Genomic DNA, 72089 nt, shown 5'->3' with positions numbered 1-72089 from the left:
GAGTACTTATACATTATTAAGTATGGAATAATTACCAAAATATTAAACTAATAACTATCAGAACTAATGAGAAAGTTCAGCAAAATAGTTGAATAAATGACACATAAAAATCAACAACAACAGCAAAAAAATCAAGTGTTACAATAGATCAATAATTTCCCAAAATAAAATATAATAGGAAAATAATGTTTTATTTACAATAGCAACAAAATTCATAAAGCACCTAAAAATAAATCTATTTAGTAAATGTACAATGTATTCATAGAGAATATTATAAATAATAATAGAAGGAACAAACTATTCTCATGGATCGAAAGGCTAAATATTTAATTTTCAACAAAGGAGCCAAAAACATGCAATGGAGAGAAGATAACTTCTTCAATAAATGGTGGGAATAAATGCTGGGAAAATTGGAAAGCCACATGCAAAAGAATGAAAGTAGGCTGCTATCTGTCACCATGTACCAAAATTAATTCAAAATGGATCAAAGACTTAAGCATAAGACCTGACACAATAAACTGCATAGAAGAAAACATAGGTACTAAACTTACGGACCTTGGGTTCAAAGAGGATTTTATGAATTTGACCTCAAACGCAAGGGAAGTGTTTTAAGTGAATGGGACCATGTATATATATACATATATACATATATACATATACATATACATATATATATATATATACATATATACATATATACATATATACATATATACATATACATATATACATATATATATATATACATATATACATATATACATACATATATATATATATATATATATATATATATATATATATATTTCTGCACAGCAAAAGAAACCATCGACAAAATAAAGAGGCCACCAACTGAATGGGAGAAGATTTTTGCAAACAGTGCCTCCCATAAGGGGCTAATATCCAGAATATACAAGGAACTCATGAAACTCAACAACAAAAAAAACAAACAACCTAATTGAAAAATGGGCAGAGGACCTGAAGAGACATTTCTCCAAACAGGACATACAAATGACAAATAGACACATGAAAAAATGCTCAACATCACTAATCATCAGACAAATGCAAATAAAAACCACAATGAGATATCACCTCACCCCAGTCAGAATGGTTATCATCAACAAGACAAATAGTAACAAGCGTTAGAGAGGCTGTGGAGAAAAAGGAACCCTCATACACTGTTGGTGAGAATGCAGATTGGTGCAGCCGCTATGGAAGGCAGTGTGGAGGTTTCTCAAAAAAATTAAGAATAGAATTACCATATGACTCAGCAATCCCTCTCCTAGCTATTTACCCAAAAAGTCTGAAAACATTTATCTGTAGAGATATATGTGCTCTGATGTTCATTGTAACGTTATTTACGGATGACTAACTGAATGTATCCTCATAATACAGTTTCCAGCAACATACACCACTAGGATTTTGAGTAACACACAGTGGCCTCCACAACTTTTGCAAGTTTCTTTCATTTTGCTCCACCTTGGCTATCCTGGATAATGGAATTATCATGTCCCAAGTCTTCTGAAGAAGTTATAGGCTATAGTATCCGGTTCCACAATGATATAATTACCTCACATCAGAATGTAAATGACATCTTTCTAATGGATTTTGACCAGTGCATTCTTTACAAAATATCCCTACTTTTTTTTTTCCTTTTTTAACTTTTCCCCTTTTCATTACTGAATCTGCAAAAAAATGTTGCTTTACTGTATCTAGGCTGACCAGGGGCTGGTATATCTGAATTATATTCTATGACTCTAAGGAAAAGAATTCTGTCTGTAAGTTATAGATGACATTCATATTGGAAGCTGCCTCTTTTATTCATGTGACATAGAGTGATTTACACCTACTGGCTAGGATATTTTCTTGAAGTTTTAAGCTGACCTTATCATTTTCATCCAAATCAAGTTACTTTTGAAAGTGAAAGGAGTGCTATTAATAATTACACTGGGACATCAGGCATAAGTAAGCCCTATGCCAATCACATCAAGATGTGTCCTTGTTGCAGTTATTATCTTTGTAAAACTTAATTATAATGAGGCATTTGGAGAGTTTTACTGTGAATTCCTTGATACTTAAAATTATAGTATTAAACATATGGCAAATCTCTGAAATGTAAGTAGCACAGTGCTTACAGGACCAAACAGGTTTTCCTTTGTGCCACTTCTGTTCCTAAATCTTACCCCTATTATTGAACTGGTCACAAGATATTGCAATTATTGGTTTATGTCTTCATCTCCTGGGATGAGGGTATTGTTTTGGCCTGGAAGGGAAACAATGTGTATTTTTAGAATTTAGTTTATTTGAATAAATTGAAAAGAACAGAATATTTTTAGAAACTTTCTTTTTTTAGGTGCATTAATGAAGACAGGATTATCTGCACAAGAGATATGGTGCATTACATGTATGTACTTATATATTAACATAGCTGCATGTGGCATGCTAACACATCACTGTACCATTCATAAGATAACTTGGTATATCTGGATTGAAAGAGCACCATGTTACAATGATTAATAGGATCAACTCTGGAGAAAGACAGTTGGAGTCTGAATCTAGAATTTGCCACTTAACAGCTGTGTGATCTTGGAAAAACTAGCCTTTCTACCTGTAAAATGAGAAAGTAATAGTACTTCTCTCATGGAATTGTAATACATAAGTGAGTTGTTCAACATAAAGAGCTTAAAACAGTGTCAAATTATTGTAAACACACATAAGTAGGCTCTGGTTTTGTTGTTATAATAATAATTAATACTACTAGTATTACAAAAGATTGAGCCTCACATACACAGGTCAGTAGAGATACAGATGTAGAATCAGGGATTCAGACTATAGGTATGTTCTTTGCTTATTCATGTAGTAAAAAATCAAATCAATCTGTTGCACTTAAATACTAATTTAAGAATGGCAATTAGAGCAGGTAGTCAAAGAATTCACATGGCAGATGACGACTGACTTAAATTAAAATCTATAAGACTGACCCCAAATATTAAAGACTACGAAATAAATATGGAGGATATTTATAATCTCTTACTTTCTATTTTCCTATTCAACTTTCAAAGAGTAGATATGTATTTAAAGTATTTCCACTGATATCTGTGAAAGTAGAAAATAAATTATTTTTTTAAAATAACTTCATTTCCTTTCATAAGTAGGATGCAGAACTATTTCTCTTTAACATGATGAAAGTTTATGTGCATAATGAAAAATGATAATTGCAAATGAGCCAAGATTGTGGAGTAGATAAACGCTGTGCTTGCCTCATCTCGTGAACATATCAAAATTACAACTAAATTATAGAAAAACCAACCTGCACAATAATCTCAAGTATAGCTGAATATAAGTTTTATGACTAAGGATATAAAGAAGAAGCCACGTTGAGACTGGTAGGAGGGGTGAAGACATGAAAGGGGCTGGCCCAAATCTCCCTATGACAGATGAAAATTGGGAGGGTATCTCAGCCACAGAGATTCTCCACAGAGAAGCAAGGGACCCCAGCCCCACACCAGGTTCTCCAGCCTGGAGTACTGTAGCCAGAAAGAGGAGCCCCTGCAACATATGGCTGTGAAAAACAGTGGAGATTCAAACTATTTGAGTGAGATGGAAGGCTGTGGGAAACCCAGACATCCTTTTAAAAGGGATTGCACATACTCGCTCACAAGCACTTAGCCTGGGCTCTGGTGAGGGACAGTGACTCGGGGGGCATTGGAAACATGTGGGGGTCAGACTGAGGTGTGTGGCTTCAGGCGAGAGCTGGAAGATAGTTGCCATTTTCCTTGTGTGGGGTCATTCTCCAGTACAGCTGGCAGGCAGGTGCCATCTTTCCTGTGTTGAGCTCGTCCCCCATGCCATGGCCAATTGGTCTGAATTGGTCTGGTGAGCTCTGCTTGCTCCACCCTACTGACTCACTGAGACCTCTCCTCACCCAACTCTGTACTGCACAAGGCTTTATCAGTGGCTGAACCTTATGGGAGCTCGCAGACAGCAGCAGGCTTCAGTGTGTCCTGGCTTTCTGTGGAGCTAACCCAGATTTGGTACTGGTGGCACCTGTCTTGGGTTCACTGTGTAGCCTCTCCAACACGTCTCCAGGTCAAACACAGGCAGCGATCAACTGTGGATAGCTTTTTATCTTCTACCAGGTACTCCCCAGCTGGTCACAGGCAGTGGCTGATCATGGCCTGCACTAGAGCCCCTCCCAAGAGGCCCCAGAAACAACATACTTGGAGGTTGGCTTCAGACCAGAGCAGAGCACTGCTCAATTAGTCCCATAAGTGGCACACCCAAAAGGTAGACTCAAAAGGCACCAGAGTCCACTGGGGTAAATTCTGCTCCATAGGATAAGTCCCCTCATACAACAGCTCGTAAGCTTTGGATGTAACCAAACCTCACAGCCAGTCAGCCTGAGGGGCAATCCCACCCAGTGACATGTCAAAAGCAATCAAGGCTCAACTGTAACAGGAGGACACATACATCCCACACAAGGGACACTCCTGAAGCAACCAGCACAGGTGACCAGGGAGACTGTGCCAGTAGGCTCTACAGGGCACCCACTGTATTGGCATAGAATTAACCCCTGGACATTTGCAGAACGTGAAAGCATTCATGAGACTCCTCAAAGTGGAAGAGCAAAAAGATTTATTGAAGGTCAGACTGAGAGAGAGAGTTATGTTGGGAACTGGCAAAGGAGTTTTGTCAGGGCAGTCTAATGGACAGAGCTGCCGAGACAGAGGGGTAAGAGAAATACTGACAGAAGAAGTTTGCCAGGACAGAGTCTGATGAAGACAGCTGCAATGGGTTTCTGTTTAGCTCGAGTTTTATATTTTTCAGCTTGCAGGGGACTGCCATTACAATTGTCTTCTCCTGGGAACTGTCCTGTTCCCTTCTATGATGGATGTCAGCTTGCGGGGGGGTTGTTGTTTTGATGGGAACTGTTTTGTTCTGACCTATGATGGACGTAAGTTTCTTGTCAGCTTGCAGGTGCAGTGCTAGCCAGGGGATTCAGAGCCAAGCATTTAAAGTTTAAGTTCGTTCCTGCCAGCTCACCAGCACACTCCTGTTAACTCTGTTTGTCTTATCACCTACTACATAAGGCTGCCTGGCAAGACTGGGAGATACAGCAGATCTACCTAATACATAGAAACAAGTACAAAGAGCCTGCTACAATGAGGAAATAAAGAAATATGTCCCAAATGGAAGAAAAGGAGAAAACTCCAGAAAAAGAACTAAATGAAATTAAGGCAAGCAACCTACTAGATAAAGTTCAAAACAATGGTTATAAAGATGCTAAGGAACTTAGTGAGTACTTCAACAAAGAGATAGCAACCATAAAGCAAGACAGAACCTATAAAAAAGAACCAGTCAAAAGTGAAGACTACAATGACTGAAATGAAGAATTACCATTAGAGGGAATCACCAGCAGACTAGATGAAGCAGAGGATTGAATCAATATTTGGAAGACAGGTAGCAGAAAACAACCAATCATAACAGCAAAGAGAATCCAAAAAAAATGAGGATGGTTTAAGAGACCTCTGGGACAACATCAAGCACAACAATATTCGCTCGTAGGGCTTCCAGGAGGAGAAGAGGGAGAGCAAGGAACTAAAACCCTATCTGAAGAAATAATGACTGAAAATTTTCCTAACCTGGCAAAGGAAATAGATATACAAGCCCAGAAAGTGCAGAAAGTCCCAAAGAAGATGAACCCAAACAGGCCCACACCAAGACACAGAGTAATTAAAATAGCAAAGGTTAAAGAGAAAGAGGGAATCCTAACAGCAGCAAGAGAAAGGCAATTAGTTAATTGTAAAGGAGCTCCCATAAGACTGCCAGCTGATTTCTCAACAGAAACTTTGCAGACTAGAAAGGACTGGCACAAAATATTCAAAGTGATGAAAAGCAAGGATCTACAACCAAGATTACCCATCATTTAAAATTGAAGGACCGATAAAGAGCTTCCCAGACAAGAAAGAGCTAAAGGAGTTCATTAGCACCAAATCAGTATTATAAGGAATGTTAGGACTTCTTTAAGATGGAAAAAAAAAAAAAAAGAAGAAAGAAGAAAGATTAAGAATATGAATAATAAAATGCAACAGTTACTTTCAATATAAATGGATTAAGTGTTGCAATCAAAAACATTGATTGGATAAGAAAAACAATGACCCTTACATATGAAGTGAACCAAGAGATTCACTTAAGATTGAAAGACACACAGAGACTTAAAGTAAAGGGATAGAAAAAGATATTTCATGAGAATGGGGGAAAATAAAAAAAGCTGGGGTAGCTATGCTTATACCAGACAAAATAGACTTTAAAACAAAGGCTATAGCAAGCAACAAAGAAGGACCCAGTAATCCTACTTTTGGGTATTTATCTGAAGAAACCCAAAACACTACTTGAAGGGAACATGTGCATCCATATGTTCATTGAAGCATTGTTTACAATGACCAAGATGTGGAGGCAGCCTCTGTGTCCGTCAATGGATGAATGGATAAAGAGGAGGCGGTACATATATACAATGGAATATTGCTCGGCCAGGGAGGGGAATGAGTTCTTGCCATCTGTGGCAGCATGGATGGACCTGGAGGGTATTGTTCTGAGTGGAGTAGTCAGACAGAGAAAGACAGATACAATGTGATTTTGCTTATATGTGCAATCTAAAGAAAAAAATAAACAAGCAAAACAGAAAAACACATAGATACAGAGAACATGTTAAGGGTTGCCTGATGGGAGGGGAGTTGAGGGGGTGGATGAAAACCAGCAAAGGATTAAGAAGTACAAATTGGTTGTTACATAGTAGTCACAGGGATGTAGGGTATAGCACAGGAATATAGTCAATAATATTGTAATAACTATGTACGGTGTCAGATGGGTACTAGATTTTTAAGGGTGATAGGTAGGAGGGGATTTGGGGAACAGGGTGAAAAAAATGAAGGGATTAAGAGTACAAATTGGTAGTTACAAAACAGCCATGGGGATACAAAGTAAAGCATAGGGAATATAGTCAAAGATATGGTAATAACTGTGTATAGTGTCAGGTGGGAATCACTAGTCAGAGGGAATCACTCCTTAAATTACACAGATGTAACTTTACTAAAAATTGTCACCCCAATAAACTTTAATTTTTAAAAAATTACAAATGTCTAACCACTATGTTGTACAACTGAAATTAATACAAAATAATATTGAATGTTAACTGTAACTGAAAAATTTAAAATGGGCAGAAAAAAGTGCAGGGGAATAAGAAGTTCATATTTCCGAGTATAAAACAAATAAGTCATAGGGCTGTAATGTACAGCATAGAGAATATAGTCAATAATATTGTGATAGCTGGTATGGTGTCAGATGGTTGCTGGACTTATGGTGATCACTTCTTTAGGTATATAAATGTTGAACAACTATGGTGTACACCTGGAACTGATATAATACTGTATTTTAGCTACATTTTTTAAATAAAAATATTTTTAAAAGATCAGAAAAAATAAAATAAAATATTAAAAAAAGAAAAACGACAATTGCATTTCCCAAAGATTTATGAATTAATTGGGAAGAGTCACTACACTTAATGTGTAGAAACAAAATATCCATATCATTTTTAGAGTTTATAAAAATGATTTAAATGTGTAACATTTTCATAAATCTTCCATGCTAAAATATTTTATCAACTGTATATATTGAAAGCCTCTTACATAGAATTATTAAAAGTAGATTATGGGTTAAGTGTTTACAAAGATAATTTTTTACCTCTTCTAGTGGTTTTTAAGCACCATTTCTGCTGTTTGGTATTATGTTTTATAGAGTGTGTCTTTAGGAAATTCTAAATCTGTTTCCACTCAGAGCCAAGTCAACCGATACATGACACTGATGAACCCTACAATATAGCAGACGTGTATCTGGCTTTTCTTTAAGTCTTGAGAGACTAATTGCTAATGGACTTAAGCTGTTATATGACATGCTACTACATTTCCAGGTCATATACTGCTTTCCTTTAGACTCTGCATCAAAAATAGGCATCTTTGTGTTATCAATTTAATTTCACATCTAAATATGATAGAATGAGTCTCTTCAAGGAAAATATAGTTTTAGATATTTTATACATCACTACACATTATATTAATAGACTATGCTCAATGCCATTACTGTCATCCAATGCTGGAATACCATGTCTGCGTGTGTGTACATGCGTGTGTGTGTGTGTGTGTGTGTGTGTGTGTGTTTGTAAATTACATACCTACTTTCTTATATGTTAACCATGCAAATGTTTCCTTTAAAAAAAGTCCACTGACTTTCTGCTAGTTGTTCTATTTGCTTGCCCTAAAAGTTGACATGCAGAACAGGTGCGAAATTAAGAGGTCAGCCATTTTCAAAGGGCATAGCAGCAGTTGGGAAGATTGAGTTTCCTACACTTTATACCTTGTGATGTTTGTTGGTTTTTAAGCTACTGAGCTACTTTTTCTGAAGACACGTCTTGTTCTATTAACTATCACATGAACCAGTGATTTGAGATACGAATTAGTTTTCTTTTCATGTATAATCTGCATATTATTCCCCATGAAATAAAATGAAGAGAATATTTTCTGTGCTAGGAAGAATTAATAAATACAGAAAATCAATTTAATTGTTAAGAGGAATGCAGAGAAAGAATTCTCTCTCTCTCTCTCTCTCTCTCTCTCTCTCTCTCTCTCTCTCCCCAACACATCCTAAATCCACTCTGTTTTGTTTCCATCTTCTCTTTGCCTTTTGTCTACCTTGTATTTGGTGGCTTACTAAAACATCCTAGCTTTGTTTTGGTTAAGTTTATTCATTATAAAATCAGACCACTGAGTATCCTGTCCACATTTCAGGGATAGGATAGGAAGGACACACACTGCAATTCAATTCTATCTACAAGTATTGACTGACGATTCCTACAAACGAGACCTTGTGAGATTCTAGGAGGGAAGAAGAAATCACTGTCCCTGTCCTAAAGAGGCAGGCTGTCCACTTAAGATAATTAGTCCAATGTCTAGTGCACACAAGAAAATTAGTGTCATAAGAGATCTGAAAACAGAGCAATCCCACCAACTGAAATAGTAGAGACTCTGAGAGGATGCTGTCATGTGGGGAGTCCGGCGGGGTCTCTGCTCCCGCTCCCCACAAGAGAACGCAGGATATGGTGAGGCCAAAAAGGAACACCCACGGAGCCATAGACGGGGGAGTTACACCACTGTAGTCTCGCTGGCGGCTGGACGAGACACAGGAAGCAGGAGCCACACTGTTCTCAACCTCACTGCGCCGCTTGCAGGCTCAGCTACCATCTTCTTGCTAGCCCCATTTTTTTGCTAGTGTAGCCACAGCAGTTATATTAGTGGCCAATGGCTCACTGGTTACAGCTGACAGCCAACTAGCCACAGCTGATGGCCATCTAATCACAGTTGATGGCCATTTACTACCTGAGCCAGCACCTTTCTATGTGAGGCTGAGAGCCTGGAAACTACTTTCTGGGGCTCTGCCCCCACACTCTACCCCTACAGGCTCTCGCCTCACAATCTACGCGACAAGCCTCTTCCGCGAGGGGCCCTGTGCGAGGAGCCTGGAGGTGAATGCAATATCCTGGACACAGCCAGGCTCTCTGGGCACAGCCAGGGTTTCTCAGGGCACCACCAGTGCTTCTGGGCACGGCCAGACTTCCTGGACTTCTTAGGGTACCACCTGTCTTCCCGGACACAGCCAGGGTTTCTCAGGGCACCACCAGTGCTTCTGAGCACAGCCAGACTTCCTGGACTTAGCCAGTGCTCTCAGGGCACTGCCACTCTGTGGGCACAGCCACACTTCGTGGACACAGCCAGGGCTCTCAGGGCACTGCCACTCTCTCTGGGCCTCTCAGGGTACCCTGCTGGAACAACAGCGACTCACAGTCAAGGTGCTTACATATTCTCAATGGCGGCCAGTCAAGACACAAAAGCAAACATCCGCCAGTTCCACTACATGGAGGTATGTTCCCAAACAGTCAAGTGGTCCATTAAATTAGGGATAGAAGGCAATTCCCCATAGTCCATAGTCATTCGCCAGGGCTGTCCTGGGGGTGAGGGACAACCTTGACCTCACCCTCATCTCCCATGGAGGACTCAGCAAGTGTTTCCTCCTGGGACTATAAGTCCTGCATCCGGGCTGCCTGAGCAGGAACTTCCCCGCCCACAGGGCCGCAACGACCTTTGCTTTCTCTGGCCTGTGCTGGTTGGGGAACCGTCCACATCTTTCCAACTCTCCACGGGGCTCCATCTCTCCAGCAGCTGCATGGCTTTGCCTGTGCTGGTGGGAGAACCGTCCACGTCCTCCCACCCCTCCACGGGGGTCCAGCTCTCCGGCAGCTGCTCCTCCTGGTCTTCCTGAGACTGAGTGTTCATACACACAAACTGCTCCACCGTCCTTTGGTGAGCTTTGGCCGGCACCATATCCTGCTGACTACGCCATGTGTCGTGGGGGGCGTCCGGTGGGGTCTCTGCTCCCGCTTCCCACAAGAGAACTCAGGATATGGTGAGGCCAAAAAGGAACACCCACGGAGCCATAGATAGGGGAGTGAAACAACTGTAGTCTCTCTGGCAGCTGGGCAAGACACAGGAAGCAGGAGCCACACTGTTCTCAACCTCACTGCGCTGCTTGCTAGCTCAGCCACCATTTTCTTGCTAGCCCCATTTTTCTGCTAGCGTAGCCACAGCAGTTATATTAGTGGCCAATGGCTCACTGGTTACAGCTGACGGCCAACTAGCCACAGCTGATGGCCATCCAATCACAGTTGATGGCCATTTACTACCTGAGCCAGCACCTTTCTATGTGAGGCTGAGAGCCTTGAAACTACTTTCTGGGGCTCTGCCCCCACAGATGCAGACTTGAGCTGTACATAGAAAGTGTGCGGAGTTGGATGGGGAGAAAGAAATAAAGATCATTGAAAGTAACCTGTAGACAGAGTGGAGTGTGTGAGCAGTCACGGAGGAACTGATGAGCATGGCATATTCTAGGGACAATGTCACTAGCTGGACTGGCAGAGGACTCAAGGCAGAGAGCAGTGGGACCTAAGCCTGCATGGTTCAGCAGGGTGATAAGAAAGAAAGGATGATGCAAATGCACTATATCCAATCCAGACCAGTAACTTAATTAGGCATTGAAATGTGCTACAGAATCAGATCTTGGAGGCATCTCAGCCAAATAAAAATAAGTTCTCTGTAATCCATTATTGATTTTCCCATGCCCCTCTTCACTTTACCATCACAAATATAAAGAATTGGATATATTGGAAAAAGACTCAGGAAATATTTTCTTAAATTTTCACATATTATATGATTTCACATTTGAAAAATGAAGGCAATATGTATGTATTTAACAAATACAGAAATGAAACAAAATGAAAATGCTAAACTTTTTAGAGTTGTTTAATAAGGTTTTAACACGCTACAATGACATTTCTTGTAAAACATATGATCACTCAAAGCTAGGCTGAAAATCTAGCGAAAATTTAATTTGCTGTTTAAAGAGCTTTGGGTAAAGTTATGGAAACACATTGGATAAATAAATCTACTTTTAAAGATGAAAACTAAATTATGTTGCCATGATTTGTATCATAAATTATTTCTGAAAATAGAAAAAATAATTAGCTTAATCAAATAAATAAAAGTAACTTGTTAGCTGTTCTGTTCATATAGGTGCACAACTGAGGAGCTCCTGGAAGGGCATGGCCCCTCATATTTTTTCGTACGTTGTTGACAATTAGAGTCAATTCTATTCTTCAGTTCCACAAGAACTGGCTAAGACAGGATTCAAGTAACCAAAGACAAGCCTTATTGCACAGTTCAGTTTCTATATTCACTCGGTGAAAATTTCAAAGAAAGGTCAGAGTTCATGATAACAGAAATCAGCAGATGACTTGGCCCCGGAGACAGCCAGGACTCCTGCCTGCATCTTTACTAGTTCTCCGCTAGCTTTTTTTTGTTTTGTTTTATTTTCAGTTTTGATTTATTTATATGCAAAAAGTGAGCCTAACAAATAAGATAATAGGCCCAGTTATACAAAATAATATTAATGACTAAAAAAATTATTAAGAACATACCATGAACGTTATGTGTGAAAAATTAAGTATTTTATTTATTTCTCCAAATTTGGTGTGGATATATTAAAATTTTCCATTTAACCAACAGACTGGTTTAAGGTGACAAATAAAAGATAATCCTGTTTCTCTCACAAAATTGTGAACATATGTATATATATATATATACATATATATGTATATATATATATAATATGAAATAATTCACTATCAAAATATTGGAGCTCAGCTGGGAAACACGACTGTATTAATCCAATGTTCTTGAACGTTGAGGGGTAAATGCATTTCAATGATTCATTTCCTCTTACACTGAAAAACATACTGAGATATTGATGGCTTATACAGATTGATTTTTTAAGATAGTTGATTTTACTACTTACACTTGCTTCACTTGCCAATTAATTTTTAGAATTTTGCTTCTAACAGTCAGAAACCCAGCAAGATAAAAGGCGATGGTTATTATATCACATTTCTTACCCACTGTAAGAAGCAAATGCGTAACGCATTTCCCTTGGCTTATCCTCATGCCACGCCCTCTTGTGGTTCTGAATCGATACTTGGGAAGACGATGAAGGCAGCTATGTTTATGGAGATCGTCCTGATGATTCAGCCAAATCTTTATTAACCAGGTGTTGCCAGTTCTTCCTGAGATCTACTTTTCTTGTTCAACATAATGATGTGACTAAAACATGTTTCAAAACTCTATCTCTGTACCTAACAGTAGTTTCCTAAGTTCTTATGACTATTTCAAATTCTTAATAAGTAATGTTTGAACAGTCAGTTAAATCACCATTTTTTTTCTCATTGCATGCGGATTCATACACATTTGAGTATTTAAATCCTTTGAAACTTCTATCATCATAGTATAAGTATGCATGAGAATGTTTATTAAGTTAATGTTACCAAAAGTCAAATAAAAGAGATAAAAGAAGTTACATTCTTTAATGTATAAGGGAATAACCGCAGTTTGTGCACCTGTGTTCATAAAGTAATGTAGTGTTCTTGGCATTAATAAGATATGGCATATTGACTGAAACTCTTAGAGGTAGAATGAAAAAACCAAGCTATTAAGAACTGAAGAAATGCTAACCTTAACTCCATTGTAATTTAGACCTGTCAACAAAGTTATCAGGACAGCAATTTTAGAGATAATATTCTAGGCCTACAGTATTCCACTTGTATTTAATTAAAATGTGCTTTCTCAATCAAATATTTGCCCTAAGTTCTACTTCAGGATGTTTGTATTTGTTCAACTAAAATGTTAAAGTTCAATTTCAATGGGACTTGAGACAAGCATGCAATTAGGAGATTTGGAAATAGTTCTGTACCTAATGAAAATTAAAGGAATCATTTAGTACCACATGAAAGTCAGTTAAAATTCTTCATTCTCATTTTGTCTTTCCATAAATGCATACTTCTTAGAAGTACGGGATGAAAATGCAAGCTTTAATTGGATTTACCTTTACAGGTAAATAAACAGATTAGTTTTTCTCTCTGAAGAGCAATGCTACATGCTCTGTGAAAGTAGTTCCTATGAAAAAGAAATTGCCCAAATGAGCTCCCTTGATGTGATTCTTTTCCGTATTCCTGGCCAAGTCAAAAGTGTCAAACTGCATACCTATGCTTCCTCCCTGAGGACTACCCATTGGGATATCAAAGGAAGTGTTCTGGCAAAGAACAGAGCTCATGCAGGGTTTTGCGTAAATGGTCATTGAAATCAATTGTATAAGAATCTTTGCATTGCCTGTGTGTGACTAAAATCATGTTTCATTATTTCACAGAGTTAGCTGTAGATAGTAACAGCAGCCAAAATCAATTTTATACTGGATATTTACTTCTCCTTCAGTAGATTTCCATATCGACTTACTTGCCTACTTTAAAATTTGAGGTATCATCTAAAAACCTGATAATTGTATACTAAATACCACCAATGATTGTTTGTTGTCTAAATGCGCCTTGAGGAATAATTCATTGTCTTATGATGAGAAAAAATTAAAAAATTGTTTGAGGTCAAAAAATACGACCAAGTAGAATAGTTCATTTGGAAGTCTTTTTATTATTATTATTATTATTATTATTATTATTAATAATTATTAATGCTTTGTAGGTACAAATTCATTGTAATGTAATGCTAGTAGAACTTTTAAAATTTGAACTCTGAATAACAGTTGACATTGAAAATGTCACACAGTCTTACACAGTCTCCCTTTATAAGAGAAAAACTGCTTAAAGACAGGCCACCAACAAAATTTTGTAGAATTGAAAGGTCATCTCCCAATTGTTTTAGTCTTTGTCAGATTTGGCTCATGAATGCCTTGACTTTGTAGGTATAAAGGAGGTAAAAGGTGTATGTGTTTGTGTGTGGATAAAGTATTATTCAAGCAAACAACATGTTTCTTCAGTTTAAGTCTACACATTTTAATATACATGTGCGTTCTTAAAAATATTAAATTGAAACTGAAAGACTTGATCTATCAAAATATGCTGATAAATGATACAGTGGTAAATGCAAAATTCATGGACAATACTAAAAGGCCAAAAAAAGTCCTCTGCCATTGTCCATGTTTTATCTGTTTTTAAAAATGATAGAGGGAAAAATACTCTCAGGGGAAAAAATGAAGCTTTACTGCAAAAGAAATGAATGCAAGCAATGGCACTTAAGCGGTGAGGAGACGTGAAGCATTGCGCCTTCATAGCCTGCTAAGGAGCAACAGCTGTGCCTAATTTCAACCTGACGTGCTTCAGATCTCATATTCATATAGGTATTTAATGATCCAAACATAATGGTCCTATATAGAATAATTACTTATATGAAGGCGCAAACTTCATACGCATTCCTTTTTAAATGATCCTTCAAGAGAAAAACTGCACTGGATCTTTGAACAATGAATAGTCTTTTTCACCAATCCAAATGTTTGGGGCTAAATAGCTTATCTTTGAAGAGAGAATAATAGTAGTGCTGAGGTTACTTCTTTTTGACAGACTCTTTTTGTCTCCCCCCTTCCCAGGATAGCCAGTACAATGAAAAAAGGTAGAATGCCAAGCCGATCATTAAGTCGTATTGGTAGATGGTTACAAGAAATATCAGAAACAAAATGACATAAGGTATTTTAGAGTTGGTGTATTTCAAAAGCAGAGATTCACTGCTTTGAGCTTGACTTTCCTGGCCAGGGAGATTAGCAGAAGTAGAGCTCTCAGATTCTTTGTCACCTGAAAAGCACTGTGATTGTCTGGAGTTGATTAATCCTTCATTTTTATGCTTTTCTTCTTCCATATTCTCAGTAGCTTCGCTGATTAAAATCGTTGGCCCTAGAGATTTTCCTACATTACTGCCTTCTCCTTGCTGGAAAATCTGGTCTCCACGCCTTTCTCTCCTGCTGCCTGACGTCTCTGTTCCTGAACTTGTGGAAACTTCTTCAGGTATAGACCCAGGATGTGGGCACTTCTCAGTCTGATGGGTTTCACTTGCGGGATTACAGTTATGCTCTGATTTAGCAGGACTAGATTGGAGAGTCGTGGTAGTAATTGTATTCTCTCCCGCAATTGCCTGTTCATAGGATGACACTGAAGTTTTAACGTGGTGACTGGAAATGTGAGAGCCTTTCTGAGACGCTCTCTTTGTGTCTGAGTTTAAAGCAGAATGAGTGACAGTATCAATGTCCATTTCCTTTGATAATTCTTGGACTTGCCCATGATCTCTGTTTTCTGGGAATATTTTTTTGTCTGTTGGTAACATTCCCAAGTGCAAATCCAGTTCTGAGGCTGCTGTTTTATTGCTTGTAATGACCTGCAAGGATTCTTCTACAGATGTTCTGTTTCCAATGCCATGTTTCTTCCTGTCATGTGTCTTCCCGGGATTACACATAGATATAGTTTCTTCCTTCTCCATTTCATCTACAGGTACATTACAAATACCTAAACATGATTCCTTTTCAAAATTGTTGTCATAGATTACACCTGCTGTGTCTCCTTGACAAAGGCTATAATGTGAGTCATCATTTCTCCCTTCATGGGGATCAAACACAGTTTCCTTTACCTCGATGGGCCTGTCAGTGCATGCTGTCTCTTGAGGTAGCTTAGCAATTATTGCTTTTTCTCTAGCAGACATGCTTTCTAGAGTATTTTCTGATGTTGTCTTAATTATATAAGCTGTACCTGCTTCTGCTTTCTCAGCAAGACCATGATCAGCTAGAGAAGACAGTTCACAGCTCACTGTATCTTGGCAGGTAAACAATTCTGCAGGCTTAGCTTTCAGACTCTTTGTGTTATTTCTTTTTTCCTGCATGTCTTCACAATCTGTTTGTCCTTTTGTCTTCTCTGTTTTATTTGTCTTATTCTCTCTTGCTTTTGCCTGACTTTCCCAAAAATTCCAGTATTGTTTACTCTGTTTGTTTTTATTGTGATCTTCAGGATTAATCCGATCTAAATTCGTTTCTTCAACTTGGAAAAGATAATCATTCCTCGAAACATTTCCATTTCTTGATGAACAAACTTGACCTCCTAAAGTAGTGCCTTTATTAGTCAAGAGCGCATGCTCTGGGGTTAACACAGCTTCTTCCCAACTTGGATTTCGCTTTGGGGAATGAAATGAATCTGCTCGGATGACCTGTTCAGGAGTCATGCTATCTTGACTCAACGGAATACTTAGTTCTCTACTACTCGCTCCTACCCCTTCCACACTTATTTCAGAGTGGCTCGTCTTTTCTTGGTCATGGAGGATTGATTGAAAATTTTTGCTTTGTTTTTCATTATCACCTAAGTATATTCTTTGCTTCTCCTTCTCATTCTTACCATTCCCATAATCTTTCTTGGAAGGTCCCTTTGCTATTGATTCTTCCGAATGGAAATCTCTTCTTGAACAGTCCCAATCTTTTATTTTAATTTTCTCTGCTCCTCCTTCCTGTTTTTTAATAAGGTTGCCTGCCATTAGCTGATCTGAGGAGGGACAAGCTGTCTGCACTCTGCCTCTCGCTTGGGCTGGATTAGCATTATCATCCAATGCTTCTCTGTTGCTGATATGTAGTTGCATGAATTCATCACCACTAGTATTTCCCAATGATGGCTTGAGTTCTCTATTATCTGAAGTAATTTCCTCTGAAGGTTGATGACTACACTCATTTCCCGAGGAATATTTTTCATTGCAGTGAAAATCCCCCTTTAAAGAGCTTTCTGCTGATGAACCTGGAAACAAAGTCCTTTTAAACAAATCAGTGCATACTTCATCATGGGCATGCTTCTTTAACCCCTCTGTTTTCTTTGGAAAATTGACTGGATCTCTTGCAAACATATTCTTTTCATCTCCGGAAGCAGTACTTCTTTTTAAGTGTTGCTTTATCTTAAATAAAAATAACAAAACATAATGACCAAATGATTTACAATATACAAAGTGAATTAGATAGGTTTCACGAACTTGGCTACTAATTATCTTGGCTACTAAGATTTCCTTGACTCATTTCAATTGTGGTTTTAGTACAAATTCTGGAAGCCAGATGTTTTTGGGGGGATCCTTGTAGGCTATGACTTGGGAATGAGATTAATAAGAAAAGGGGCCAAAATTAATCACTCTCCTTCCCAGCTTCCAAATATCACATTGTATTATTCAACTATTCCTGCTTGTCATTGCACTTTTTCCTCATTTAGGATATACACATTGATAGCTCCATGCTAATCAATTAGAGAGCAGCTTCCTGGGTGCCCCTTGCTGCATTCATACTTGCTGTAGGTGTCCCTATTACAGTTTCTCTTATTAATATGTTTTCTGCAAAGCCTCTGCAAACTATTAATAGCAAAACGTCACTCAAAGAAAAGTGAGGGAGTTAATGTCTCTGCAAATTCTGTTTTAATGACCCTCTGCCAACTGGTACTCAAATGTATTTGAGCTCTTCAGTGATGCCAACTGTCAGGATTTAACAGTGTGATGCCTGTGTTTTTTTTTCCTCCTCATAACTGACATTTGCATGATCTCAATAATTATATGCAAATCTTACGTTTTCCCCTTCTTCTCACATAAGGCTCATGTTACTTGTCAACTGCACAGCTGTCTTGTAAGCCAATGCCTGTGGGTTCCACAGATTTGGTTGTATTTCCATCTATTATGGAGCTTCATTGTTTTATGCATTAACGTCAGCATGGAGCAAATTAGCATCTAAATTACAGCTCCCTGTTCATTTATTGGATGTACGATCTCAGTAACTTCTAAACAAACTTTTATTTTTGAAGCTGCTCATTGTAATGAGGTGTATTGGTGAAGTATGTGATTTTTCAGGGCCCTTTCATTATATTCTGTGGTCTGAAAAAAATGGTGATGTTAACTTGCAGCTGGTGAAAATTCTCACAATGGGTGACAACTTTGTAGTTTCTTAAAGGTGGAGCGAAGTAAATTGCATCCTTTAGTGACGCAGCTTCCATATCACTATAGAAAAGGGGGAATGTGTGGGGAAAGAGATGAGCTCTATTTCTTTTCTGTTTCTGCACTGACACTTGAAAAGGAAAATTCCATTTTAATCTTAGATGATTAGGAATCCATATATTCTAATGATGAGAGCTCCAACCAAATACAGTAAAGAATAAATTGCATTATGTGACTCATTTACTCCTATTTCTCCCTTTGTAATAAAAATGCTATCTAAACCATCCCCCCCAAATTCCAAATAGATTGAATGTTCACCAAGTGTGAAATTTATAATAAATTCAATACTAAATTGTACAGTGCTGAACTTGTTTCCTATTTAAAAATATGACACAGGCTATTTTCTCCTCATTTGGTAATTTAATACTTTCCAATGATATAGAACTTCAAGATTCTCATGAAGGTGGAAGTAAAAATAATGCTGGTAAATGCAATATACTCTAGAGCTCGACAGAACCCTAACACTCATCTAGTTCAGGCCTCTCATTTTACAGACAAGTTTATGCTATGTGTGCACTTGTCACAAAGATTAGAAATGCACATCAGGATCGTGCTACCTCTTCTGCAATTCCTACAAACTGTTACTCAGAAGTACTGGTAACAAGATGAGAAATGAATGTCATTAATTTACCACCACAGAGACCAGCAGCAGCATATGAAATCAAAGTGCCTTGTTGATCAAGCTAGAGATGCAAGGACAAAATAGGCTGTGCATTCACATTTGCAAATTATATTAGTCAAAGCTATTGAAAGGCTGGCATTGCAACATCTTTGAAGCATAAATGGATTCATCTTCCCTAATATAGTGGCAACCAGAACACTTACCATCAATTCTAACTCTTTTTCATCATGTTTTTCATGTTTCCTGTTTACGGCTTTTACATTTTGATTACTGGTTTCCAAGTCTTCCTTCTCCTCATGAGTACAAACAATTGTTGGTATATAGGTATCTGGAAAGTTAATATAATTGTACCGATGTAAGATTGTTATAATTGTAAGCTTCAACAAAAGAGACAGATTTTGTTTAAAAATTAAATAAGAAAGATTACCTGTAATCTTTGAATTCTCAAAGTTATTCTCATATGATATTACTGATGATTCTTCTTTACTGTTAAATTTAAAACAAAATGTTATACATTTTTCTGGGACTATATTTTCTAAGTATTTTTACACAGGGGAATTTCAAACCAATAACAAGCCAAATAAATATTATATCAACTTATGTATTTTCTTGTATTACTTTGTATATTTTTTAAACAAAATTAATCTTTTAGTGATACAAAAGTATATATTAGTCATAGAAAAATTTTTAAATAATTTATACAATTTATATAATCTTATTCTAAGATTATGTTACTCATATTAAAACATACATAACCAAAATAAAAATATATGCAAATGTAGATTATTTCATCATTCATGAATTTAAACTTTACAAGTGAGAACATTTTTCTCTTGGTTTAAATGATAAAATTTTATGAACTAACAGTTTACTTGTGGTCATGAAAATTGCTTTCTAACATCCTAATTATTAATTTTTGTGTGTTCCATCTTACTCAAAATTCTTTCAGTTGGACTGATATAACATTAGCTCTCTCTCTGCAGGAAAGAAGAAAAAACCAAACTTACTAAAAACTGAAAGGCAGCTAAATTTATATTCAGTTAAAAGACTTTATGTGTGTATTGCCACAGGCCAATTTTATAAGCAATACTTAAGATTGCTCATATGGAAGCATATATTTTCTTTCTTGAAAATGATTCGGTTACACTCCTTTTTCAACGGTATTCTGCATACTGATTGAGAAAGATAAATACCTTTGCTTTCAAATGTAACCTGTTTGTAGGTATATTTGTGGAATCATTAGAATTTAGATTTGTCCATAACACTCAGCAAGAAAAATGTTAGTGAAAAAGCCGACTTTGTGTATAGTTATGTCACAAGTCAATCTATCAGTAATGATTGCCCCAGTACCCACATTTTTTTTTTGTTTTATTTCAGCTGAATTTTCTTCTAGTGACTTGTCTCAATGATATTTTCTGCAATAAAAGAAACCTAAAGAGTTGGCAACAGCTGATAAATTTGCGTAATAGAGTCTATTCTTCATTGTCTGAACAGTGTTGATCCAAATTTCAGGAAGGCTAATTTTATTTCAACAAATCATGAGAAAACTGCAAATTCTTCATCCTGACTATGTAAGAAAGTAATTCACTACTGTATATATTAATGATGCTTAATGTTAACTTAACCCAAAGTGTTTGGTACCTTCTAGTGGGCCCATGAATGAAAACAATGCTTCTACATAAATATGATTTTGTTAGAAAAACATAGTATTTACACAATTGATACTGACTTAATCTATAAATCTATATTATTTAATGAGGCCAATAATTATGTAAAGATCCATTTTGTGGAATGACACAGTTTTCATTCTCCATGTATATAATATCTATGGGCTTAAAAATATATAAACCCATTAAACATCATTTAATTATTCCTGCTTCCTCTTTATTCCTATAATGATTCAGAAAAAAAATCTCCTTTGTAGAGGGAAAATAATAGCCATTTAAAGCCTTTTGTTTTTGCCTACCAAAATGCTATCAGTCATTTTTCTAATTCAATTCTCTAAAATACTTCCATTTAAAAATTCTATCAAAAGGTAAGGAATATGCTTTAACTCATTTTGGGGAGAAATAATTAAGTACTAAGCTCTGTACTAGTATATTAATATCTTATGAAAACATGCAAATGCAGAAATATAGGGGGGAAATCTTAGATTCAGTGATAAATACAAGAAAGAGAAGCTGAAATAGATAAAATTTAAATATCGTATCAACTGTCTATGGAAAAAAACTAATAAAAGATATGTAGTAAGACTCCTATAGGGAAAAGAATAAAATTGTATCAAGACCTAGAAATGAGAAATATACAATGTTCATAGATAAAAAGAAGGTATTATGAGATATTAATTCTCTCCCAAATTGATCTACAAGTTCAATTCAATTCTAATCAAAATTCCAATGCAGTTTTTCACAAAATTTGAAAATATGATTCTAAAGAGAAGAATAAAAGGCTAAAATATTTCTGAGAAATAACAGGGGGGAGGCAACTGCTCTACCTGATTTCAAGAGTTCTTATGAAGATTTAGTTAAGACAGTTACTTTGGTACAGAGACAGACAAGGATTGAGAACTTGGTAACCAATCCACATATATCCAGCGCTTTGGCATATGACAAACTCAACATGTGAGACGGCAGGGAAATAAGGGACTTTTCCATGAATGAAGATAGGGAAAATGGCTCTCTTATGGAAAAAGATGAAATTAGCACCACATATATTTAAAATATCAACTCCAGGTCATTTATGATCTTAAATGTCAGAAACCTTGAAATTGTTACTAGAAAATATATGTAAATATCTTTCAGATCTCAGAGTAGGACATGTTTTCTTAAATTAGAAATAAAAACAGTGACTATAAAAAAAATATTGTCAATTTACCTCTATTAAAATTTAAAACTTTTGTTCATTAAAATATATCACTGTAATAAAAAAATAAATTACCAACTGGGAGAAGATGCTTGCATTACACAAAATCAACACAAATAAATATCAAGAATATATAAAGGACTCCTACAAATCAGTAAGAAAGCACAAAGATTTCAATTGAATCAGGGGAGAGAGGCAGACATTGCACAGAAAACAAAACACACATAGCCAATAAAAAAATAAAGGAATGCTCAACATTAATTGAGAACGGAGAATTACAAATCAAGACCACAAGGATTTACCATTTTATGCCTATTTAATTGATAAAAATTGCTATCAACTGCATAAACTTGAACCAACACAAATGCCCATCAACAGAACAGTAGACACAGAACTATGGCATAACACAAAAGGAATATCATATAGTACTCAAAAGTAATAAACCACAGAGACCTACAATAATATGGATAAATCTTACCAAAATAATATTAAATGAAGAGTTCGAAAACATTACATCAGAGGATTTTTTAAATTAAACTAAAAATGACTAAAGTAATTTAAAAATATATAACAAGGAATGCACAGAATATTTTTTAAAGTTATACAAACAAGAAAGCTTGATTTTCAAGATTATGGTTTCCTCAGTTGGGGCAAGTTTCAGGAAAGGAGTGAGGAAAGGAAATGGTTAGAAGTCAATTACTGTTTTGAGTGGTAGTTTTACAGGTGCTTATTACATTACTTAAAATACCTAATAGATAAATTCCAGTTTTACATAATTAATTAAGACAAATGGGTTGCTCTCTGGCCTAGATTAGAAGGTATTTATAAATAAAGTCCCACTCTGAAAGTGTCCCTCATATGACCAATTACATCTAAAGAGTATAATTAAAACAACTTTAAAAAACTTGAGGGGAAAGATGAACTTGATGTTTGATGATAGGGCCCAGACCATATACAATTGTGATATAAATGATACACATTATTGAATGTTTCTAGTCTCCCCTTTACATTCCCTGGGTCTTTTTTGAGAAAGGGAGTTTCTTATTTATCCGTGTTCCCAGTGACTAGCTCAGTGCTTGACACATAGGAGTGACATAATGAATGCTACTAAGTAAATGCACGGCACACTTCTACACTTCCCTTCTCTCCACCTCTTGTAACATCATCATAACATTGTTCTTCCCTTCCTCCTCATTAAAGTTTAATTTCAGAAAAAGTTATAATAATTTAAATTATGCATATTTTTGTATGTCTTATAATGCTTAAAGTAGCATCCCTTCTAAAGTCCAGGACAATACTTTTAATTATGGGTTCAAACGTCAAACTAATTTTTTAAAATCTAATATAAATTTAGAAATTAAAAAGTAAAAAAAGTATGTGCTTTGTGGAGAAGCAATTAATTTCCAGTGCACTTTAAATCATACAGGGTCAGACAATTAAATTCATGAACTCACCCTAGAAAAAGTGCTACATACCTCATTGCTGAATATCACTATAATCACCTTTGAAGTACTCCCCTTAGGAAGTTATGCACTAGTGCCAGCACCTACTCCACCCTTCAAAGCAATTTTGGAACTCTTATTCTGGAAGGGCCATCAGACCTCTCATTGTATTACCCTTTATGTCCTGAATGTCATCAAAATGTCTTCCTTTCAATATTTCCTTTATCTTCGGGTAAAGAAAGAAGTCATTGGGGGTCAGATCAGGTGAGTAGGGAGGGTGTTCCTATACAGTTATTTGTTTACTGGCTAAAAACTCCCTCACAGACAGTGCTGTGTGAGCTGGTGCATTGTGATGCAAGAGCCATGAATTGGTGACAAGTTCAGGTCATCTAACTTTTTCACACAGCCCCTCTCAGCACTTCCAAATAGTCAACTTGGTTAACTGCTTTTCCAGTTCATACAAATTCATAATGAATAATCCCTCTGATAGCAAAGAAGGTTAGCAACATTATTTTGACTCTTGATTTGGACTGACGAAAATTTTGGTTGTGGACAGTTGGCTGACTTCCATTGTGCACTTTGCTGCTTTGTTTCAGGGTTCTATTTGTACACTCATGTTTCATCACCAGTGATAACATGGCCCAAAACATCATCTTGCCTCTCCAAAAGGTCTTGGCAAACTTTGACTCTTCTTTGCTTTTGTTCACCGGCGAGCTCCTTTGGGACCATTTTTGCACATACCTTTGTCATGCCAAGATATTCAGTTAAGATTTTCCTAACTGTTTCTCTATTGATGTTTACTTGGTCTGATATGCTTCTCACAGTTAGCCGATGATTTTTACACACAATTCAACAAACTTTTGCAATGTTTTCATCAGTTCTGCTCATTACGAGCTGCCCTGACCTCTCTTCATCAATGACACGTTCTCTCCCCTCAGAAAAATGTTTAATCCATTTGTACACTGCCGTTTTCTTCATGGCATTCTCCCTATAAACTTGGACTAACATGTCCCTCTTTTCACTTCCACTCTTGCCAAATTTAACAAGAAATTTAATGTTTGTTCATTGTTCTAATTCAAGCTCAGATGTTCTCGCAATGACACACAAAAACACACAATGAACACCACTCAGCAAGACATCATCACATGTCGGCGTGAACACAGCTGTGAGACATTGATAAACCAAGGTTATGAAACCTTACTAAGCTGTTTCTACAGTGGTGCTAATGTAAGCACATAGTGGCAAGTTCGCGAACTTAATTGTCACACTTCGTAGAATGTAGTCACTTGTGTTATTTAATCATAAGAGGGTCATTCATTCTTCTAATAGAAATTTGAACATGCACTATGTGCTATAAATTATAATAAGCACTGGGAAATCACAGATGACGAACCTATAGCCTCTTACCTCAAGGAAGCTATAATATAATGATGGAAATAAACACATCAACAGGCAATAATTATAATAAATGATAAATATTATGATGAACAATTAGATATTATAGATATTCTCTTAGGAAAAAGAGAGGACAGAAATGAGGGGGGACAGACACTCTTTTGAGGGACTCATGGAATTTTTCACAAACAGAGTAACATTCTGAATTAAATTTTAGGGAAAGTAGGAGTTCCCCAATTAGAAAAGAGTGGTAAGGTCATTTCAGTCAGAGGCAATAATGAGTGGACAAAGATTCAAGGGTTAGAAAGCCCAAAAGAAAATGACACAGTTAGGAACAATGAGGTTAAAGGTGACAGCAATGAGGAAAGAGAAAAGGAATAAAATTTGAATGACAATTCTTGATGTAGCATCAATATGATTTGTTGATCAATTTCCTATAAATAGACTTTAAAAACACCTCTCTCTGCCTGACCTTGGTTGCAGTCATGAGAGTTAGAAATCTAGTATTTTCCCTTCCAAGATCTAAGCCAGGGAGTTAAGTCTGGTGGTTAACTGGGGCTCCTGCACTACAAGTCAGCAAGGTCTTAAATTAGTCTGCTTTCTGATGTCTTGTGGGCTGTGTGATCTGCTTCTCAGGTGCCCAGGAAAAGCACCTTCCTCCCTAATCTACTGTGACTGCAGAGTGTAATAAATGTGGGCTTTATGAGGTGCAGGGCGGGGCAGGAAAAACTCCCAGGAGAACATGCCCTCTAAGTTAAAACCTAAGCAAAAAATAACATTAGTTAGAGAAGAGGGGAGCAGCAATTCCAAGATTAAGGCATCGTTAGCAAATATCTTATCAGTAAAAAAGAATTATTTTTAACATATCAAGTAACTGAAGATACAATTTAGGAAGAATGAAAGACCAAAAGCCAGGGCACCACATGGTAGTTGGCGAGCTTCAAGAGGCACAAACTTAGATCCTAATACTGCTTCTTAAAACGTGGCTCACAGACCTTTTAGGTACTTTTTATGCATCATGCTGCTTCAGGGAACTGAATCCACATCTCTAGAGTGGAGAGTGGGAATCTGCATTTTTACTGTAAGCTCAGGGGTATCTCAGTGCACTAGTGTTTAGAAACACTGGGATCTAACTGCACATATAAAAGGGCAACAGGCAGATACTTTGACTCCAGGAAAGTGGTGCCCTTTGTATGGCTCAGACTTTTTAGCCAGTCACATCCAGTTATGTAAAACCAGCTGCAACTCTATGCACAGAAGAAAATAGTTATGTATTACATATATATACCCAGAGAAAAAGAAATACGTTGAAGACTAGACCAGTCTATACTTACCACAGAATGAAATGATGAAACATTGATGAAGTAGGAATTGAAAGGTATTTGCAAACTATCAAATTAATAAGCAAACAATAATTCGTGTTTCTGAGTCAGCTGTTAATCACCAAAAAATTGAATCTTAGAGACTCTATCTCTGAGCCTCACATAACTTACAGAAAGTTTATTTTACTTTTTAATGTCAAATTCCTCCAATTCGTCAGATCTGTAAGGAACTTTATGCTTGAATAGTTCTATTCCGTCATCATATTATAGAGAAAGAAATTAAACCTAGTTAATCAATATGGCAGAAGTTGCACAAGCTAATTAGTAGCCAGGTTAGAACTAGATTCACATTTCTTGAGCACCATGTCAGTGTTTGTTCCATAGCGGGTCAATCCATAGTGAAAAAAGGGCAGAGAGACCTGGACACAAATCTCAGTTTTTCCTGTTATTTACCGCTTACTAAGCCATTTACTAGCCATGTGACCACATACAAGATACTTAACCTTTCTGTCTCCTTTTTCTCCAAATATTGCCTACTACTTACAGAGGACAATTGTTTAGCACAATTCTCAATATGTGGAAGTGCTTAATAAATATATTGTTATTATCACTATGGTAAGTATCATTATCATTACAGACATGTGGTAAATACCACACTGATCGTTAGTTCTAAACTACCACAGTACCCAATCCCCATGCTCCTCCTTTTACTTGGAATTATCTATATTTTTAATGTTTATTCTATTCTCAGATATCTTTAATTCACAAGCTACTTTGAGGATTAAAATTTGCAACCCATAATAGCATACTTGGTTAGTCTTTTAAAATATGCCATTATTATCAGAGGATCACTCTCTGAAGAAAAATCACTAGATCTTCAGTAAAAGTAACTTCTGATTTAAAGTGTCCTCTCCAAATGCAGCATGCCCAGGAATGCTAATTTACACTTTCTGTCATTATGCAACTGATTTATTCAGTGTCCGAATTTAGGCAGCATGTTAATATAACTGTAGTCTCTGGGTACATGGCACTTCTTCTTCTGAAGTTATGGTTAATTTTAACACTGTCAACATGTAGTAAATACAAAATGTAGTCGTGGGACAACTAAGATAGTATAGTAGGTAAACGCTGAACTTACCTTATCTCACAACCACATCAAAATTACAATGAATCTACAAAACAACAATTATTGAGAATCGGCTAAAATGAAGTTGAACTGAAGCCTTTCAACTAAGGACGCACAGGAGAAGCCACCTCCAGACTGGTAGGAAGGGCAGAGATGCGTAACGGGCTGGTCCCACACCCGCGTGTGTCCATTAAAGATCGGGAGGGATATTTCAGCTGTGGGGGTCCTCCGCACCCCCATAGGAGTGAGAGGTCCCAGCCCCATCCCAACCCAGGGTTCCAGTGGCAGGGAGAGAAGTTCCTGTAATTTCTGGTTGTGAAAACTAGCAGAGATTGTGACTCAGTGAGACTGTGTGTAGCTGCACTCCCAGGCACTTCCCTTAAAGGGACCACGCACGGAATTACCCACCAATGGAATCACTCACTCTGAGCTCCGGCCGAGAGGTGGCAGGGACAACTGGTGGGGAACTGAGTTGTCTGGCAGGGGATGACGGCTGGAGAGGCAGTTTTCTCCTGGACAGGAGAGCTGGCAGAGGCCGTTGTTTCTTTGCTGAGCCCTCCCCCTTACCAGTGTGTGAACACAGGTGGCTGCCATATCTGAGTCTCCACCTTTAGTTCTTTAGTTCCCCACACCCTGGTGATTGGAGACCTAGCCCCGCCCAACTTTCAGGCACACCCAAGCCGCTTCCAGGGGCTTTTTCAAACAAACTGCTTGCCTTGGCTTAAGCTGCACTTTCCTAGGGTCTCTCAAAGGTTCATGAAACCCAGACAATCAGCATCTGGTTTGAGCATGTCCTGTATCTCTGGCTGAGCAGCCCTAAGCTGGCACTAGTGGCAGCCGGCCTTAGTTTGCAGCTTGGCCTCTCAAGGCACTTCTAAGCACAGCATGGGTGGCAGCCATCTGCAGATTTATTTCTGGCTCCCCCTGGGTGGCCCCAGATGGGGCACAGGCTGTGACTGAAGTAGACCTACAGTGATCCCCTCCGAGGTGGTTCTGGGGCTGGCGCTCCCCGTGGCCAGCTTCAAAACAAGTTGGAGCATCACCCATCAGCTCCAAGTATAACAAACCCAAGGGATGGACTGGGCAGACACCAGAGCCCTGCTGAGGCTGATCCTGCTCTGTAGGGTCAGCCCTGCACAACAACTCTTCCACTGTAGTCACGGCCAGTCCTCACAACCAGTGAGCCCAAAGGTCAGTTCCTTACAGTGATGTGCAGTTATCAACCAAGGCTCAACTACAAGAAGAGGGCACACACAACCCACACAAGGGACACATCTGTGCCACTGAACCCCACAGCATACTTACTACATAATGCCATTCTACTAAGACCAGGAGACACAGCAGCCTTACCTAATACATAGAAACAAACACAGGGAGGCAGCCAAAATGGGGAGACAAAGTAACATGTCCCAAATGAAAGAACAGACTAAAGCTCCAGAAAAAGAACTAAGCAAAATGGAGATAAGCAATCTATTAGATGCAGAGTTCCAAACACTGGTTATAAGAATGCTCACTGATCTCAGGGAGAACTTCAACAGAGAGCTAGGAAACATAAAACTGGAGATGGAAACTATGAAAAAGAACCAGTCATAACTAAAGGATACATTAATGGAAATGAAAAATATATTACACGGAATTAACAGTAGATTAGGTGAAGCAGAGGATACAACCAGCAATGTAAAAAATAAGGTAGCAGAAAACACCCAACCAGAACAGAAAAAAGAAAAAAGAATCCAAAAATTTGAGGAGAGTTTAAGGGGCCTCCAGGACAATATCAAGCGTACCAATATTCACATTATAGGGGTAACAGAAGGAGAAGAGAGAGAGTAAGGAATTGAAAACCTATTTGAAGAAATAATGGAGACGTCATCAAAATGGCGGCATGAGGTGAGCCTCTGTAAAGCTCCCTTGGAATTTACAACTAATTGAACAACAATAACTCCACAAAGGACTCCCTGCACAGCAGACAGGCAAAATGAAGAGGTCCACTACTGTATTCACCTACAGGTGGGTGAATCGTGGGAGCCTGGGAGGGGGGGAAGGAAGAAGTGGGGTGATAGCGCAACGTGGGCGCAGGACGCAGACCTAGCTCAGTGCTCCGAGTTCGCTGCATCCCAGAATTACCACAGCTGCAGGAGAGGGAAGAACTCGGACTGCTAGGGCTCCGCTTATGGCCCATAGGGCTGAGGGGGCAGCATATAACACGGCTGAACCCAACGCTCACAGCAGAGACCTTGGACAAAAGACTGAGGGAAAAAGCCTGAAAACGGTGGTTTAAGCCCTCACTGATGAGTAGACAATGGAAGACTTAGGTATTGAGACTAGCCGCACCCTCCCTACAGTCCCAGAGCTTGCCCCGCCCCTGCCTGCTGGGAGATAGAAGCAGAACAGTAGCAGTGTCAGATCAAAAGAACAGAATATTTGCTGTTCTGAGAACTGTGGACTGCAGACACAGATTCGCAGCTCAACTAGTTCTGACAAAGGGGAGGGAGCTGTGGAAGCAGGACCGGCTGTAGTGGTGGTCGCCGCCATTGCTCTGGGCCAACTCTCACAACTCACCCTGCCCCCGGCCCCACCTATCTGGGTGGGTCCCTGCAGGAGTAAACAGAACAGCTGAAACATACGGGCTCTAAATCTGGTGCGGGAAGAGCTTTGGAACTTCAAAACCTCTCCACATACCCACACGGACACTGCGCCCTGTGACCCTGGTGAACTACTAACAGAGGAGAAGCCCGTCTCCCAGGGAATCCCCCCATTGTGTGAGAAGCTGGAATAGTGCAGAGAAAACATAGCACTACCGTGTGAGAGGGAAAAAAAAGGCTGCAGTCGGAGAGAAAATAAAACATTCTACCGACAAGTACTGGAAAACAAAAGAAAGACCCCTTCCTATCAACCTGTTGCAGAAGCCACTCCTGTAGATGTCTAGGAAGAGAAATAATAAATCAGTAATTGCCATGAATAACCAAGGCAACAAGACAGCTCAGAAAGAAACTGAAAAGTCTCCAGAAAAGGAACTTAATGATATGGAAATATGTGACTTAAATGACAGAGCATTCAAGATTGCAGTTCTGAAAAAACTCAATGAGATGCAAAAAAAACACAGAAAGGCAGTTTAATGAACTCAGAAACACAATCAAAGAACAACATGAGCATTTTATGAAAGAGATTGAAATTTTAAAAAAGAACCAAATAGAATTTCTGGAGATTAAGAACTCAATAGAAGAAATTAAGAATGAAATAACCATTTTAGATAGTAGAGTTGACCAGATGGAGGAAAGAATCAGTGATATCGAAGATAGAAACCTGGAAATGACACAGATGGAAGAAGAAAGAGACTTGAGACTTAAAAGGAATGAAAGAACTCTACAAGAACTTTCTGACTCCATCAGAAAGAGCAATATAAGAATAATGGGCATACCAGAAGGAGAAGAGAGAAGGGAACAGAGAATATATTTAATCAAATTGTTGATGAGAATTTCCCAAATTTGTGGACAGAACTGGACCCTCGAATCCAAGAAGCAAATAGAACACCTAGTTACCTCAATACCAACAGGCCTTCTCCAAGGCACATTGTATTGAAGCTGTCTAAAATCAACGACAAAGAAAGAATCCTCAAGGCAGCCAGGGAAAAGAAGACGGTAACCTACAAAGGAAAGCCCATTAGATTATCATCAGATTTTTCAGCAGAAACTCTACAAGCCAGGAGGGAGTGGAACCAAATATTCAAACTATTGAAAGAGAGAAATTGTGAGCCAAGAATAACATATCCAGCAAAGATATCCTTTAGATATAAAGGAGGAATAAAGACCTTTCCAGACATACAGAAGCTGAGGGAATTTTCTAATACACGACCTGCACTACAAGAAATACTAAAGGAGGCTATTCGACCACCATCAACAGGGACAATTTGTGGCAACCGAAACATAAAAAGAGGGAGAGTAAAGGCCTGAACCAGAATATGGGAATGGAGAAAGTAAGCGTGCTGAAGAAAATGGAATACTCTAAATATCAAACTGTCTTTTACATAAGCTTAAGGGTAACGACTCAAAAAAATCCAGAACTGAAATACATACTGTAATAAAGAAGAAACAGAGGGAAACATCATAGAATACTACCGCAGAAATTATACACAACAACAAAAAGGCAAAGAAACAATGGAGACACAGCCTTACTGGAAAACTAAAGATAGAATGACAGGAAATCCTCACATAATAATAATCACCCTAAATGTAAATGGACTGAACTCACCAATAAAAAGGCACAGAGTAGCAGATGAAGGAATATATGCCACCAAATTCAATAACCTAGAAGAAATGGACAAGTTCTTAGAAACATATAGCCTGCCAAGGCTCAACCATGAAGAAGTGGAAAATCTAAACAGACCGATAACCAATAACGAAATTGAATCAGTCATCCAAAACCTTCCCAAAGCAAAAGTCCGGGACCAGATGGCTTTACTAGTGAATTCTACCAACCCTTCAAAGAGGATCTAATACCAATCCTGCTCAAACTCTTCCAAAAAATTGAAAAAGAGACAGCACTCCCTAACTCATTTTATGAGGCCAACATTACCCTGATACCAAAACCTCGTAAGGACAACACAAAAAGAAAACTACAGACCAATATCTCTGATGAATACAGATGCAAAAATCCTAAACAAAATTCTAGCAAATCGAATACAACAATGCATTAAAAAGATTATTCATCACGACCAAGTTGGGTTCATCCCCGGGGCACAAGGATTGTTCAACATCCGCAAATCCATCAATGTGATATATCACATAAACAAAATAAAGGACAAAAATCATATAATTATATCAATTGATGCAGAAAAAGCATTTAACAAGATACAACATCCGTTTATGATTAAAACACTTAATAGGTATAGAAGAAAAATAACTTAACATAATAAAGGCCGTATATGACAAGTCCAGAGCTAATATTATACTTAATGGTGAAAAACTGAAGCCCTTTGCTCTACGTTCAGGAACACAACAGGGCTGTCCCCTATCACCTCTGCTTTTCAACATCGTGTTGGAAGTCCTAGCCAGAGCAATCAGGCAAGAGAAAGAAATAAAAGGCATCCAAATTGGGAATGAAGTAGTTAAATTATAACTCTTTGCAGATGACATGATACTATATATAGAAAATCCTAAAGATTCCACCAAAAAGCTATTAGAAACAATCCACGAATACAGTAAAGTTGCTGGCTACAAAATCAACGTACAAAAGTCCATTGCATTCCTATATACTAACAATGAAATCTCAGAGAAAGAAATACAAAAAACAATTCCTTTTGCAATTGCAGCAAAAAGAATAAAATACCTAGGAATAAACTTAACCAAGGATGTGAAGGGCCTATATGCTTAAAACTAGAAGACATTTTTAAAAGAAATTGAAGAAGACACAAAGAAATGGAAAGACATTCTGTGCTCATGGATTGGAAGAATCAACATAGTTTAAATGGCCATATTACCCAAAGCAATATACAGATTTAATGCAATCCCCATCCAAATCCCAATGGCATTTTTTAAAGAAATAGAACAAAAATCATCAGATTTGTTTGGAACCACAAAAGACTCCGAATACCCAAAGCAATCTTAAGAAAAAGAACAATACTGGAGGTATCACACTCACTGACTTTAGCTTGTACTACAGGGTTACAATAATCAAAACAGCATGGTACTGGCAGAAAAACAGACACATAGACCAATGGAATAGAATTGAGAACCCAGAAATAAAACCACATAAATATGGACAGATAATTTTTGACAAAGAAGCTAAAAACATACAATGGAGGAAAGACAGCCTCTTCAAGAAATGGTGCTGGGAGAATTGGATAGCCACGTGCAAAAGAATGAAACTGGACTGCTATTTGTCACCATGTACCAAAATTAATTCAAAATGGATCAAAGACTTAAGCATAAGACCTGACACAATAAACTGTATAGAAGAAAACATAGGTACTAAATAAATATATGGACCTTGGGTTCAAAGAACATTTTATGAATTTGACTCCAACGGCAATGGAAGTAAAAACTAAAATAAACGAACGGGACTATATGAAACTTAAAAGCTTCTGCACAGCAAAAGAAACCATCAATAAAATAAAGAGGCAACCAACTGAATGGGAGAAGATTTTTGCAAACAGTGCCTCTGATAAGGGGCTGATATCGAAAATATACAAGGAACTCATGCAACTCAACAACAGAAAAACAAACAACCCAATTGAAAAATGGGCACAGGACCTGCAGAGACATTTCTCCAAAGAGGATATACAAATGGGAACTAGACATATGAAAAAATGCTCAACATCACTAATCATCAGAGAAATGCAAATAAAAACCACAATGAGATATCACCTCACCCCAGTCAGAATGTCGATCATCAACAAGACAAATAGTAACAAGTGTTGGAGAGGCTGTGGAGAAAAAGGAACCCTCATACACTGTTGGTGGGAATGCAGACTGGTGTAGCCGTTATGGAAGGCAATGTGGAGGTTCCGCAAAAAATTACGAATAGAATTGCCGTATGACCCAGCAATCCCTCTCCTGGGTATCTACCCAAAAAATCTGAAAACTTTTATCCATAAAGACACGTGTGCTCCAATGTTCATTGCAGCTTTGTTTACGGTAGCCAAGACATGGAAACAACCAAAATGTCCTTCGATAGATGAATGGATAAAGAAGTTGTGGTATATATACACAATGGAATACTATTCAGTGGTAAGAGAAGATGATATAGGACCATTTGTGACAACATGGATGGATCTTGAGAGAGTAATGCTGAGCGAAATAAGTCAGACAGAAAAAGCAGAGAACCATGTGATTTCACTGATATGTGGTATATAAACCAAAAACAACAAAAGAACAAGACAAACAAATGAGAAACGAAAACTCACAGACACAGACAATAGTTTAGTGGTTATCCGAGAGTAAGGGGGTGGGGGGTGGGAGATGAGGGTAAGGGGGATAAATATATGGTGATGGAAGGAGAACTGACTCTGGGTGGTAAACACACAGTGGGATTTATAGATACTGTAATACAGAATTGTACACCTAAAATCTATGTAATTTTACTAACAATTGTCACCCCAATAAATTTAAAAAGAAAGAAAGAAAGAAAGAAAGAAAGAAAGAAAGAAAGAAAGAAAGAAAGAAAGAAAGAAAGAAAGAAAGAAAGAAAGAAAAAGAAAACTTTCCTAACCTGATGAAGGAAATAGACATACAAGCCCAGGTAGCACAGAGATTCCCAAACAAGATAAATCCAAACAGGCCAACACCAAGACACATCATAATTAAAATGCCAAAGATTAAAGACAAAGAGAGAATCTTAAAAGCAGCAAGAGAAAAGCAGTTAGTTATCTACAAGGGAGCCCCCATAAGACTGGCAGCTGATTTCTCAAAAAAACTTGCAGGCAAGAAGACAGTGGCAGGAAATATTCTAAGTGAATGAAAAGCAACGACATACAACCAAGACTGCTGTACCCAGCAAGGCCATCATTTAGAATTGAAGAATAGATAAAGAGCTTCCCAGACAAGAAAAATTTGAAGGAGTTCATCACCACCAAACCAAAATTACAAGGATTCTTAGAGAGAGTTGTTTAAGATGGGAGGGGGTTAAGGATGGGTGAAAGGGGAAGGGATTAAGTACAAATTGGTTGTTACACAATAGTCATGGGGATGTAGGGTATAGCATAAGGCATACAGTCAATAATATTGTAATAACTAGGTATGTGCCAGATAGGTATTAGATCTATCAGGGTGATAGAAGGGAATGAGGCTGGGGGCAGGGTGGAAAAGATGAAGGTATAAAGGAATACAAATTGGTAGTTAATACAGTATGGGGAATATAATCAACAATGTTGTAAAGATCACGTAAGGTGTCAGATGGGCACTGGACATATCAGGGGATCACGTCATAGACTGTGTAGATGCCTGACCAATGCACTATACACCTGAAGCTGAAGTAGAATAACATTGAATGTCAACTATCACTAAATACATAGGTGTATATATAGTCACGGGATGTGGGGTACAACATAGAGAAGATAGTCAATGGTATTGTAACAGCTATATGTCAGAGGATTAGTAGCTTGGGGGTGGGTTATCACTTTATGAGGGGTTTAAATGTCTAAATATTACATTGCTTTGTTCACCTGAAACTAATTTTTTAAAAATGGAAAAAATGTAGTAGTTTTCGTATAAGAAAAAATATGTTTTTTTCTAAGGTCCTATAACGCCATTGTGCTAAAAACCCATGATCTTCTTAAAATATGAGTGAAACCTCTCAGAAACTAGGTCCAAACAATCTAAGTGTGATGTGATGTAATTACCCAGCCAGTCAGGATAAATGTCAGGATTAGGTTGTAGGCAGCAAAAATGTCACTCTATTTTAAGAGGAATCAAAAAGTTGGCATAAAAAAAGGTATTTCCAAAGTGAGTCATGACTGCTGTATTTGTGAATGCTTAGCATTCTGCTTGAAAGCACTCAGCACTGCCTAAGGGGAATCAAAGTCATAGTTCTTGGGTATCACCTCCCACTCTATCATAAACAACTAAAAAGTGAATGTGGAACTCCTCAAGAAGTTTGGGTTTGTTGTCTTTGTTCATACTGTGGTCTCATTTGATATCTTCTATCCTCCTCCCCTAAAGAAAAAAGGAAAATAAATGAATGGAGAGCTTTTAAATTAGAAACAATATGCACCTCATTGGAGAATTTTTTTAAAGACACTAAGAAGAATATATTAGCATTGACACTAATAAGTAGATACTTAAAAAGTATCAAAAAGGTTTTCCTAAGGGAAATAATTACATATTGTGTATTATTTTCAAAAGTTTATGGAGCTATTTCTCTAAAAATTGACTTTCTAGTATTCTGACATTTTATATCCACTTATAAATTGGAGGATGGAGAAAAGCAGAAACTTGTACTTAACGAGAGGAAAAGTTCATAGTACATTAACCAACTACTAGAGCTTAATATCTAACCCTTTGGTGTTACAATCCTTAGTCTTCTCTTGATCAGGAATAAAACCGAAAACCAAAGAGAAATATTTGATCAAAAGAGAGACAAAGAGATAAATGTTTACTTGTGAACAGAAGTGTCTAAGGAAAAAAATTTGAAGGCACAATACGGAAATAACTTAGGATGAAAAGATGAATTATCCTTGATGATAATTCCAGGAAGGAAAACAAAAAGAAGACAGTTCTGTATTACTAATGGGTGTTGTAAGAAGGAAGAAATAATCTTAAATAAAAAAAATATCAAAAATTTTAAATGACTTTATAGTTCTCTTACATGCTGAGTATGGAGGCTAAATAACGACCATGGAAAGGAACGTGGCGATTGCGGCACCACATTTCTCCTTTTCAAGGTGAAAGCTCTGGTTTAGATTGGGGATATCCAATGCAAGACCTTCATGCTGATCTCCTTCTCTAGCACCCCTGGCAAGCACTGATAACAGGTCAAGGGAGTTCCTTGCTGAAACCAGACTGAGCCTGCTGACCCTTCTCTGAACAGACAGGCAGCCCCTACATGTCTATCGCCACTGTGGCTCAAAAACACCAAGGTGCTCTTCTCAGTTCTGATATTAAATAGCACGCCTTCCAGTTTTGGAGTTCTATATCTATATAACTGATAGGAGTATTCTATAAATATAATTTTGAAATGTTTAATTACAAATTTCTTGAAATTTTTTTCAGATGAAAATGTAAATGCTGCTAGGATCAATAGAAATAAATGTTAAAATTGCAATATAGTCAAAGATGAATTCAAAATTGAACTTTATGATCAGCATTATCAGTTCAGATTGGTAGAAATCTTACCTGCATGCTTTGTGAGCTAATCTTACATCGTTTGTAATACAGATTATGGAATAATTTATTCCCACGTTATTTTACTTATGTCCAGGTAAAACTTTTCAAATAGTGGAACATTATATATATATATCAGCAACTGCTTGGGATAAACAAATGTATTGGATAATACATATTATGTAAGATGATTTATTCCTTTTAGAATGCAATCATATACCACGGCAAACCATAAGTCCCCTGAGAAAACTTTAGTGAACTGTTCAGCATTCATGTTTTTCCATGTATAATGTCCACCCACGTTTTTGGCCCAAACTTTCAGGGAAAAAAATCTTTTGTTTTAATTTTTTAATTCAAAATTTTATTTGTTTACATTTAGGTACTTGTTTTTTGAATTATAAAGGAATTTCAGCATTAATTTTTTAACACATTATGGTACAAAAAATTTTGTGTAACAAATAATTACAAAACACAAGAATAGATACAAGGTACAAGAAACTTTATGTACTGGTAACACATTTATGATATTTAGGCATCATAGAACGCCAAGAACTCTTCATCTTTGCTAGTTTGTTGTAAGTTCAATAAAACCAATTATTTTATTCCAGGGTATTATTTTGCATACGGATATCGTTATTCATTTCTAGAGTTACACTTTTAACTCATAAGCATAAATAAAAGAATTAAAAACATTTATATAGATATGGAATTATTACTACCCATGTATAACGTGCATCCTTATTTTACCCTCACAAATTTGGGCAAAATAGTGCCCTTTATACATGGCAAAATATGGTAAGAACATTACCATCATGTTAGTGACCAGATTATTTTATTGAGCCATTTTCTTGTTTTCCATGAAGCTGAATTTCTATGTCCCTAAAAATCCTCTCTATTTCTATTTCAAAATTAGAACATTGCACATTACCTTGGCACTTGATCCTGAAAATGTACTGGAAATGATGATACTATGCCTTCTTGATGCAGGAAATTTCGATAACAGAAGAAGAAGCAACGGAAATCAAATCTTGTTTAAGAATTCTTTGGTGTTCTTTCCAAAGTCTCTTCATTTCTTAACTCTTTGTTTCCTACCAAGGATTGCCCATTCATATCTGCTTTGTCATGTCAAAGTGGTAGGTGCATTTTTTCTTGTTCATCCCACAGGGACCAGAAGACTACTTAAATTTAATTTTGTGATTGAATCTGGGTACCATGTGTAATTTTGTAGAGATGTATATTTTCTCAAGAAGCGCTAAATTGTGAGAATCTAGTACATAATTAAGTAGAATCTTGATGGTTCAAGTGTGAACCAAAAAAAAAAAAAAAAGTACTTTGCTTTGGAATGAGATGTAATTACTAACAGAATCCATCAATGTTAAGTGGAAGAAGATTTATATGTAAACATGGCCCAGGAGACTCCTCTGACACAACCTGCCAATTATATTCTATTGAGAGAGAAATGTAAATATTTGTAAGTGATTGGTACTGGGGGAGGGGGGAAATGAAGAATATACATCAGAGAGATATCAGAAACAAATTCTTAAATTTATTGGCCTCAAGTTCTTATTTTACCTGAGTTCTTAAAGGAAGTAATTGTCACCCATAGAGCAGGTGGGTGACAAGGAACTAGTGATTCTTGCTACCTTAGAAAGCTGACATTCCTATTCCTCACAATTCCTCTAAAAAGTGATTGCTGAGAGGTTTACACTCTCTTCATCTTTTGAAAATTATCAGAGTATCATTATGTCTACTTTTTTCCTAAGGATACTAAATTTCAGGCTTTATTTCTTCACAACGATATTGATGTGTTTGTGGTTGTGTAAAAGTCATTATCACAGAGCCATGAACTACTGATCTGTTAATTGCAGATAAAGATCCTGATTAAAAATGTTTTCTTTGTAGAATCTACATTAAGGCTCATCTAAGTTATTTGGTTTGTTAAATACTGAAATTTGACATTCAAGCTCTAAAGTATCTGTGTTATACATTATCTTGAAAACTATTTTAAGAAAAAGGTAATTTAAAATGTAAATTGATAGTCCTAGTGTATGTTTGGAAGGGTAAGAAAATGGAGAGAATGCAAAGGAGCATGAGACTTCCAGATCCTGGAATCAAGTCATTCAGAAGTGACGCCTCTCAGAAGATGAATCTGTTGCCCAATGAGGGTGCAGGGTGTGAGGCCAGAGGGCCAACCTGCAGCCATTCACCTGAGCATCTGTGCCCTCAATCGTTTCTTAGTAGGGTAATGTTTACCTGTGCTTGTTTATTTTGTTATTTTTTATGGGGAACAAAGCACCAAACATCTCCAACTTTTTCTCCAGCTTCTGTCCCATTCCTGTCTTTTGACAAAGAATTTCAAGCATGTGTCAGTACTTCTCCCTTTATCTGGAGAGTAAATCAGGTGAAATATTGTACAATTCAATACAAATACTGGAAGAGCAACTCTTCAGTATTTGTTATAGAAGATCATAGATTTTATGTTTATAAAAAATCATCTTAAATATAATAGTTGGGACTAATAAAAGTCAGAGCATGTTAGAAATGTTAAGATACTCAATGCTATCCTGGGACTACTTTTAATTAAATATTACATTTAAAAGTTATAAAGGCTTTCTTTTTCATCCTGGGACCATTTGTTTATTGCTATGCAATCAATATATATCTAGTATCTCCTCTATATTCTTAAATTGACTAATATTAGTCACTGCCTTTTAGCTTTAATAAGTATTTAGTAACTTCTATAATATGAAATTGGTTGGAATACATTTCCATTTTCAAGTAATTCAGTTTCAAAAACCTATGTTAAAACTCGCTGTTCTACTTATGTTAATCAAACATAAATTGATTTATCAAGGGAAAGAGAAATATGGTAAATTGGCTAGGATGTTTCTGTTAACATCCAAATAAGAACGCTATTACCAAACTGGATTTATATTTCACTGCATTTGAAAAGTTTTCTAGGCAGACCCAGTAAGACTTAAAGGATTATTTCTAAATTTAATTCTTTTGTGAATTTAACATTAAAATCATCTGACTGCACCTTTTTGTCAAGTCTTCACAATAGTGTTATAAAAGGAGGGGGGAAGGATACATTTAAAAAGCAAATGAAAAAGAACTCAATGGAAGCCTCTTAGGCTACCTGTTGATGTGCCTGTAAGAGTCATTAATCCAGGATCACTGACAGGATGGGCCCTAATGACTCCTCCAGGGACAGTTCAGTCTATTGTGTCAGAGCTGGTTAGGGACTCATTAACATGAAGACTTGGAACTCCTTAATATGCAAATTACTCCTGCAAGGCACTGAGGCACACCTCACAAACATCCACATTTTGTTACACACTTTCTTTGCCACCCTTCATCCACACCTTTTGTGTACTTTTTTCTTTCTTCCATTCTCTGTTACAAATTTCTTCACAAGAGATTCAAGACCCCTGTAATCGACCACTTCACAATCAGAGACTCGTCCCCTTTAGCCCCATTTCTTTAAGGTTTATATATGCAAACCACTTGAACATTCTGACTAAACCAGTCAAAATTTAGCAAAAATCCTGATAGGATATATTTCTCCAGTGTCAAACTGGCTTTTAGCTAAAGGCAGAGCATTGTGAACAAAGTACTTATTTTTAAAAGGCTCTGAAACATGGATGTTATGATCATGTATGGACTGAAGGTGGGTGAGGAAAGAGTATTGGAGTAAAGAAAAATGGAGCAGAGAATGGCTCAAAAGAGAGAACATAAGAAAAAAAGTGCAATTAAACCAAGTAAGAAAAGAGTAAGTAGTCGTATCTGTATAACACATTAAATGAGGAAATTTAAACCACTCAATGTCTGACATACAGCAAGTAATCAAGAAGTATTAGCTATCTTTATTGTGTTGACATTGTGCACTTAGGCAAAAGTTGAAGTTCATACCCACATACCCTATTCATAGGGGCCAAGCGAAAAGCTTTTAAGTTTTCTTTCCTATAGGGATTTTAAGTTTCCCTGTCCTTAAGTTTCCTTTCCCCTAGTTTCTTCACCTTTCAAATCAGCTTTTTAATCTTAAACAGAATATTGTTCCTAGCCTGAATCATAGGAAGTCCCCTGCCCCCTGCTCCAGGCCATTCCAGGCCCAGCTCCTGGGTGAACACCGCCACCTGAATGACCAGATTAACCAGAGGAAAAGACCACAGGCTCCACGAAGCTAAACGGAATTTCTATCACACGGCCACCTTGCGTCAATGGCTTTGGGTCCTGCTTTTTGGGCCAACACTTTGAACTCTGTTTAGCTAAAATCTATGTTTCCTCATTTAGGGGCCTTCAGGATACATATGATACCCCAGCAAGATTACCAGTTCCAACCAAAGAAGCCAATATGGCCTTCCAAGCAGATCTTGAGACCCTGTCATTTGAGATCAGATAGGATGAGAGTTCCATGAATCTCCCAATAGGTAGGAACAGTCTACGTCCCTGCCCAGCAGGAAGCAGATACAGAAGAAAAGACCTTCTGTCCTTCAACTTCCCATAGAGATTTTATGGGGATCACATCTTTCAAGGTGAATACGAAGCAGGCAGTTAGAGACAGGCATCAGATCTCTGCATTCCTGCATAATCCACAGAATGCAACCGCCCAAAAGACCTCCCTCTCTGCCCCAAAAACTTCCCCTTTTCACTATAATTATCTATCCCTATGAGGAACAAATGAGTACAAAATACCCAACTACATTAAACAGGCCACTCACACCTGTGCAGTAAAGTCCTCAACAACCTTCATTTCACCTGGGCCTCATTATACCATTATTATGATATCATATATATGCACAGAAGTTCATTAATATTATTATAACAGACTGTATTCTGGGAAGGAACATTCCACAGTTTACAAAGATGAGGTAATAGCCTCTTGTCAATCACAGGTGTCAATCATGTGGTCCCACACCCAGAAAGGAATAGCCCATTCTAGAGAAAAAAAAGGGATAAAAACGCCAAGTCTTCCCAATCAGTCTCTCTTGAGCTTTCCCTTTGCTTGGGGCCCACTCCAAACCCTTTGGAGTGTATTTTTTCTTTTAATAATGAGCCCTTGAGCCATTCTCTACTGCTGGGGTCCTCTCCTATTTCTTTGAAGTGTACTATCTTTTGTAATAAACTATTCTTTCACCACTTTATTTCCGTGTCTTGTTCAATTCTTTGCTCAAGACACCAAGAACCTGGACATTGCACAGAGAAGGGCCCGCTCTCTGGTAATATTATTGAAATAATAAAAAAAAATGTTACGGAGTGAAAGTTGTTAAGTCTTTGAATCAATATACTATGAAGAAGGGAACCAAACTTATATTCCTTATTCCTGCAGTAGAATTAGCTATAGAATTCATGGAAAGTTACTCAAGCATCATTTGAAGCTTATCCACATACCAGGTATGTAAAATATGTTATAGTACAACTTTTCATTTGGGACTTTATATGCTACCTGTATTTATTTTTTTGCCACTTTATTATTCTAGCCTCATCTGAAATACAATACAATCTTTTATTACTATTTCTTTACAAAATTTCAGAAAAAACAGAGCCATATTTCTAAACTTATAAACTCCATGGACCCTAAATTCTGTAGTAGTTCTACAGAAGTCTGTATCTATTTATCATAAATATTTATATCCTCATACAAAATCCGTAATGTAATTTTTTTAAGTTAACAGCTTTATTGAGGTATAACTTACTGTCATGCAGGGTCTCTGGTCAAAAAAAATAACACCAATGGAGCCATAGATAGGGGAGTCATACCACTATATTCTCGCTGGCGGCTGGATTGAAGACAGAGGAAGCAGGAGCCACACGATCTGCAATCTGCCGGCCGCTTCTCTGCCAACCAACCAACCAACCCCCTAGCATAGCCATGGCAATTATATTAGTGGCTAATGGCTAACCAGTAACAGCTGATAGCCAACCAGCCACAGCAGATGGCCATCTGATTACAACTGTTAGCCATCTAATAACCGAGCTAGCACATTTCCATGTGAGGCTGAGAGCCTGGAAACTGTTCTCTGGTACTCTGTCCCCACACTTCCATACCAAAAAATCCACCCATTTCAGTGTTCAAAGATTTTTAGTATATGTATTCACAGAGTTGTACAACCATCACCAAAATCTAAGTTTAGAACATTTCCAACTCCCCAAAAAGAAACCTCGTGCCCATTAGACCCATTCCTCATTCCCACCTTTAGTCCTAGGCAACCACCAATCTTTTTTCTGTCTCTATATTTGCCTATTCTGGAAATTTGATATAAAGGGAATGATCCAATATGTGTGTTTTGTGTCTGGCATCTTGTGAGGAGCATAATGTTTTTCAGGTTAATCAATGTTGTAGATTGTATCAGTACTGCCTTTATTTGACTGAATAGTATTCCACACTTTGTTTTTTCATTCACTAGTTGACGGGCATTTGCATTTTTTCCACCTTTTGGCTCTTGGGGATAGTACTTGGTAAACATTTACATACAAGTATTTGTGTGGACATGTATTTAATTTTTCCTGTGTAGATACCTAAGGAGTTGATTTGCTAGATTTATGATGATTCTATAACTTTGATTTCTCCACATCCTCGCTAACACTTATTATCTGTCTTATTGATTATAGTCATTCCAGTTGGTGTGAAGTGATACCTACTGTGGTTTTGAATTGCATTTTCCTAGTTACTAATGTTGCTGAATAATTTTATATGGGCTTATTGGTCATTAATGTATCTTCTTTGGAGAAATGTCTATTTAAACCCTTCAGCCATTTTAAAATTGCGTTATTTGTCTTTTTATTATTGAGCTGTGAGGGTTCTTCTGACACAAGTCACTTATTAAATGTGTAATTTGAAAATATTTTCTCCCATTCTATGGGTTGTCTTTGAACTTTCTTGATTGTATGTTTTGAAGTACAAGAGATTTTAATTTGGATGCTGCCCAAGTAATATAATTTTTTAATTGGCTTTAAGGTCTTTGTTACCTTGAGGAGATCCTACATAGATTTATTTGATTAAAACACTTTAAATAGGGGGCAATATTCTTTTTAACATAAATATTCTTTATTAATATAATTATCACAAACCACTAATTACATTTCACAGTCTTGCTCATGTTAGTTTCAATACTAAATGCTAGAAAACACCCACCAGGTGTTGGTCCTACGAAGTTCTAAGCTGGAGTAGCTTAAACAGATTCAGAGATGACACAAATGAACACACAGATTCAGGAGAAGAAGTCCAAATGACGTAGGATGCTTACAGTGCAAACACTATCTTATTTTCTCTGGAGCCTACCACTGGTAAAGGGGGAAGGCAGGGAGGAGCTCATCAGTGCCAAGATGGCTCTCTCGGATGAAGGCTTTCAGACCCCTGATTAAAAATAGCGAATTTCATTACGAGGAAAACCTAAGAAGATAAAGTGAGAAGGGCTCACTGAGATAGACTATGGTTGGAGATTAGTACAAGAGCAATATAGTGCTTGGGAAGGACAACCGGAGAACCAAATATGAACTAAATGCAAGAAGCAGGTGACTGAAGAAGGTGGGCCACAGACTGGGATTGATGAAGCAGTCAGGTGCGAGAGCCAAATTCTGCTGAGTTGCAGGTACACTGTTGAAGGTGGGGTCTCTCCCCCGCTTAACAAGGCAGCACTCTGGAGAATACTTCTACCAACACATTCAAAGGGACTCAGTCCTTATACTGGACAGCATACTAATTCTGAATAACATTGAACAAAATGCTCTGTGTATTCATTCAACAAATATTTAATATGTGCTACGCATCACGTTAGAAGTTAAACGATAGCACAAGCTCAGACTAAACAAACTCTGCCTTCATAAAGTGTACAGTCTAAAGAAGGATAAATGCAAACGGGCAGTTTAAAATTACAATTGTATCTTTCATGGTTGGGGAAGTAGGGGTCCTATAGAAGAAAATAATGAGAGTGCTAACTCACACTCAGGGAAGCGATAGCACCTGCATGTACATGCACAGGCTTGTGGAGAGGTCACAGGAGGGGGAGGTCAGATCTGGTCATGTGACTGCAGATCGTAGTAAAACGTTCCATTTTCTGAATCAAAATATACAGTTTTCAAAAAGAAAAATGAATACTTTCTAAAGGTTTACGTCATTCTAAATGGAAATTAGCTTCACCATGCTCTTTAATGTCCTCCTTGTCTCTTCCCCAAGTCAACAGAAGCAAAAGGCCTTCCATACATATTTTTGAGAAGCTTACCTTTTGTATCCCAGTACCCCACAGTCCTTAATGCTGCTGCTGTTTTCTAAAAAACTCTCATGCCATATTTGCAAAAGCGTTATTTTGTTTAGATTTAATAATTTTCCTTTATTTAGTATTATTTTTCTGGTAGATACTGCGACTAGATGACTTTCAATTTAAAAAATAACTATAACTCTGTTTATACCAGTCATTCTCAGCCCTTGTGCACTTCTGAATCACCTGGGAAGCTTTTTTAAAAATACCTGTGCCTTGGTGTATATATATATATATATATATATATATATATATATATACATATACATGTGCATGTATATGTATATATATACATATACATATACATGTATATATATGTATATATACATATACATACATATATATCAAGGGTGCCAAAAAAAAATGTGTACACATTTTAAGAAAGGAAAAAACTATTAAAATTGTAATACTCAATATATATCAATAACAAAAGATGAATTCAAGTCACCCTTGACTTCTGCAATTACAAGAGGTGCTCAAAGTGGTTACCATCAGCGTCCAGACACTTCTGGTTATGGCGAACTACTGCTTGAGCAACATTGACCAAAGTGTCCACTTGTATACATTTTTTGGCACCGCCACTGTGTGTATATATATATATATATATATATATATATATATATATATATGACTGGGATCTGCTCCAGACTAATTAAATTAGTCTTTGTACAGGGATGTGGGTATGGGTGCCTTATTTTCCCTCTCCTATATACACCAAATTTTGAGAAACCCTGGTTACACTACTATTCTACACTGGCTTTTACTATATGAAGGAAGGCATGTTGGTGCGAAATTAAGTCCTGCAGTAAAAATACTCTGCTATTAATATTTTCCATAGGGAGTGGGAAGGAGAGCGTACACATAATCAAACAGACTAGCATTAATGTAAATTTTATATGGATTGTACTTCTGCTATTGTTAGGTCTATAAAACAATTAATTCTCATACATCATGGGGATTACATGTCCATACCTCAGTAAATTTAAATTTGTTATTTTTTAATTTTACTTTTTAAAAATTTATTGGGTAACGATGATTAGTAAAATTACATGGGTTTCAAGTGTACAATTCTGTAATACATCATCTATATATCACATTGTGTGTTCACCACCCAGAGTCAGTTCTCCTTCCATCAACATATATTTGATCCCAGTTATCATCATATATCACCCCCCACCCCCCTTACCCTCTGGTAACCATTAAACTATTGTCTGTATCTATGAGTTTTTGTTTCTTTATTTGTTTGTTTTATTCCTTTGTTGCTTTCAGTTTTATATCCCACATATTAGTGAAGTCATATGGTTCTCGACTTTTTCTGTGTGACTTATTTCCCTTAGCATAATAATCGCAAGATCCATCCATTTTGTCACAAATGGCACTATTTCATGTTTTTTTCTCTCATGAATTTTTAACTGAAAGGAAACCCAGTGTTGTTTGGGGTAAGAGACAGTCATCATTTCTACATTAACAATTATATTGCTCATCATAAAAATGATCATGTTTGTGAATATTTAGACCTGCACTAGTAACATGTTGTCCAGGAGCACTACTTGGCAAATTGCTCAAACAATTATTGTAAGTGCGAGCAACATAAAGTATATTGTCAAGGACACTAGTAGGTTAGATCCCATAAAAGAAGCAATTAGAGTCTTGAGAGGTGAAAATAATACATATGAGGAGACAGTTACTGAAAAAGGAAGAATATGCAATTTAATGGTTAAAATGTAAGTTCATGAATAATGTTGATAATTTAATGTATTTGGAGTTTATCATATGTAAAAGAATGTTTTATATAAAAATACCATGACCACATATATTATGGTCTTCTTTTTTCCTGATTTGGTAAGTGAAGGCACTTGCAAAATTACACTTACTATCTTTCAGAATTATCATTTTACAATATTTTGCTTGATTTATATGAATACGGTGTTGATTTTATGGCAAAAATTTTTCTTCTCACAAGTACCAATTTACATAAACTTATCTGACATGTATAATACTAGTAGTCTATATTCAGAATAATCAAAACATTTTTAAAATAAAAATAATGATAGGTACAATTATCTGGTGCTCATTAAGATAACTCAAATGTGGCATTTTTTTTTTAGATTAACTAAAACTTAACTCTACCTTCACTAAAACAAAATTGCAACTGGGTCATTCATTGGAAAAGATGATCCTGGAAGATAGCATATGGGGATCTGAGCAGCCAGAGAATGGAGAAAGGGATCCTAAAAGATATTGGTGTCAAAGACAAACTGGTGATTGCATGTTTTTCTTTTTTTTTTGTTTAGAATTTTTTTTTTAATTAAAATTTATTGGGTGACAATGGTTAGTAAAATTACATAGGTTTCAAGTGTACAGTTCTGTAATACATTATCTATATATCACATTGTTTGTCCACCACCCAGAGTCAGTTCTCTTTCCATCACCATATATTTGATACCACTTACCCTCATCTCCCACCCCTCACCCCCCTTACCCTCTGGTAACCACTAAACTATTATCTGTGTCTATGAGTTTTTGTTTCTTTGTCTTATTTCTTCATTGCTTTTAGTTTTATATCCTATATATCACTGAAATCATATAGTCAAAATGGCCATATTACCCAAAATGATATACAGATTTAATGCAATCCTCATCAGAATTCCAATAGCATTTTTTAAAGAAATAGAACAAAAAATCATCAGCTATGTATGGAACAACAAAAGACCCTGAATAACTAAAGCAATTCTAAGAAAAAAGAACAATGCTGGAGGTATCACACTCCCTGACTTTAGCTTGTCTACGGGGCAACAATAATCAAAACAGCATGGTGTTGGCAGAAAAACAGACACACAGTCCAATGGAATAGAATTGACACAGAAATAAACCCACATAAAAATGAACAGATAATTTTTAACAAAGGAGCCAAAAACATGCAATGGAGAAAAAGAAAGCCTCTTTAATTAGTGGTCCTGGGAGAATTGGAAAGCCATGTGCAAAAGAATGAAACTAGACGGCTATTTGTCACAGTGTACCAAACTTAACTCAAAATGGATCAAAGACCTAAACATAAGGCCTGAAACGATAAACTTCATAGAAGAAAACATAGGTACTAAATTTATGGACCTTGGGTTCAAAGAGGATTTTTATGAATTTGACCTCAAAGGTAAGGGAAGTAAAAGCTAAAATAAATGAATGGGAAAAGCTAAAATAAATGATGGAATTACATTCCATCAAACTAAACAGCTGCTGCACAGCAAAAGAAACCATCGACTAAATAATAAGGCAACCAACTGAATGGGAAAAGATATTTGCAAACAACACCCCTCATAAGGGGCTAATGTTCAAAATATATAAGGAACTCATGCAACTCAACAACAAAAAAACAAACAACCCAATTAAAAAACAGGCAAAGAATCTGAATAGACATTTCTCCAAAGAGGACATACAAATGGCCAATAGATATATGAAAAGATGCTCAACATCACTAATCATCAAAGAAATGCAAATACAAACCACAATGAGATATCACCTCACCCCAGTCAGAATGGCTATCATCAACAAGACAAATAGTAACAAGTGTTGGAGAGGCTGTGGAGGAAAAGGAACCCTCATACACTGTTGGTGGGAATGCAGACTGGTGCAGCCGCTATAGAAGGCAGTGTGGAGGTTCCTCAAAAAATTACGAATAGAATTACCATATGGTCCAGCAATCCCTCTTCTGGGTATTTACCAAAAAAATAAAAAAAAATAAAAACATTTATCCATAAAGATGTATGTGCTCTGAGGTTCATTGCAGCTTTATTTACGGTGGCCAAGACATGGAAACAACCAAAGTGTCCTTCGATAGATGATTGGATAAAGAAGTTGTGGTATATATACACCATGGAATACTATTCTGCTATAAGAAACAATGAAATAGTACCATTTCCGACAACATGGTTGAATCTTGAGATTATTATGCTAAGTGAAATAAGTCAGACAGAAAAAGTCAAGAACCACATGATTTCACTGATATATGGGATTTCATGTTTTTATCTATGCCTTTCCTGCACTCCCCCTTTTTCTCAAGGACACTGTGAGTAGTGACTTGTCCTATGGGAGTCTGTAGGAGACTTAAGGAGCAGGAGAAGCCCCTGTAAACAGAAGGAACTTGCTTAGTGTATTTGCACTGGTTGCTTCATTCAGCATGGAACTCTCATCCCCCAAATTTCTTCATGACTGATTCTCTTCAAGTCTCTGATCAATTGTCTTCTTCTAATGAAATACAGTCTTTACTCCTCTCTCTTTTTATGCTGCTCTGCATTTTATAGTCTCACTTCCATGTATCATCTTCTAACATAAATTATGTCTTCTTTATGTTTATTACTTATTAGTCTTCTCTCCATTACAATGTGAGCTACAGGAGAACAGGGATTGACATTTTTCCACAAATTTATACCTAGTCCTTAGAACAGTACCCGGCACATAGTATGTGTTCAATAAATATTTGTTGAATGCATAAAGATTCTACATTCATTTCTTCAAGTCATTGATTTTTCTTTTACTTCCCATCAATGAACAAGCAAAAGAGCATAGTAACAGTTTTTTCATTGATATTTTGATTATTTTTATTTTATGTCAACCAAGACCCATACCTTCTCAATCTTGAAGTCATTGGTATTATAGAAGAAAACATACTAGTGTAATTTTTATGTATCCATCCAAGAGGAAAAAGATTCAGATATCTGGGCTAATCTTTTTCACTAAATTGAAATATAAACCTTAGATTTTTAGAGGAATATTAGGATCAAAAATAAATACAAACGTAAATTCTTCTAAGCATGATGAAAGTAGTAGAATGAATCACCCATGAAATAAGTATAGAAATATATAAAAATCTGTGGCATAATTCATATCTACTTATTTATGTTAAAGATGACCGATAGCAGAATTTAATAATTAATATTGATAATGAACAAAAGATAAAATCTGTGTTTTAAACATTCCAGAGGCAATAAATAAAAAATCATTATGAACATAGAACAGATTATTTAATCCATGATACACCCAAAATAGAGTCATAAATATGGTGGTATTCACAAATGTCATAAGCGGTTTTTCAAGGTAATGAGAATCTTTAATTTAACATAATTAATGGAACAAATAAAGAAAAAAACAATAGGAAAATAATACTCAACATTTACAATTACATTCAATTTCCCTTTTTACAGTTAGCAACCTAATTCATATCTTTATCTCCACTCTAATTTACCCTGCATACGTTTTCTGGATTAAAATAACTAGAGTACTACTTTGTCCTTGAGCATAGAGACCAAAGTTCAAAATTCTCAGCCTAGCAAGACTGTACAATTCTTTTCCAACTTTGCTTTTCAAGTTTGAGTTCCACAGTTCTTTACATTCCAAGCAGTGGATGAGTGACACCAAGGGGGCTGGATCCCAGGCATTCCTCTTAAAGGGCCACACATGGACTAACTCATGGTTGGACTTACTTGCTTTGAGCTCCAGCACTGCAGCAGCTTGAAAGGCACCAAGGACAGAAGGGGAGGAACTGAGTTGTCTGGGTTCAGGGTGAGGTGGGGGAGGAGCATCATTCTCCCAGACAGAGGAGCCAGCGAAGCCATTGTTTCTTTGTTGAGCCCTCATCCTTCCTGACATGCAGATGCAGGCAGCTGTTTGCCATATCTGAGTCTCCATCAACCTGACTAACTCGTTAGGCACTGCCTTGGTGATTCCCTGAGACACCCCTCTACCTCCAACACTCAGGCCCACCTAAGCAACTTCCAGTGACTCTTCCATACAAATGGCCTGACTTGGCACATACTGCAGATTTTCCTAATATCTCTCAAAGGTTCACAAACCCCAAACAAGCAGCATCTGGCTTCAGCATATCCTGTACCTCTTGCTGAGCAGTCCCAAGTCAGCTAGGCTTTGTTCTCAGCCTGGCATCGTAAGGCACCTCAAATCCCAGTTTGGGTGGCAGCCATCTGCTGATTGCTTTGTGGCTTATGCCAGGGACCCCTGAGCAGGGCATAGGCTGTGGCTGAAATTTGCCTATGGTGGGACCCTCCCCAGGAGGCCCTAGAGTGTAGTTTGGTGGCCAGCTTTGGACAGCACCTGAGCACCACCTGGCCACCCACACAGATGACACACTCAAAGGGCCACCTGGACAGGCACCAGAGCCCTGCTAAAGTGAATCCTGCTCTGAAGTGTCAGACCCTACACAACTGCTTCCCAACTATAGTCATGGTCAGTCCTCACAAATAATCAGTCCAAGAGTCACTACCTCCCATTGATGTGCAAACAGCAACCAAGGTTCAACTACAACAGGAGGACACCCACAACCCATCAAGAGACACCTGGAGGACCCAGCTCTGTTGACCAGGGAGACTGTCATTAGGCCTCACAGGACACCTGTTACATAAGGCCATTCTATTAAAGACCCAGAGACATAGCAGCCCTACCTAATACATAGAAACACAAACAGAGAGGCAGCCAAAATGGAGAGACAAATAAACATGTCCCAAATGAAAAAAACAGACCAAAGCTCTGAAATGAACTAAACAAAATGGAGAAAAGCAATCTAACAGACATAGAATTCAGAACACTGGTTATAAAGATACTAAGTGATTCCAGGGAGAACTTCAACAAAAAGATAGGAAGCATAAAAATGGAGATAGAAAACGTAAAAAAAAAGAACCAGTCAGAAAAGAAGAACACAATAACAGAAATAAAGAATATATTGATTTATTGGGAGAGAGTAGATGAAGCAGAGAATCAAATCAGCAATTTAGAAGATAGGGTAGCAGAAAATCAGAACAAAGAAAAAAAATCTAAAACAATGTAAATAGTTTAAGGGCCCCCTGGGACAATATCAAGGGTACCAACATTCTCATCATAGTGGTACCCAAAGGAGAAGAGAGGGAGCAAGGAATTGAACACCTATTTGAAGGAATAATGATGGAAAACTTCCCTAATCTGGTGAAGGAAACATATGTACAAGCCCACGAGGTGCAGAGAGTCCCCAGCAACATGAGCCCAAAGAGCCCACAGCAAGAAGCATCGTGATTAAAATGCCAAAAGTTAATGACAAAGAGAGAATCTTAAAAGCAGCAAAAGAAGAGCACTTAGTTACCTACAAGGGAGCTCAAATAAGACTGTCAGCTGATTTCTCAACAGAAACTGTGCAGGCCAGAAGAGACAGGCAGGAAATATTCAAAGTGATGAAAAGCAAGCAAGGACCTACAGTCAAGATTACTCTGTCCAGCAAAGCTGTCATTTAAAATTGAAGGACAGATTAAAAAGCTTTCCAGACAAGAAAAAGCTAAAGGAGTTTATCACTACCAAGCTAGTATTACAAAAAAATGTTAGACTGACTTCTTTGAGAAGAAAAAGGGAAAAAAAAGATCAGAAATATGAATAATAAAATGGCAATAATTACATGTCTATCAACAATTACTTTCAATGTAAATGGATTAAATGCTCCAATCAAAAGATAGGGTGGCTGAATGGATAAGAAAACAAGACCCTTCGATATGCTTCTTACAAGAGACTCACTTCAGATCGAAAGACCCACACAGACTGAAAGTAAGAGGATGGAAGAAGATATTTCCTGTAAATTGAAACAAACAAACAAGAATGCTGAGGTAACAATACTTATACTAGACAAAATAGACTTAAAACAAAGGTTATAACGAGACAAAGAAGGACCCAGGATTTCCACTTGTGGGTATTTATCCAAAGAAACCCAAAATGCTACTTCAAAAGGACCTGTGCATCCATATGTTCATTGCAGCATTATTTACAATAACCAAGACATAGAGGCAACCTGAGTGTCCATCAATGGATGAATGGATAAAAAGGAGGTGGTACATATATACAAATAGAATATTACTCAGCCATAAGAAAGAATGAAATCTTGCCATCTGTGGCAGCATGGAAGGACCTGAAGGGTATTGTGCTGAGTAGAGTATCAGACAGAGAAAGACAGATGCAATGTGGTTTTGCTTATATGTGGAATCTAAAAAACAAAATAAACAAACAAACAAAGCAGAAAGAAATTCATAGATACAGAGAATATTTTGATGGTTGCCAGATGTGAGAGGGGTGGGGAGCAGTGGGTGAAAAAGGTGAAGGGAATAAGAAGTAGAAATTGGTAATTACAAAATTATCATGGGGATGTAAAGTATAGCATAAGGACTTTAGTCAATAATATTGTAATAACTCTGTATGATATCAGATGGGTACTAGATTTATTGGGGTGATCACTCTGTAAGTTATATAAATGTCTAATCACTATGTTGTACACCTGAAACTAATATAAACTAATATATGTCATCTGTAACTGAAAGCTTAAAAATAATATTTTAAGAAATGAATTAATGGATCATTATAGATAGAATGTATTATTTTTACCATGTGAAATATATAATTATTTTGCTAATTTCTTAAAATATATATTTGTTTTCCAAATCTTATCATCATAAAAAACTAATATAATTTTAAAAGTTTTAAAAGCATTATATGTCTGATGTTAGAGCTATTTCTATTTGAGTTTGTTAATATTTTCAGAAAACATTTTAAATGTGTTTTATATTGTGCAAAATAGGCAATTAGCAGCAAATTAGTAACTTACCACTTCTTAAAGTTTTCAAAAGTAAAAGCTTTTGCCTACATGCATCAATGCAACTGGATCCCTCTGTTATATGATTTTAAAACATTTGTATACAGGAATATGGGAAGTCTTCATATTCTTCATATTCTTCCTGTTATTTTCTTTAAATATAAAATTATATCAAAATAAACAAGATTGTAGCAGATTGATCACACTACCTTTTTTTTAGATTTTAGGGTTAAACATTTAGATGCATTGCAGTGCTCCCCTTTGTTTTTGTTGTTTGGTTTCACGTAAGGGAAAACCAAGACTGCAATCTGAAGAGAGAGATGACAGTGTATACAAGTTAATAGTGCTTAGGTACACAGGAGGAATCTGGTAGAGGCAAAATGCAAGTCAAGGGAAGTCAGGAAGGTAAGGAAAGCAGATAGGACAACAGCCAGGCCCAGATCCACTGGTGTCAGAATCTGTGAGTACCACCAGAGCAGGGCACTAACAGGAGTACTGCCCCTGGTGCTGGCCCTGGTGGTACTGACCCTGGTGGTGGCCCTGGTGGTACTGCCCCTGGTGCTGGCCCTGGTGGTACTGACCCTGGTGCTGGCCCTGGTGCTGGCCCTGGTGGTACTGGCCCTAGTGGTGCTGGCCCTGGTGGTACTGACCCTAGTGGTGCTGGCCCTGGTGGTACTGACCCTGGTACTGACCCTGGTGCTGGCCCTGGTGCTGGCCCTGGTGGTACTGGCCCTAGTGGTGCTGGCCCTGGTGGTACTGACCCTGGTGCTGGCCCTGGTGGTACTGACCCGGGTGGTGGACCTGGTGCTGGCCCTGGTGGTACTGGCCCTAGTGGTGCTGGCTCTGGTGGTACTGACCCTGGTGCTGGCCCTGGTGCTGGCCCTGGTGGTGCTGGACCTGGTGTTACTGGCCCTAGTGGTGCTGGCCCTGGTGGTACTGGTCCTAGTGCTGGCCCTGGTGGTGCTGGCCCTAGTGGTGCTGGCCCTGGTGGTACTGACCCTGGTGCTGGCCCTGGTACTGGCCCTGGTGGTGCTGGCCCTGGTGGTGCTGGCCCTGGTGCTGGTCCTGGTGGTGCTGGCCCTGGTGGTGCTGGCCCTGGTGCTGGTCCTGGTGGTGCTGGCCCTGGTGGTGCTGGCTCTGGTACTGGTCCTGGTGGTACTGGCCCTGGTGGTACTGGCCCTGGTGGTGCTGGCCCTGGTGGTACTGACCCTGGTGCTGGCCCTGGTACTGGCCCTGGTGGTGCTGGCCCTGGTGGTGCTGGCCCTGATGCTGGCCCTGGTGCTACTGGCCCTGGTGGTGCTGGCCCTGGTGGTGCTGGCCCTGGTGCTACTGGCCCTGGTGCTGGCTCTGGTGGTACTGACCCAGGTGGTGGCCCTGGTGCTGGCCCTGGTGGTGCTGGCCCTGGTGGTGCTGGCCCTAGTGGTGCTGGCCCTGGTGGTACTGACCCTGGTGCTGGCCCTGGTACTGGCCCTGGTGGTGCTGGCCCTGGTGGTGCTGGCCCTGGTGCTGGTCCTGGTGGTGCTGGCCCTGGTGCTACTGGCCCTGGTGCTGGCTCTGGTGGTACTGACCCTGGTGCTGGCCCTGGTGCTGGCCCTGGTGGTACTGGCCCTGGTGGTGGCCCTGGTACTGGCCCTGGTGGTGCTGGCCCTGGTGGTGCTGGCCCTGGTGCTGGTCCTGGTGGTGCTGGCCCTGGTGGTGCTGGCTCTGGTACTGGTCCTGGTGGTACTGGCCCTGGTGGTACTGGCCCTGGTGGTGCTGGCCCTGGTGGTACTGACCCTGGTGCTGGCCCTGGTACTGGCCCTGGTGGTGCTGGCCCTGGTGGTGCTGGCCCTGGTGCTGGCCCTGGTGCTACTGGCCCTGGTGGTGCTGGCCCTGGTGCTACTGGCCCTGGTGCTGGCTCTGGTGGTACTGACCCGGGTGGTGGCCCTGGTGCTGGCCCTGGTGGTGCTGGCCCTGGTGGTGCTGGTCCTGGTGATGCTGGTCCTGATGGTGCTGTCCCTGGTGGTGCTGGCCCTGGTGGTACTGGCCCTGGTGCTGGCCCTGGTGGTGCTGGCCCTGGTGGTGCTGGCCCTGGTGGTACTGGCCCTGGTGCTGGCCCTGGTGGTGCTGGCCCTGTTGGTGCTGGTCCTGGTGCTGGCCCTGGTGGTGCTGGCCCTGGTGGTGCTGGCCCTGGTGGTACTGGCCCTGGTGCTGGCCCTGGTGGTGCTGGCCCTGGTGGTGCTGGCCCTGGTGGTGCTGGCCCTGGTGCTGGCCCTTGCAAGAAGAAAGAATGAATGACTCAGTTCTGATCAGTGGATACACAATATTTGCTTTTGGTCTTATATCACTCAGCCTGTTGGTTTTTTCTGGCTCTGGTCCCCTTGATCTGGACCACAGTATAAAGGATGTCAAAGGCTGAGTAATGAGTATTTCTTTTATGTGAGATGTTAAGATTACCTGACATTACCTAACAGTAAAATTATAGTGACTCAATTTATTAGCTCTTTAGAAGACACTGGAAAGGAGGAAAGACAATAATGAGAGTATCGTATAGTAGACTATATTAATTTATTTCTCAATTTGATCCTTCATTGATACCTTGGTAACTGAAAGCAACATCTAAATTCAGACTGTCTACAAGATGTCACATGGTTAATGTGTTGAGTTCTATATTTAATTTTGAGTCAATTTAAAGAACAAATATGTGGTTATTGCAGTGAAAATTTTCCCTTTTATCTGTTCTTATAATATGTAAATATAGTCTTTGTACATTCTGTTCTATTCTTGATTTTTTAAATAATTTTTATTTTTCATCAAATGAACAATCGTTACCTTCACAGAATGGTGGCTGTAGAATGGATAGGAATTGGCAAAGGAGAATCCATTTTTATGCCGAAGTTTCTTATTTGCATGACAGGAAGGATGACTATGACTTGAACAAAAGATGAAGAGAAGGCAGAAGAACTAAGATTGGAGGAGAAATGCAACTTTGTTTGGGGACATTAAGGGAGTTAATTTGCCACTTGGATATCTAGACGGCGATGTCCAGAAGGCATCTGATTTTAAAGATTTTGAAAACAATAAAAGTACTCATTATTAAAACTATAATAAACATAATTCATTCTTTAATTATTCAGAAGTTACTTTTACGTTTTACCAGGCCTCAGCATTATCAATGAGAAAAACGAGTTGCCTTTAATGTTTTTTCAGAGCTTTTCATGTGCAAAACTGTGTATGGGTCACTGTGGGGAATGATCTTAGAGTAATATACCGTTTTCACCTCAAGGAGCTTGCAGTCCACTTAGGAAGATCGCACATACATAAAAGTTATGCAAAAGTGCAGGAAAAGGCCACCATATTGTAAATACCACCATTGTAAATATTTTGACTAACCAGATACAGAGGGCTGTATGGCAAAAGTCCTTTTCTTTCCAGACAGAAAAATATCTTATAAACATTCAGTCTTTTGCTAATAAATTAATTATATCAGATGCAAATATGGCAAACAGCAACCTTTGTTTAGGGAAAGCTTTTTTTTTTTTTTTTTTGTACCCTAGGAGTAGCCACTCCATGGATGGGAAAATATTGCTAGAAATACTGGTAATTTAAAGAAAGTATAACAAAGATTGAAAGGGCAAAAGCAAGTCCTACAATATGGGTAAATCAGAACAGGAATCGGGGTCCTGTTGAACTACATGAGTTGTATGGGATTTATAAACCAATGCCTTGTATGTTCATTGAACTAGATTGTCTAAAAACTTAAGTTGGTTTGCCAAAGTTAGCTTTGAGTGAGATACTACTAACAGAAAATATAAAATACTAGGAAAACATGAACTAACTGAAGAATGCCTTTTTTATATTTATTACATACACATATATACTAATTTTAAGTAAAGCTCATGTATACATGTGTGTATTTTTTTCACAAGAAAATCAATGCATCAGGGATAATTTGAATGTAGATGGGCCGTATTAATTATACTGCTCCCTATGTTCAATTTACTAAATTGGTTGCGGTACCAGTCCTCTGCACGTATTCATTGACAAGAACACAGAGCTCTTAGTTCAAATTGTACACATGCTCACACAATGACACACACACTCACGCACTCACATACACACATGCACACTCACACACACACATACACACATCAAGAAATTTAGCATATAGTCAAGTGCATTCTCCTTATAGACACAGCATTAACCTTTCTACAATAGTATACATTTGTAACCAATTTTCAACTGGTCTACATTATATTTGAATTTTACAAATCGATTCGAGATTTAAAAGATACTCATACAATTACATTCTTGAGTGAAATTAGATATCTAGAAAATGGTGTAACTAGTATTTTTAATTATTCATTATTAGTCTGAGAGGGTTTCAAAAATTCTAACACAGCTATCTTTTTAGTTGGAATTGAGAAATAAACTGAGTGATATTCTGAAGTACTTTAAATTTTGTAATTTTTGTAAAGGAGTCTGCTTCCGTTCTCTGACTCACATAGGAGGTACAGCGACAATATTAATACTGCCAATACTCAGACCTAAAGCCAAAGACGTAGAGCTCCTTAGCTGGCCTGCCATTAACCTACTGCCCTGCCCCTGATAGATCAGTGCCGGCAAAGCACAGGCCTCATAATAGCGATATAATTCACCCCTTAAGAGAATTCAGTCGGTGATGAGCTTTTCCTTCTCTGAATTTTGCATTAAAATACTACAGATTATTTTATTAGTTTACTAGTTAGGATCTCAGGGGAAAAAATTAAAGTTATTGGGGTCATTTGACATAGAAAATAGAAATCAGTGACAGAAACAAAATAATTCTACTTAGCTTTAAAGTATAAGGAAAGGGACTCCAACATTTAACTCAAGTGAGAATCAGAGTAAACAAATGACAAGGCTAAGACATAGAATAATATGGATGGCTACATAAAGACATAGAATTTCCTACAGAATACATTCCCGAAGAACACAATTTTCCCAGGATATGATTAAGAAGAGAATTTATAGCCATTTGGCTTGAGTAATTTTCAGAATCATCTGCCTGAAAGCAAAGGATAAAATTAGATGGTCTCTTCTACAACAATACAATTTAGTGAAAATTGTTCAGAAACCATCGGAAACAATGATTAAAACTTTATTTACAATAAATGCAACAGTTTTATACACCTACTTAAGATTATATGTGAAGATTATATTCTTTTTCTGCTGTACCTGATGTGATTTTTTAAAATCTGTGCAATTTTTCTATTGGTAAGTACTCAGAAAATTTAAGTTGTAACAATATATTATGAAATTATAATTATAAACATTAATTCTCAAAAGAAGATATTAGCGAACTATGACCATTTTGCTCAGCTTCATTTTACATATGGCTTATGAAGCTGAAATTTACCTAAGCAATTCTATGTGATTTGTAATTGTGTGAAGACATCCACAGTACTTTTTAAGAATGAAAATCAGCTTGGAATTTTTCTTATAGATTTAGAACGTTTAGGTTTGCATCATGGTATTATCCTGTTAAACAAATCAGAATACCATCAGTATTGAATGGGCTATAAAATCTTTTTCACATAGTTAAGAAAAGCATCTACTGTTCGGCATGCTTTACAAATATAAATTTTAGGGTGGGGTGTATTTTGATCATTTTGACTACCGCAAATTTCAAAAGGACTAAGTAAAATTCAAATCCACAACCAAACATAGGATAGTCCTTGTCTTATAATGTTAAAATTCCATTTCTGGTTGTGCTTTGAATAGCACTGAACACAGACAGACCATTTTCAGAGTAACTTGAGGGGAAGAGAATAGTAAAATCTACTAAGACAGGTTTGTTTAATGTACAATTAGTCTCTCACTAAACAATGAAGTAGAACAGTCCAATTTAGCTATTTATCATAAAATCTTTAAACAGCAGAACAGTATGATGAAGTTTCAAAACCAGTTATTATTTATAAAATAGATAATAACACGACCATGCCAATTACCAAGTAAAGCTATTAGAGAAGCAGAATACAAATGTGAAAAGATTTGAGAGATATGTTCTGAGAAGCCTTTTCATTTTCATATAGTTGTGGGGTACAGAAAATGGTTTAAAGCAAAGGAACGGCAGAAATACAATAGTATGTAATATATTTCCTTGGAGGAAAAGAATTATATAATATTCAATTTTATCTTTTATTCATAGATATACAGGGATGATAAAGTGAAATTGTGTGTAGCCAACTCAATTATTTAATGAAAAGGATCATCCTTAGAAGAACTATCTTAAGAAAAAACATGTTGTAGTTTATTAAGAAAAAGTACCTAGTGTCCAACTCATGAATAGTTGATATTCCAAAATCTTTTTGTAACCTAGAAGTTGCTAGAATTTGGAAATAATTTCCCCCATAGAAGCAATGCCATAAATATTAGTTAGTTTCCCTGGTTAGTGACCAAAAGCTTATTGAACCTGTAACATAACTAATTTTGAAACTATTTGTATTAGCCTGGGTTCTCACAGCAGGAATGATATTGAGGGGGAAAAAGCATTTCTTTCTCCATTAGTCTTGGGCATAGGACTGGCCACACACAAGATTTTAAAATGTGGAATTTATCACCTATGCAGTCTACAAAGTGTCAGCAACTGGAATAGATGCTTATATATGTTAGCTAATATATTTCTTATAGCAATTCTGCCAAGTAGAAATTGCTATCCCTATTTTATGCCTGAATAAAATGGATACAAAATATAAGTTATCCAAGCTTACATAGTTAGTAATTAGAATGAAAGCTCAAATTTGCCCTATTTAAAAGCCGGTGCTGTTTCCATTATGCCTCATTGTTTTAGCAATCCGCCACGCTCCCAAATACACCAAACGCTCACACACACACACACACACACACACTCCAGACCCTCAGGGTCCTCACTCTTCTGCAGAGGCCTTACCACATCTATGCACTCAAATCTGCCTCCAGCCTCCTACTGGTTTCTGCTCTGAAATTATCCATTTCCATTGTCTCAATCCGCAGACAAAGTAAATTCGTAAAGCTGATATTAATCTGTGTAAGACAGAGATAGCCCCTGACATCCTAAAGGTGTCTGCATTTAAAGAGGGGATTTTATGTGTATGTGTGTGTTACACGTGAGTGTGCATACACATAAACACACATATATACACACACATATATAAACACACACATATATATCTATACACACACACATATATGTGTGTGTGTATAGATATATACATACTTTTTTTTTTTCAGGCAGTTTCTAAGTGAGGTGTCAGAGTAGAGAGGATCTTCTAAGTCTGATAGGGCATGGGCACTTGGGCTCGCCTCAGGTGTGTGCCCTGAGGTCACTCTCCTTGTTATTCCTGTTGGGTGTTAAGTAAAAACTTAGAACAGGGACAAGAGTCACAGTCAGCAGAATTGGAAGAAGGTGGAAACCTGTCCCACTTCACAATCACTTTTTTGCCCAGAGCTTTGTGGGCTCAGAGTTCTTGCGCCCTGCTCCATGGTTTACAGGCTGCAGATGGGCTTAGGTGGACAGTTAGGTTCAGACGATCCCAGACGATGCATGAGGCATGGCATCCATACTGACTCCTGTCAGCTAGAGCTTGAGAGAAACCCTGAATGACGAGACCCTGTTCTCTCAGAAAAATTTCAAAACTCCTCCAGGGAAAGTCTAGGCTGAACGGTATGGATTTTCAGAAAACCAGGAAGCCAGGAAGCCCTGGTAGACCTCCAAGGAAACTCTAAGCTATTTGGCTCTTTGCTGTCAACCAGCTGGCAGCTTCCAAAGTCTTCCTGACGGGTCCTGTGCAGCTGTGTTTTTTATTTCCATATGGCCTTGCCAGAGCTCTCTCCCTTAAACAGACCCAGCTTCCACAATTAGTGTGGACTCAAAACAAGTTAGCTATGGAATACATTAAGTCGGAAAGGCCTCATGGTGCTATTTACACCTCTTTGGACTATTTCCAGGACCCCAGATTATACTGTAAGTGTAAATGAAGGACTCTCACAGCCCAGTCAGTGGCTGTCACCAGAACATGCAGCACAACCATACCTCATGCCCCATTTTCCAGTGCTTTTCTTGGCCACATATTTACGATTTTGCCACCCTGAAAGATAAACTCTGTGTAATCTCAAAATCATGTCTTAGAAGGTATTTCTCTCTTTCCCTAGTTCTAATCCACTAGTACAAAAATTGACCACTCATCAATTTTCTCCTTTGACATTAAAATCTTTCAGGAATTTATCTGCGTTCACCTGGCCAAGTTATAAATACCACGCAACACCTACACCATGTCGTGTCTTTACTTAAAATAATAACTTGATTTCACTTAATAAAATACAAAACCAGATGAAGTCAGTCTGTGGACCCAGTGGTTGGGAATGTACATTTAGCTGCTGTTGCGGGTAAAAAAAACAGATGCTGAAAAGCTAACTCCCCTACCCAATACACAAGATCAGTTATAGATCCCATATTCTGGAAAACCCAAAATGTAAATGGTCCTTATTTCCTTTTCGCTATTGCTTCCCTTGTGCTCCCTAGGAATCAGCACTGGGCTGTGGTACTCTCTCTCCCTGCTCTGCTCTCAGCCCCTGAGAGGCGCGTCCCCTCAGGTCCTCTCGGGTCTTCTCAGGGTCATGTTTCCAGCTCTGTTTCCCAGGGCGTACTGGTGCCTAACAACATAGCACCTGACACACAAGCCCTTGATAAACACTTGTAAAATGAGTTTTAGAACCTGAACAAGAGTAACTGTGATGTCTGGGAAGTGATGCAAGTTCAAGAACCAGGAAATTAGCTGAACAAGATTTGATAATGAATATGATGAAAATTATAGTTGGGTTTTGATGACTACTGTATATGCCCAACACTGTACCAAAAACTTTAAAATATAATCCCACTTACTTTAATTTAACCATCACAACATCAGGCATACATCATTACCCCATTTTACAGATGAATAAACTGAGGCTTTGAGAAATAAAGTAATATACATGGACACGTAGCTACTAAGTTTATATTTCCTGGAAATAATGCACATCTGTCCCAGTAAATTTTGCCAAAAAAGGCAAAATTGATGCCTTTTTTACTGCTTCTGATCTGGACCTCCACTTTTTCATCTATTAAATACGGAAATTTTAACAGTCATTAAGATTTCTTCCATTGAAATCATACCAAGCATATTCTCTGATCACAAGGCTTTGAAATTGGATATCAACTGCAAAAACAAAGCAGGAAAAAACACAAATACATGGAGATTAAACAACATACTTTTAAAGAACGACTGGGTCAAAGAAGAAGTTAGAGGAGAAATCAAAAGATACATAGAAACAAATGACAATGAAAATACATCCTACCAAAATTTTTGGGATGCAGCGAAAGCAGTTTTAAGAGGGAAATTTATCTCATTACAGGCCTATCTCAAGAAACAAGAAAACTCCCAAATAAATAGCTTCATGTTACACCTTAAAGAACTAGAAAAAGAAGAACAAGTGAAACCCAAGGTCAGCAGAAGAAAGGAAATAACAAAAATTAGAGCAGAACTAAATGAAATAGAAAACAAAAAGACAATAGAAAAAAATGTAACAAACAGCTGGTTCTTTGAAAAGATTAACAAAATTGACAAACCCTTGGCTAGACTCAGTAAGATAAAAAAAGAGAATACATTAATTAACAAAATCAGAAACGAAAAAGGGGAAGTTATCACGGACACCACAGAAATACAAAGGATCATCCAAGAATACTATGAAGGACTATATGCCACCAAATTCAATAACCTAGAAGAAATGGACAAGTTCTTAGAAACATATAGCCTCCCAAGGCTGAACCATGAAGAACTGGAAAATCTAAACAGACTGATCACCAGTAACGAAATTGAATCAGTCATCCAAAACCTTCCCAAAAGCAAAAGTCCAGGACCAGATGGCTTCACTAGTGAATTCTACCAAACCTTCAAAGAGGATCTAATGCCAATCCTGCTCAAACTCTTCCAAAAAATTGAAGAAGAGATAGTACTCCCTAACTCATTTTATGAGGCCAGCATTGCCCTGATACCAAAACCTCGTAAGGACAACACAAAAAAAGAAAACTACAGACCAATATCTCTGATGAATACCGATGCAAAAATCCTAAACAAAATTCTAGCAAATCGAATACAACAATGCATTAAAAAGATTATTCATCACGACCAAGTTGGGTTCATCCCCGGGGCACAAGGATGGTTCAACATCCGCAAATCCATCAATGTGATACATTACATAAGCAAAATAAAGGACAAAAATCATATGATTATATCAATTGATGCAGAAAAGGCATTTGACAAGATCCAACATCCATTTATGATTAAAACACTTAATAAAATAGGTATAGAAGAAAAATACCTTAACATAATAAAGGCCATATATGACAAGCCCTCTGCTAATCTCATAATTAATGGTGAAAAACTGAAGCCCTTTGCTCTACGTTCAGGAACACGACAGGGCTGTCCCCTATCACCTCTGCTTTTCAACATAGTGTTGGAAGTCCTAGCCAGAGCAATCAGGCAAGAGAAAGAAACAAAAGGCATCCAAATTGGGAATGAAGTAGTTAAATTATAACTCTTTGCAGATGACATGATGCTATATATAGAAAATCCTAAAGATTCCACCAAAAAGCTATTAGAAACAATCCACGAATACAGTAAAGTTGCTGGCTACAAAATCAACGTACAAAAGTCCATTGCATTCCTATATACTAACAATGAAATCTCAGAAAAAGAAATACAAAAAACAATTCCTTTTGCAATTGCAGGAAAAAGAATAAAATACCTAGGAATAAACTTAACCAAGGATGTGAAGGGCCTATATGCTGAAAACTAGAAGACATTTTTGAAAGAAAATGGAGAAGACACAAAGAAATGGAAAGACATTCCGTGCTCAGGGATTAGAAGAATCAACATAGTTAAAATGGCCATATTACCCAAAGCAATATACAGATTCAATGCAATCCCCATCAAAATCCCAATGGCATTTTTTAAAGAAATAGAACAAAAAATCATCAGATTTGTTTGGAACCACAAAAGACCCCGAATAGCCAAAGCAATCTTAAGAAAAAAGAACAATAATGAGGTATCACACTTCCTGACTTTAGCTTGTACTACAGGGTTACAATAATCAAAACAGCATGGTGTTGGCAGAAAAACAGACACATAGACCAATGGAATAGAATTGAGAACCCAGAAATAAAACCACATAAATATGGACAGATAATTTTTGACAAAGAAGCTAAAAACTTACAATGGAGGAAAGACAGCCTCTTCAATAAATGGTGCTGGGAAAATTGGATAACCACGTGCAAAAGAATGAAACTGGACTGCTATTTGTCACCATGTACCAAAGTTAATTCAAAATGGATCAAAGACTTAAGCATAAGACCTGACACAATAAACTGCATAGAAGAAAACATAGGTACTAAACTTATGGACCTTGGGTTCAAAGAGCATTTTATGAATTTGACTCCAAAGGCAATGGAAGCAAAAGCTAAAATAAATGAATGGGACTATATGAAACTTAAAAGCTTCTGCACAGCAAAAGAAACCATCGACAAAATAAAGAGGCCACCAACTGAATGGGAGAAGATTTTTGCAAACAGTGCCTCTGATAAGGGGCTAATATCCAGAATATATAAGGAACTCATGAAACTCAACAACAAAAAAACAAACAACCCAATTGAAAAATGGGCAGAGGACCTGAAGAGACATTTCTCCAAAGAGACATACAAATGGCAAATAGACATATGAAAAAATGCTCAACATCACTAATCGTCAGACAAATGCAAATAAAAACCACAATGAGATATCACCTCACCCCAGTCAGAATGGCTATCACCAACAAGACAAATAGTAACAAGTGTTGGAGAGGCTGTGGAGAAAAAGGAACCCTCATACACTGTTGGTGGGAATGCAGACTGGTGCAGCCATTATGGAAGGCAGTGTGGAGGTTCCTCAAAAAATTACGAATAGAATTACCATATGACCAAGCAATCTCTCTCCTGGGTATCTACCCAAAGAATCTGAAAATATTTATACATAAAGACACGTGTGCTCACTGCAGCTTTGTTTATGGTGGCCAAGACATGGAAACAACCAAAATGCCCTTCGATAGATGAATGGATAAAGAAGTTGTGGTATATATACACAATGGAATACTATTCGGCAGTAAGAAAAGATGATATAGGAACATTTGTGACAACATGGATGGATCTTGAGAGTGTAATGCTGAGCGAAATAAGTCAGACAGAAAAAGCAGAGAACCATGTGATTTCACTGATATGTGGTATATAAACCAAAAACAACAAAAGAACAAGACAAACAAATGAGAAACAAAAACTCATAGACACAGACAATAGTTTAGTGGTTACCAGAGGGTAAGGGGGGTGGGGAGGTGGAAGATGAGGGTAAGGGGGATCAAATATATGGTGATGGAAGGAGAACTGAATCTGGGTGGTGAACACACAATGGGATTTATAGATGCTGTAATACAGAATTGTACACCTGAAATCTATGTAATTTTACTAACAATTGTCACCCCAATAAATTTTTTAAAAAAATAAAAAAAAAAAAATAAAAAAAATATTTCTTCCAAATTTAAGATCCTCCAGATTAAGACACACATATCAGAAAATCTGCAATTCAATTGGTTTTACTTATTAAAATCCTGCAAAAGACAGAGAAATGGCTCTCCAAAGATAAAAATTTAGGAACGCTGAAAGAGGAGAGGAATTTTGGGCCTGGTTGAACCTTTCTAGGGTTTTTCAGATCCACTTAAATTAAGCTAGATATAGTGTTGTATTTTTACAACAGTTAACATTTACTGACAACTTACTATGTGCCAGACACTGTTAAAAGTTTATGTGCATTAGCTCATGTAAATCTCAAACAACCCCCATGAGGTAGTACTATTATTATTCCCAATTAACAGATGAGGAAACAAAATTTAACTTGCTCAAGGCTGTAGAGCTAGCATGTATGAAGCTTGGACTCAGATCCAGATATATTAAACTGAAACCCATAATTTTAACTTTGAGATTATACTGCTCCTGCATGCTACTTTTAGCTTCTTTATCTATGTACACTTAATGTTAATTATATCAACATCATTTCTTTTGGGTCATTTCTTTTGAAATAAAGCCCACAGGATGCAGATCAGAAATCTGCTTAGTTTGCTAACACATACCCCAGTGCCATATATGTGGTGACCCTTATTAAGTATCTCATGATCATGCCTTATTGGTTAATTAAATACCTCTGGTCACTCAGTCACATGTCTATGAGTTACAAACTCTTTTTCTTCTCCCTCTAGATATTTCTTTTTGTTCAAAGTAAATAGATTAACAAACATCAAAGAAAATAGATGACCACGTCAACATGGGTGGAGGTTTGCGATCTCTGACCTGAAAAACAATCTCCATAGAAAAAAACACAGTGCCTAGGGAGATTGACATAACTGAAGTCCCACATTACTGAGTGTGTCTTCACAGTTCGTTCTGTCCTTATTAGAAGGGATTATTGACACTTTCAGAACATATGATCTCCAGGAATCAGATAGCAAATTAATTTTGGTATCAAGAATTAAGTTAAATGTTACTCTCTACTTTAAGACTTTATTTTCATTTTAACTCTGACAAATTATATTCTATTTTAATCTACTTGCATGTATGAAGCAAAAATTCACATAAATTTCTGTTCTGTATTTATCTTCCGAAAGAAGTGATCTCCAAATTAAGCTACCCAGGAAATATGAAAATGCTCATCAAAACCCCGTTTAGATTCTGTAAGTCTTTAGAGGGAGGAGGAAATTTAGGAAGCTGAAATTTTTTGTAAAATAAGTATTAGTCCATTTTTATTTTAGCGAAGTACACATTTTGTAAAATAACACTAATAAGGTGTGTTATTTTTCCCTAACCAAATTCTTCACAATGAAATTCAACTGCAATATTCATTTAGAAATTTGATAATGCTCTCTTGTGTGAGTTTTGGGAATATGTGAAACCCCATTGCATATAAATTATACGATGGAAAAGCTGTATAAATATTCTATTATGGCACATGCTGTTCTAAGTATCTGTCAGGATTTCCTTTATACACTCCATTTTGAGTGGTATATAAATCAGATGTAAAAATTCAAGTTGGACTGAAACTCAACACAAAAGGCCTCCTCCAGAGGCAAATGCTTTTTGCAAAATGTGGTTTGAATTATGTTGGTCATTTTTAACTTATAGAAGTGCAGAAAATGTATTTGTGGTTTTGAAGGAGAGAGATTTTTTCCATTTTTATAACTCATTAGGAAACTTTACAGGCTTTTAGCCCATTTCGTGGTTTAGTTCTCAGGTTTTTTTCCCCAAAGCAATATTAAAACTTGAATGGTGTCCGCTATTAGTCCAATGATTACTGTTCTGAATACAAATGTGTGTATGGTTATATATATAGTCATAAGTTATCTTCGACTGAAAGTTCCAGTGATATCTTAACTGGGGCAGATTAGGCCTATTAGTTGCCCATGTTGTTCTTGATATCTGGTCAACTTTGGTCCATCAAAGGAATCCCCTATCTATAGTATAGTTCAGTACGATTGCTTGTAATTTTAAAACTGCATCTTTAACTTGCAGAAAAATCCCGAGTTAAACACTGCTTCTTTTATGAGCTCTTTGATAATAAGGTTGTGCCTTTTCTAAATTTTGCTTCCTCTAAAATAGAGCAAGGTGCAGCATGTTTAATAGATGCTCATGATGATCTTGTTTGTAATGTGTATGTTTATGTGCTATATAAATTAGTTTGTTGAATAGTGTTGCACTTATTTTGTCTATCTAGTTATCATGATGCTGAGTAATTTCATAAACATCTAGATTATTATTTTAGCACATGTAGAGATTACGATTATATTATTTCTCTTAACAGCATCAGTTAAAATCTGAGAGAGGTTTCTTTGGACTTAGAAAGTTAGCATAATACACAAAGTTAAGTAAACCAATCTTTCAAATGACTTTAAAGGATAATGAAAATAGAAATATTTTATATGATTGACTTGCTTCCACCTATATTAAATTTAGTTCATTAATGTGTTAGAATTGTACATTTAGTAGTTATTATTTATTGCCATATAATAGAGCAAGGCATTAAAGCACAAAGTTAAAAATTTCCCAATGTCATTCCTTAGGTTAGTATTTAATTGTGCTCAGAAGCTGGATGTCTTGACTCCTTTTCATAATATTACACTATTTCTGGTGCAGTTACTAGAATCTTTGGGCATAGTGGCAGGGCAGACAACCCAGAGGATAATCAAACATTTGCCTATGGTTAGGTGAGCATTGGGAAGCAGGAGGGACTTAAGTTTTCCCAGATGTTTTATCCACTAACCTAGTGCCATGGAAATCAGCCAACTCTGCAATAGAGAGATTTGAATGCCAGTTTTCTTTATTTTTCATATTAACAGGAGAGCAGGGTTACTAATGAGGAGTCATATCCCAAATCTCTAACCTATAAAGCTGAATATCCTCGTTTCTATTTAGGTCATTTTCTTTTTATTCTGCTCCATTTACTTTAACTAAGTTACACTACTTTGTGTTCCATGTTACCTTTGGTTGTATTTATTTATATTATATAGTTTACCTGTAATTCATACATCACTCAGATGCTTACGTCTTTCTCTTAGTTCATCATTAAAGTAATAGTTCTTATGACTAACTTAACATGTATCGCTCCAAACATCCCTGTATGACTCAATCAGTCAGTAACAGTTTCTTGCAGCTTTTGGGGAAGTCTAAGAATTTCTGAACACTAGGTACATTGAAACACAATTTTATGTTAGTCAGACATGTTTTGAAGTACAGCAAAGACATTTAAAAACCACTAAAAATCAATGTACTTTAAATGGCAAAGTAAATAGTTTTACATGTTAAGAATGTAGATTCCATGGTTTGAACTTAAGCAGTTTATTCTACTCATTCAGCAAGCATTGTACTCCCTCCTCAGTTAGTAAGTTATACCATGTTTTTCCTTATATTTGGAGGAGAGATAACACAGTGCTGTGACTTGAATAGCATTGACCTTGGCAAGGCCTAGCAGCACTGTTTTATACATCACAAGCAATATATTTTAAACAGAATGGCTATCTCTTACAGCACATGAAATAAAGAACAGCATTAAAAAACTTTAAGATTATGAAGAGTAAAGAATGTAAGATACATCCTCACCTTGATTTTACCTTTAAGCAGCCTCTTATTTGTCTATTAGGAACTTCTTCCCGAGGTTTTACAGACTTCGGCTCTTGTTCTTTCTTTTGACAAAGCAATATATAATTTGTGCCATTATTATTTGACCAAAATGTGCCAACAGAAGTTTCATAACGTATACAAAACTCAACTTTACTGCCATCTTTTTGATAAGGAGGAACCAATGAAATCTTAAAGGAGAATTGGTCAGTTTCACCATCACAAGAATTCGGGACATATTCTGCTAAAATGTCATAATATGTCTGCCAGTCATCTAAGGACATTCTCACATATACTAACTTCTCAAAAGAAATATTTAAAACTCGAATAATGCCCTTCATACATGTAGACCCGGGAAGACACTCGGCTGATTCCAGTATCGCTTTCCGTATTTGAAGTTGTTGCATAAGATCTTCTTTTGAGGAAGGTAAGTCAAACAGTGGAGATAAAACATAATCTTCTGGGTGGAAAATGTCCTTCCTTATGTCAAAATTGGTTGAAGTACTCGGTAAATCCCAGCAATCAAATTCTTTGACAGATACAAGATTGAATCCAAAGGTGTCAGCAAAGGAAACTCTTCTCACACCGGAAGATGGAGTGTCCAGGTACATGTCTTCAGAAGAATCAGAACCCCGTCTTCTAGGCTGAGGGGAGAAGCCAGGCTTGAAGTTAGCTTTAACGTCTTCATCTTCAGAAAGGGAATCAGATAAATGAGGAACTTCTAAAAAGTTATCTTTGTTGATCTGACTAGGTTCTTCAGAAGGCTCCATTGGGCTCTCTGATATCAAATACAAGAGAACTGTACAACTGCTAGAGGCTGATACTTGAGATGTGGAGACTAAAATAAGTATAACGTTACTGTTGACATTGCAAGGAGTCAGCTCTATAAATAGGTCCGCGGCGTGTAAACTATGCGAGCTGGCCTCCAAAGGCCTTTAACATGATAGCATCCGTGGTACTCTCACCAGTATGTTTCAGATTTAACTCTCAGGTTTAATGTGTCTTTGAGCTGAGTTCCAAAGAGACATTTTAAATCATTTTTTGCTGTGCTAGAAAATCTGAAATCTTAAGAATAAAAATATTATTTTAACCAGTTGGTATTAAAAAATAAAAACTTGGACCATTTGTTTTAAAAGAAAATAACAGTAGTGTCAGAATACTAAATGTACAGTTAGAGTTATCCCAGCCCATTGGAGCAGGTAAGTGCAGCAGGAGAGAAGAAGACGATTCCTGGAACTAGGAACATCCTGTGCCTAATAATAATAATAGCTCCCATCTATCAGAAACTGACCGTGTAAAATGTAAACTGTAAAAGGGTTAAATAGAAGTGCTGGGAGTTCTGAAGAAGGAAACAAGATTTAGATGGAGAAGGTAACATTTGAAATAAACCACATGGGCAGGTAACACATAGACATGCAGAGTGGAAGTGAGGTGGATTTTCTAGGTGGGAGACAGTGTAAACCAAAGCCTAGAACAAATAATTAGTCAAATCCATTATTTTAAACATTAGTACATTTATTTTAATTAAGCCTGGAAATTAAGCCTTTTAATTAAGCATAGAAAAATATGCACAAGTAATGTGTTATTGACTTGAAAATATAAATGAGCAATACTAAGCCTGGCTGAGCAATAAATTATTTATCTAGAATAAAATGTTTGTGGCAAATGGCCATTTTACGCCCACACAGCAGAAGTTGATACCATGATATCTTGGAGTTCAGTGTGAGTTTTAAAGTGTGAGCATCCTGTTTACACTCGTGTGTGTGTGTGTGTGTGTGTGTGTGTTAATGTAAAAACCTATAAAAAATTTAAATACACATAGGCCTTGACCCTGAAGCACTACAGCTAAAAATCTACCCTAACAGTATGGGATAAGTATGCAAAGATAAATGTCAGAATTATTTTTAAAACTCTACAAACTATTTAAATATC

General features: G+C 37.4%; 1 protein-coding gene across 1 annotated transcript; it reads right to left on the bottom strand.

Annotated features, from left to right (window-relative positions):
- Window positions 1-14469: 14469 nt before the first annotated feature.
- On the bottom strand, window positions 14470-70999 carry PPP1R3A (protein phosphatase 1 regulatory subunit 3A). The gene is made up of 4 exons (XM_019743230.3): window positions 70140-70999; window positions 19535-19593; window positions 19311-19435; window positions 14470-17411 (listed from the first exon to the last, which is right to left on the bottom strand). Exons 1-4 carry the CDS (start codon window positions 70925-70927, stop codon window positions 15042-15044), a joined length of 3342 nt encoding a protein of 1113 aa, XP_019598789.3. The 5' UTR covers window positions 70928-70999; the 3' UTR covers window positions 14470-15041.
- Window positions 71000-72089: the final 1090 nt, after the last annotated feature.

This window comes from Rhinolophus sinicus, chromosome 8 (assembly GCF_057876585.1).
Source record: "Rhinolophus sinicus isolate RSI-liver-muscle chromosome 8, RSI-T2T, whole genome shotgun sequence".
NCBI lineage: Eukaryota > Metazoa > Chordata > Mammalia > Chiroptera > Rhinolophidae > Rhinolophus > Rhinolophus sinicus.
This window is presented reverse-complemented; position numbering and strand designations above follow the sequence as displayed.

Bases quoted from the DNA above. Each gene is read 5' to 3' on its own strand.
- PPP1R3A (XM_019743230.3), bottom strand. From the start codon at position 70,927: ATGGAGCCTTCTGAAGAACCTAGTCAGATCAACAAAGATAACTTTTTA. The intron at 19,594-70,139 runs GTGAGGATGTAT...TAAATTTAACAG, and splicing joins TGCTTAAAGGTAAAATCAAG to TAAAGAAGAATCATCAGTAA. The intron at 19,436-19,534 runs GTAATCTTTCTT...TTAACTTTCCAG, and splicing joins TGAGAATTCAAAGATTACAG to ATACCTATATACCAACAATT.